The 60000-nt window shown below is 44.3% G+C and overlaps 2 protein-coding genes across 5 annotated transcripts in view; both read left to right on the forward strand.

Annotated features, from left to right (window-relative positions):
* The first annotated feature begins 12037 nt into the window (after positions 1–12037).
* Positions 12038–46721, forward strand: LOC147029458 (ikaros family zinc finger protein). Of its 3 annotated transcripts, none has more exons than XM_085872514.1 (8): positions 12038–12257; positions 19378–19436; positions 25579–25689; positions 26803–27111; positions 28987–29154; positions 39143–39322; positions 40499–40687; positions 43236–46721. In XM_085872514.1, the coding sequence occupies exons 2-8, from the start codon at positions 19397–19399 to the stop codon at positions 44096–44098; spliced, it is 1860 nt and encodes a 619-aa protein (XP_085728640.1). In that variant the 5' UTR covers positions 12038–12257; positions 19378–19396; the 3' UTR covers positions 44099–46721. The 3 variants fall into 3 exon arrangements, with proteins under 3 accessions (XP_085728640.1, XP_085728641.1, XP_085728642.1); XM_085872515.1 differs by having other exon boundaries at positions 39146–39322; XM_085872516.1 differs by lacking the exon at positions 39143–39322.
* A 12240-nt stretch (positions 46722–58961) lies between these two features.
* The window catches only part of LOC147029459 (receptor tyrosine-protein kinase erbB-4-like), a 147389-nt gene continuing 146350 nt past the window's right edge, over positions 58962–60000 (forward strand). The window contains exon 1 of one of the 2 annotated variants that reach the window (XM_085872518.1): positions 58962–59043. In XM_085872518.1, the coding sequence (XP_085728644.1) occupies positions 58977–59043 (67 nt within the window). In that variant the 5' untranslated portion in view covers positions 58962–58976. Of the gene's footprint in view, positions 59044–59167; positions 59327–60000 lie in introns of those variants that run through there. The other variant, XM_085872517.1, reaches the window with a different exon arrangement.

Genomic DNA, 60000 nt, shown 5'->3' on the forward strand with positions numbered 1-60000 from the left:
TCCTGCAGTTGGGTTACTTCTTATTAGGAGGTTGGTGGCAGGATTTGCACTCCAGCCACCATAAAACGCTTCATTCCGCAAAACGCAAAAACGCTAAAAATCTGAAAACCCACTCCGTGGGAGTACCTCCTGTGCAGCTTCCCTTCGCAGGGCAGCTCACCGGATGATGGGATTGGGGCAAAGCCTTCGGGACCCCCAATCTTTGATAGGAGGGAAACCACGGGGTAACATCCCTGGGTCAGATTGCGGGAGAGTGTGTCGGAGTGGTGCTGAGGTGTCGTCCACCAGACGGCGGTCTCCTTGGGTTAACCTGAGGCGGTCCCTTCGGGTGGGTGCCTGGAATGTCCTATCCCTAAGAGAGGATGATCACCTGTCTCTGTTATCATCTGAGCTCAAGCGTTTGGACATCGGGATTGCAGCTCTCTCTGAGGTTCGGAGACCGGATTGCGGCGAGATAATGGTGGGTGGTTACACCTACTATTGGTCTGGTCGCTCTGATGGTTACCATACCCAAGGAGTTGCTGTAGCTGTGTCCAATAAGCTGACCCCAATGATAATTGAGGTAACACCGGTCAACGAGCGTATTATGAGATTAAGGATTCGTCACTCCTTAGGTGTCATTTCCCTGGTCTCTATTTATGCTCCGACTGAGGCGAGTGATCTTACCGTGAAGGATGCATTCTACGCCACACTCGAGTCTGTGGTTGATCAGTGCCCCAGACGAGATACACTTCTAGTCTTGGGGGATTTCAATGCATCGACTGGAACTGATAGGGATGGTTATGAGGTGTGTGTTGGTCCTCATGGGTCAGGAACTATGAACCAGAATAGCACTAAGTTCCTTGACTTTGCAAGAAGTCATGGACTTAGGGTGGCTGGTTCATGGTTTCAGCGCCCGCAAGCTCACCGCTGGACTTGGTATTCCAACGCTGGCGGTGTGGCAAAGGAGATTGACCATGTCCTCATTGACGGTCGTTGGAGGATGATCCAGAACTGCAGGGTCTACCGGAGTGCTCAGTTCCTCAATACTGACCACAGGCTTGTTGTAGCAACTCTAAAGCTGCACCTTAAATCCTGGAGAATGGTACCATCCCAGCCTAGGCTGGATGTTACCAAGCTCAGGGATGAGAGAGTAGCTGAGGAGTTTGCGAACAGGCTGAGTGGACACTTGGGGGGTCTGGGTGCTTTGGGGGGTCCTGAAGAGTTGTGGAGCACCTTCAAGACCACCGTCCTTGATGTTGCCGGTGGATGCCTTGGAGTTCACCGCAGGGCAAAGAAGAATTTTGTCTCTCAAGGGACACTGGATACCATTGACCAGAGTCGCAGGGCCAGGCTGAATGGCAGAGCTGAGCTGTTCAGGGAGCTGAGGCGTAAAACTGTACGTGCACTGAGGGTGGACAAGGAGGCCTATGTGCGAGGAATCTGTGAGGGGTAGAGCATCACCTGTGGACAGGTGATTCTCGTCCCGCTTACAGGGGAATTCGCGCATTACGTTCATCCAAGCCCATCCCTCGGAGCACTGCAGTTCGAGCAGAGAGTGGTAGGCTCTTGACAGAGGAGTCTGAAGTGAAGGCCCGCTGGGCCGGTTACTTTGAGCGGTTGTACCAGGCTGATCCCCCAACTGTCGAGTTGGACGTCAAGGGTGTTACAATCCCTGTTGCTGACCCTCGAATCAACTGTGGTCCACCATCGCTTGTGGAAACACGGGCTGCGGTGAACCAGTTGAAACGGGGCAAAGCTCCAGGGATCTGTGGCATCCATGCTGAACTTCTCAAGGCTGGTGGAAATGCTGCACTCGCGTCGTTGCATGCAGTTTTGTGCTCTGCCTGGAACACAGGCATCATCCCAACTGACTGGAAGAGGGGCCTTGTTGTCCCTCTCTGGAAAGGGAAGGGTGATCGCCAAGACTGCAACAACTACCGAGGGGTGACGCTGCTCTCAGTGCCGGGCAAGGTCTTTGCTCGGATAATTCTTGATAGGGTTCGCCACCATCTGCTTGAGCACCAGCGTCCAGAGCAGTCAGGCTTTACACCAAAGAGGTCAACGATTGACCGTATCCTTGCTCTTCGTGTCCTCACTGAACGCAGACGAGAGTTTCGGCAGGGGCTGCTTGCAGCCTATGTTGATCTCTGTAAAGCGTTCGATTCAGTGAATCGGGATGTCCTCTGGAGGATTCTTGGTCTTCGTGGGGTGCCACCGAAACTGATCGATCTGATGTCTGAACTCTACTCTGGTACTGAGAGTGCTGTGAAGTGTGGTGGTACCGCCTCTGACTTATTTCCAGTTGTTACTGGAGTTCGTCAGGGATGTGTACTTGCCCCCACACTTTTCAGCACTTGTATGGACTGGATTTTTGGGAGGATGTCGGAGAGATCAAGTTGCGGTGCATCGTTTGGCAATGTCAAGATCTCGGACCTTGATTTTGCAGATGATGCAGTCATCTTTGCGGAGACTTTAGACATCCTCTTGGGGGCCCTCGAGGTGCTGAATGAGGAGTCGGAGCCGTTGGGATTACGGATTTCTTGGGTCAAAACAAAGATCCAGGCTTTCGGTGACATCTTGGATGCTGCTGTCCTGTCTGTGTCTGTTTGTGGTGAGGATGTTGAGGTCGTGGATAGATTCACTTACCTTGGCAGTGATATTCATGTCTCCGCAGGTTGTGAGCCGGAGGTCAATAGACGTCTGGGTCGGGCCTGGGGAGTCATGGATTCACTGGATCATGGGGTGTGGCGCTGCCGGTACCTGTGCGGGAGGACGAAAGTCCGAGTCTTCAGGTCCTTGGTACTTCCAGTCTTGCTCTATGGGTGCGAGACTTGGACTTTGACCAAGGATCTGAGACGGAGACTTAATTCCTTTGGTACCAGGTCTCTTCGGAGAATCCTTGGCTATCGCTGGTCGGATTTTGTGTCCAACGAGCGGTTGCTGAGAGAGACTCGGATGAGATTTGTTACCTGCATAGTCCGTGAGCGTCAGCTGCGGCTGTTTGGACATGTGGCTCGTTTTCCTGACGCTGATCCTGCTCACCAGATTCTCTCAGCGAGGGAGTCTCATGAGTGGAGGAGGCCAGTGGGCCGACCACGTGCCTCATGGTTGCAGCAGGTTGACCATCATCTCAAGGAGATGGGGATGGGCCTGGCATCTGCCTGGGGGATGGCCAGACGGAGGCCCCTGGAGTACCGGCGGAAAGTGGACGCAGCGACGCGCTGTTCTGGCACATGCTCCCATACCTGACCCTGAACGGGGTTTGTCCATTTTTAACGGGGTTTGTCCATGTTTAACGGGATTTGTCCAAGTTTAACGGGATTTGTCCATGTTTAACGGGATTTGTCCATGTTTAACAGGGTTTGTCCACGTTTAACGGGGTTTGTCCATGTTTAACGGTGTTTGTCCATGTTTAACGGGATTTCTCCATGTTTAACGGGCTTTGTCCATGTTTAACGGGGTTTGTCCATGTTTAACGGGATTTGTCCATGTTTAACAGGATTTGTCCATGTTTACCGCGGTTTGTCCATGTTTAACGGGGGTTGTCCACGGGATTTGTCCATGTTTAACGGGGTTTGTCCATGTTTGACGGGGTTTGTCCATGTTTAACGGGATTTGTCCACGTTTAATGGGATTTGTCCATGTTTTACGGGATTTGTCCATATTTAACGGGGTTTTCCATGTTTAACGAGATTTATCCATGTTTAACGGGATTTGTCCATGTTTAATGGGATTTGTCCATGTTTAACGGGATTTGTCCATGTTTAACGGGGTTTTTAATGTACTTTGTCCATGTTTAACGGGGTTTTTAACATCCTTTGTCCATGTTTAACGCGATTTGTCCATGTTTAACGGGATTTGTCCATGTTTTACGGGATTCGTCCATGTTTAAAGGGATTTGTCCATGTTTAACGGGGTTTGTCCATGTTTAACGGGATTTTTCCATGTTTAACGGGGTTTGTCCATGTTTAACGGGATTTGTCGATGTTTCACGGGGTTTTTAACATCCTTTGTCCATGCTTAACGGGATTTGTCGATGGTTAACGGGGTTTTTAACGTCCTTTGTCCATGTTTAACGGGATTTGTCCATGTTTAACGGGATTTGTCCATGTTTAACAGGGTGTGTCCATGTTTAACGGGATTTGTCCATGTTTAACGGGATTTGTCGATGTTTCACGGGGTTTTTAACATCCTTTGTCCATGCTTAACGGGATTTGTCGATGGTTAACAGGGTTTTTAACGTCCTTTGTCCATGTTTAACGGGATTTGTCCATGTTTAACGGGGTTTGTCCATGTTTAACGGGGGTTTGTCCATGTTTAATGGGATTTATCCATGTTTAACGGGATTTGTCGATGTTTAACGGGATTTGTCCATGTTTAACGGGATTTGTCCATGTTTAACAGGGTGTGTCCATGTTTAACGGGGTTTGTCCATGTTTAATGGGGTTTGTCCATGTTTAACGGGATTTGTCCATGTTTAACGGGATTTGTCCATGTTTAACGGGATTTGTCCATGTTTAACGGGGTTTGTCCACGGGATTTGTCCATGTTTAACGGGGTTTGTCCATGTTTGACGGGGTTTGTCCATGTTTAACGGGATTTGTCCACATTTAATGGGATTTGTCCATGTTTTACGGGATTTGTCCATATTTAACGGGGTTTTCCATGTTTAACGGGATTTGTCCATGTTTAATGGGATTTGTCCATGTTTAACGGGATTTGTCCATGTTTAACGGGGTTTTTAATGTACTTTGTCCATGTTTAACGGGGTTTTTAACATCCTTTGTCCATGTTTAACGGGATTTGTCCATGTTTAACGGGATTTGTCCATGTTTTACGGGATTTGTCCATGTTTAAAGAGATTTGTCCATGTTTAACTGGGTTTGTCCATGTTTAACGGGATTTTTCCATGTTTAACGGGGTTTGTCCATGTTTAACGGGATTTCTCCATGTTTAACGGGATTTGTCCATGTTTCACGGGGTTTTTAACATCCTTTGTCCATGCTTAACGGGATTTGTCTATGTTTAACGGGGTTTTTAACGTCCTTTGTCCATGTTTAACGGGATATGTCCATGTTTAACGGGATTTCTCCATGTTTAATGGGATTTGTCCATGTTTAACAGGGTGTGTCCATGTTTAACGGGATTTGTCCATGTTTAACAGGATTTGTCCATGTTTAACAGGGTGTGTCCATGTTTAACGGGGTTTGTCCATGTTTAACGGGATTTGTCCATGTTTAACGGAATTTTTACATGTTTAATGGGATTTGTCCATGTTTAACGGGATTTGTCCATGTTTAATGGGGTTTGTCCATGTTTAACGGGGTTTTTAACGTCCTTTATCCATGTTTAACGGGATTTTTCCATGTTTAACGGGTTTTTAATGTCCGTTGTCCATGTTTAATGGGATTTGTCCATGCTTAATGGGATTTGTTCATTTTTAACGGGATTTGTCTATGTTAAACGGGGATTTTATCGCCCTTTGTCCATGTTTAACGGAGTTTGTCCATGTTTAACGGGATTTCTCCATGCTTAACGGGATTTGTCCATGCTTAACGGGATCTGTCCATGTTTAACGGGATTTGTCCATGTTTAACGGGATTTGTTCATGTTTAACGGGATTTGTCCATGTTTAATGGGATTTGTCCATGTTTAACGGTGATGTGGATTTTTTAAACCCACATTGTTGTGATCGTTGTCCTCCTGAAGGATTCTAACTGGCCAATTGTGGAATCCTATTTGACTTCAGACAGAGTTTAACGTTTGTCCGATTTGATTATAAAATCCTACAAAAACCCTATCAACAATGATAAAACTGATGTCCACACAAGTCCTTCCTTGTGAAACAATTTATTTCCTAATTATACACCATACACTTCTCACCCTTGTACAATGAACTTCAGAATCCCCATTGATTGAAATATTATTTGGTTCTATTTCATTTATTTTTACTTTAGTTAACAGTTAGACCAACCCGATTCAATTCACTTCTACATTACATCAGAGAGTTTTATTCTAACTTGGTTCTTGGTCAGTTCCAAGGAGTACAAGCCACTGAGAAACTATACTTCCTCACGTGCTTGCACTGAGAACAATGTGCCTTTCAAAACATTTTATACTTCCATGAGAGAGAGGTTGGGGGATATTCACCCAGACTGTAGACGTGTCTTTTAGAGAAAAAGCCACTTCGTACATTTTCTAAGCAAAGGTTCATTTATCAGCTCAGTCACTCTGCTCCAGAACAACACATTTCTTATCATTTAGGGCAAAAGTCTTTTGGCCACAAATGACAGCCAATTCAATTTGCAGCATAAAAGTTACATTTCTGAAACTCCATTTGTTACAATTTAAAATACATTAATATAAATTTTTCCCCCACACTCCCCCGTTTTTTTGTTAAGGAAAATTTGAATAATTTTTCTTACACATGATTACCATGTCCCATTCCTGAAGGAGAAAAGATTTCCATTATTCAAGTTCAATCAACAATGGCAGCATGTGCTCATATCAGAAAATGAGTGAGTTTCCATTTAATTTATGGCCTGTTCATCAGCATGTGTCACACTTTGAAAACATGCTACCCGAAGTCAGAAGATAAACAGGTCAGGGTGTGGATAGAGCGGCACCCAACGGGAAACACAATCGAAGCACTCCTTGAGCTGAGGAGAAGGTAGATGTGGGCAAGTACAAGCTTGGGCCGGACACTGGGTTGAAGGAGCGCAGTGTTTAACTCCAGGCCTGTCGTACATTGAAGCAACCACAGCAAGTTCACGATGTATTTGTAGAGCAGCAATCGAGAGTGTGGCTGAGAACATTCCTCCACGCAGGCACCACACAACGCCGACGTGAAGACTTTGCTCAACCTTCTCCTCAGTGGGTTTTTTCTTTCTTTTCCCACATTGCTCCATCCTATCTCCTCAGGAAGGGGAGGCATAATCACGTGTTGAATGCTCAATCACCCAAATCTGGGTTCTCCCATCGTCCAATCTTTGTGTGGAACTTCTTTCCAAACTTCATTTAGATGAAATCGTACATTGCTTCAAAGACTGCTTTCAACACTCCGAAACAAACAAAGCATCAATTAAACACCAATCAATAAACCTCATGGGCACATGTAGTTCTACAAGACTAACAAAGATTCTTATGGAAGCATTTAACTTGCATTATATGTCATATCAATACTTTAATCCCTTTTCCTTGTTATTTCCCAAAACAACATGCTAAAATATACAGAAATCCCAGTTGTACATATACTCAAAACATCCATCTCATTTGCTATTTCCATCGACATTTTAAATCTCTGACATTTCTCCATCTGTCCACTTCTCTCTCACCAAAACAGTAAACATGCTGCCATTTTTCCAACTCACATACACAAACCATCTATCACTTCCTCCGACCTTCTCAATTACGAATCCATTTTCTTTTATCAAAACAAATAAATCATTTTAAACAGCTGTTCAAAAATTGTCAAATCACTTGTCAAATCTGTTATCAGGCGAATATCATTTAAATTGCAGCTCAAACACTCTGTCTGCACATGCAGCTTCACCCTCCACAATCTTTATCCCAGTCTTGGAAAAGCATCTTTAACTTCAGACTAATAAACATCCAAACTCTCTTAAACAACTTTTTGGTCAAAACAATGAAATATTTCCTTTTAAAATCCATAAATGAAAAATTAAATCTTCAGCATCTATCCAATTAAATCATGAATTTACCTTGACTGAATCGATCAAAGGGTTACACTGGGTTGTTTGCCATTGCCTTCCCAGCACAAGTTCAGGAAACCTCAACATTCGCAGACGAATAAAACAATATTTCAACGTCCATCCGAGGGCATCATCAATTATCTGTGAATTGCCCCATGTGCTAAACATCATCAAATCATTAAAATCATTCCAAATCACGTTTCTACATTTAAATCACATACAGTATATCCACATTCACAATTGTTATTTCACAATTTATTCAAAATCCCGATGGTTGGAAAATAAAACTTCAACACTTTTTCCTAAATGGACTTCACTTTAAACAGATTCAGTCGAGAGTGTGCGCCACAAACACCAAGGAACAAGGAACAGGAAGTTTTCTCCACATCCAGTGGGAAGAAAAAGGAAAAAACTCTGACAGGCAAAACCCACAGTTTGCATTACTCTGTCATGGCTTCAACACATACACTAAACAGCATTGCATCTCATAGACTCGCGTGTGATCACGTGACAAATACCAATCACATTTCTTTCTCATCCTCTTGAATCTGCATATGAATCGAATTTCACACCTAAAGCAAAGGCTCGAACAAAGACTCAGTGTAAAGATATATGCCAACCCCCCACAGATCGAGTGGAGGGGGGTCTCACACAGTGTAGTTTGCGACCTTCGCGTGAAACCACAATGCCAAGAATGCATAACATGCCATTTCAAACAGACCCACAGCTCAACTCAGCACGAGTTAAAATATCGTCAAAATTCTAACAGAACACGTTTCATTGCAGTGAATATTGGACTCGCACAAGTTTCATTTTTTACTCTCAGTAACACATGCATCTCAATGCAAATCACCAACCATGCTCCCAGCTGGTTAATCGTCTCCTGCACTCTACAAAACGTTTCGTGCAAATCATTGCATTTACAAATCCGTAAAACCTCCACACAATATAATATAACAACCTCACTGCCAACAAACTTCCAGTGAGTTCAATGAACAAAAAGTAACTCTGATAACTCTTACCAACAGGTAACTTACAATGTTTATCGATTTTAACCCTATCTCGGCGTCTCAGCCGTGTCCTCGGCCATCTCTCTCACAGCCGGTCCGTATCAATGCAAACATGTGGCATGTTGCTTCATCATGCCCATTTAATTACGCATCTGGCTCCTTAACGAGCCTCTTCTTGTCATCTGACTCCTCTTCTTCTCCAGCACTTTTCTAAAACAACTACAGTACTTATTGTTTACTTTAAAACAGACTCCCTCCCGCCGGATCCTCTTCTTTCTCTCAATAAAATTATCTGACAATGAACTTTTCTTTGTTTGAAATGCGTTACCTGCTGAGAGCGCTCTCCCTTACCTTCGCTCAAGCACTTGTTGTTCCTCCAGGCACTGCCTCCGGCAGATTAAGCAACTCCGGTCACGAGCACCGCACCAACATCGGTTCGAATCCGAGTCTCGGCGCCAACTGATGTGGATTTTTTAAACCCACCTTGTTGTGATCGTTGTCCTCCTGAAGGATTCTAACTGGCCGATTGTGGAATCCTATTTGACTTCAGACAGAGTTTAACGTTTGTCCGATTTGATTATAAAATCCTACAAAAACCCTATCGACACTGATAAAACTGATGTCCACACAAGTCCTTCCTTGTGAAACAATTTATTTTCTAATTATGCACCATACACTTCTCACCCTTGTGCAATGAACTTAAGAATCCCCATTTGATTGCAATATTATTTGGTTCTATTTCATTTATTTTTACTTTAGTTAACAGTTAGACCAACCCGATTCAATTCACTTCCACATGACATCAGAGAGTTTTATTCTAACTTGGTACTTGGTCAGTTCCAAGGAGTACAAGCCACTGACAAACTATACTTCCTCACGTGCTTGCACTGAGAACAATGTGCCTTTCAAAATATTTTATACTTCCATGAGAGAGAGGTTGGGGGATATTCACCCAGACTGTAAACGTGTCCTTTAGACAAAAAGCCACTTCGTACATTTTCCAAGCAAAGGTTCATTTATCAGCTCGGTCACTCTGCTCCAGAACAACACATTTCTTATCATTTAGGGCAAAAGTCTTTTGGCCAGAAATGACAGCCAATTCAATTTGCAGCATAAAAGTTACATTTCTGAAACTCCATTTGTTACAATTTAAAATACATTAATATAAATTTTTCCCCCACAACGGGGTTTGTCCATGTTTAATGGGGTTTGTCCATGTTTAACGGGATTTGTCCATGTTTAACGGGGTTTGTCCATGTTTAACGGGGTTTGTCCATGTTTAACAGGGTTTGTCCATGTTTAACGGGATTTGTCCATGTTTAACGGGATTTGTACATGTTTAACGGGATTTGTACATGTTTAACGGGGTTTGTCAATGTTTAACGGGGTTTGTCCATGTTTAAAGGGGTTTTTGACGTCCTTTGTCCATGTCTAATGAGATTTGTCCATTTTTAACGGGGGTTTTAACGTCATTTGTCCATGTTTAACGGGATTTGTCCATGTTTAACAGGATTTGTCCATGTTTAATGGGGTTTTTTATTGTCCTTTGTCCATGTCTAACGAGATTTGTCCATGTTTAACGGGGGTTTTAACATCCTTTGTCCATGTTTAACGGGATTTGTCCATGTTTAACGGGGTTTTTAACGTCCTTTCTCCATGTTTAACGGGATTTGTCCATGTTTAACGGGGGTTTTTACGTCCTTTCTCCATGTTTAATGGGATTTGTCCATGTTTAACGGGATTTTTCCATGTTTGACGGGGTTTGTCCACGTTTAACGGGTTTTGTCCATGTTTAATGGGGTTTGTCCATGTTTAACGGGATTTCTCCATGTTTAACGGGATTTGTCCATGTTTCACGGGATTTGTCCATGTTTAACGGGATTTGTCCATGTTTAACGGGGTTTGTCCATGTTTAATGGGGTTTGTCCATGTTTAACGGGATTTCTCCATGTTTAACGGGATTTGTCCATGTTTAACGGGATTTCTCCATGTTTAACGGGGTTTGTCCATGTTTAACGGGGTTTGTCCATGTTTAACGGGATTTGTCCATGTTTAACGGGGTTTGTCCATGTTTAACAGGATTTGTCCATGCTTAACGGGATTTGTCCATGTTTCATGGGGTTTGTCCATGTTTAACGGGATTTGTCCATGTTTAACAGGGTTTGTCCATGTTTAACGGGGTTTGTCCATATTTAACGGGGTTTGTCCATGTTTAACGGGGTTTGTCCACGTTTAACGGGGTTTGTCCACGTTTAACGGGATTTGTCCATGTTTTACGGGGTTTGTCCATGTTTAACGGGATTTGTCCATGTTTAACGGGATTTGTCCATGTTTAACTGGGTTTTTATCGTCCTTTGTCCATGTTTAACGGGATTTGTCCATGTTTAACGGGATTTGTCCATGTTTAACGGGATTTGTCCACGTTTAACGGGATTTGTCCATGTTTTACGGGGTTTGTCCATGTTTTACGGGGTTTGTCCATGTTTAACGGGATTTGTCCACATTTAATGGGATTTGTCCATGTTTAACGGGATTTGTCCATGTTTAACGGGATTTGTCCATGTTTAACGGGATTTGTCCATGTTTAACGGGATTTGTCCACGTTTAACGGGATTTGTCCACGTTTAACGAGATTTTTAACGTCCACCAACTCATCTCGGCAGATGAGGTCGGTGGTTCGAACCCCGACGGGGTGATACCAGATTAAAAACGGTCCGTGATCCGTTGTCTTGCTCGACACTCAGCATTTTATGGCGTCGAGCATCGAGAAACAACACTGGGAAGGAAATGGCAGACTACCCAGCTTCGCCCTTGCCAAGATTGCTTGATCGGCGCCACCAACACTGTAAAGAGGATGGTAAATCGAATCCCTGGTTTGTTTAGTTACCAGAGCTAGCTAAGCCAACACCAGGTAGACCTCGTCACTGAACGCACGAAGAGGGTCAGCTTCAGGTGAGAAGGTAAATGCCCCCAATTACACTCTTACCGTCCGAGCACGTCCAAAACATGAATGAAGAATTGAACACGTTGCATTCATAAGACTGTGAGGACCTGAGACAATGACGTGAGAAACGTCGATTCAAACAAAATGAATGTACAGAAGAGTGTAAACAAATTTGTTAACACAGGGTGTACTCTTCCTTTATGTACAGCTCGGATGTGATCTCACCACCCCCATCTTTACTGTTCTTCGGCTTCTGAAACTAAATTGACGATGACTTCACAATTATATAACGTTTGTGACGTAATACATCTGATATATGTTAGCAACGCCTGTAAGCGTCGATAAACGAGAAAAATTAAACTCGATTTTAATCAAAAAGAAGAAGAAGAATAAGAGGAGAAGAAGAAGCGTCTGGAGGGTGCTGTTGGTGTTTGCTGATTCTATCGCTATATTGATAAGTCGGTGTTTGTGGTTATTTATTTACATTTCTGAAATCACACATAGAGTTTTTATTGAGGCCACGACCCGGAAACTGGATTTCTGAGACGTAGTTGGGAGGAGTCCAATTTAAGAAGCTGGAAGAGAAATACAGGTGATCGAAGGTGGCCGGTGAGTGCTCTCGGAGGAACAGTATGGCCTGAACTATGAAGGCCTCTTGGAACGGGATGATTTACAACGTGTCTTTTTTTTCATTCACTTGTCTTAATACCAAGCTGCTTCTTTGGTTGAACCTTGCTTTGTGCAATGTATCTGTCGATATTATTATTATTATGGGGGAGGGGGGTATTTATATAAATTGCTTTATGGTCATGAACTTAACCACGAACGTTGCAATGGGTGAAAGGAGTAAGAGTTTGAATAGGGAAAGGAGGGGGTGGGGTTGAACGGCGAAGGGAGGAGGGGTTGGGGTTGAACGGCGAAGGGAGGAGGGGTTGGGGTTGAACGGCGAAGGGAGGAGGGGTTGGGGCTGAACGGCGAAGGGAGGAGGGGTTGGGGTTGAACGGCGAAGGGAGGAGGGGTTGGGGTTGAACGGCGAAGGGAGGAGGGGGTGGGGTTGAACGGCGAAGGGAGGAGGGGTGGGGTTGAACGGCGAAGGGAGGAGGGGGTGGGGTTGAACGGCGAAGGGAGGAGGGGGTGGGGTTGAACGGCGAAGGGAGGAGGGGTGGGGTTGAACGGCGAAGGGAGGAGGGGGTGGGGTTGAACGGCGAAGGGAGGAGGGGGTGGGGTTGAACGGCGAAGGGAGGAGGGGGTGGGGTTGAACGGCGAAGGGAGGAGGGGGTGGGGTTGAACGGCGAAGGGAGGAGGGGTGGGGTTGAACGGCGAAGGGAGGAGGGGGTGGGGTTGAACGGCGAAGGGAGGAGGGGGTGGGGTTGAACGGCGAAGGGAGGAGGGGGTGGGGTTGAACGGCGAAGGGAGGAGGGGGTGGGGTTGAACGGCGAAGGGAGGAGGGGGTGGGGTTGAACGGCGAAGGGAGGAGGGGGTGGGGTTGAACGGCGAAGGGAGGAGGGGGTGGGGTTGAACGGCGAAGGGAGGAGGGGGTGGGGTTGAACGGCGAAGGGAGGAGGGGGTGGGGTTGAACGGCGAAGGGAGGAGGGGGTGGGGTTGAACGGCGAAGGGAGGAGGGGGTGGGGTTGAACGGCGAAGGGAGGAGGGGGTGGGGTTGAACGGCGAAGGGAGGAGGTGTTGGGGTTGAACGGCGAAGGGAGGAGGGGTGGGGTTGAACGGCGAAGGGAGGAGGGGGTGGGGTTGAACGGCGAAGGGAGGAGGGGGTGGGGTTGAACGGCGAAGGGAGGAGGGGGTGGGGTTGAACGGCGAAGGGAGGAGGGGGTGGGGTTGAACGGCGAAGGGAGGAGGGGTGGGGTTGAACGGCGAAGGGAGGAGGGGGTGGGGTTGAACGGCGAAGGGAGGAGGGGTGGGGTTGAACGGCGAAGGGAGGAGGGGGTGGGGTTGAACGGCGAAGGGAGGAGGGGGTGGGGTTGAACGGCGAAGGGAGGAGGGGGTGGGGTTGAACGGCGAAGGGAGGAGGGGGTGGGGTTGAACGGCGAAGGGAGGGGGTGGGGTTGAACGGCGAAGGGAGGAGGGGGTGGGGTTGAACGGCGAAGGGAGGAGGGGGTGGGGTTGAACGGCGAAGGGAGGAGGGGGTGGGGTTGCGTGGATTGGCTCACTATGCTCGTCTCTCCACACGTTACAGAGATAGATTTACATTACCTATTTCCTACATTGTCATGATTTATACCATTATAATGCAAACATTTATTTTCTCCAAATATATTTGTAACTTGCATGGATCGGCTCGCTACGATCGGCTACCCATCCTTGCAGAGATTGACATTACAGATTTGCTGTTGTCATAATTTACGCCAATCATGAAACAAACACATTTCTTTCGTACAATTTTTTTTGGAAATATTGGTGATATATTTAATTGAAATTTATTTGCAAAAATATAAGGTCAGTCGTGTCAAAAGGGAGGGTTTGACGCAGTAATGTCACGTTTCTCAATTGCAATATTCACTCACCATACGCTCTCATATTTCTCATTTTCAAGCTGGAACACATTACTTCTTCAAGTACCTCCCTTTTGACACTACTACGCTGCAGGGCTGGGCTTCACCTTCCTTCCATGTGATCATTACTTTGACCAAATTGAGATCTCATAAATATTTGTTTATGTTCTATTTTAGGGAATGACTTGGTTTTCTGATAACATCATCACCATCAAGTATACCTGAACTTGGTTCTTTGTTGAGCAGATATGAAATGACAAACCTCTCTTAATGCTCTTGTCCAAGCACCTCCTGATCCACATATCTTAAGATTATAGCAGATTATTTTTCTGTTGATTTCTTAACAACCATCAAAGATGTTTATTTTCTTTACATCCTCTAATTTATTTGAATTTTAATTTATCTGCTTATTTGTTTGATATACTTTTACCCCTATTATTTCTTCAATATGACTTATTTTATGGTTCTCACATTCGTTTTGTTTTCCATTTTAATACGAAGACTATGATTTTTCTCCACTCTTTGGTTTGCTTATTGTTTGTTTTTATCATTTTATAAACCATTAAAGAAAAAAGGTGGTGATCGCCTGTTAGAACCCCCAAACCCCATTTTTATTAATATTTGTATTTATATCCCTTTAAACCCATAAGGTAATGTATTTATTTCATCACTCATTCTATATCTTTTATCCTCAAATGCTGTTAGAGCTTTCTAACTTACGGTCCATGAGAATGTTTCATGTTTCTATTTTCTATAATATGATTAATCTCTCTATAAACGCCCTTTCTCTTCCATGTACATTCAAGGTAATGTTGAAAGTTCATGGTTGCTTTTAATACCCTCTTCTTCAGACCTTTAAGTTTCTTTTCACATTTGCATTCATTTATCCCTCCAATTGAGTATTTATAAGCATATGCCTTTGACCTAACACCTATAAATTAACTTAGTATCTTTTCACCTAATTCATCTTTAAATTTACCAATAACCTTTTTATTCTTATTTGAAAAGAGTGCATTATTAGGATCATAAATATCTTCTTCATCTTTCATATCTTTATGGACATCATCTGTAGTTATCTCTTGTATGAAGCTATCCATATGTAAATATAGCAATACAGTATTCTCATCATGTATTTTCTTTCGATTTTTTTTTTATAAAATTAATCATTTATTAAATACTTTGAAAGATCTAAAACAGTTGTTCCCACATAAATCGGTTTATTCAAATGAACAGCACAAAAAGTATCTGGAAATATTTTTACTCTTTTCAAAGCTTGGTTTATTTATCAACTTCTCCGCCTGCTCCCAAGTCGTAACAAGTCTTACATTTTTGTCTGTTCCTTATATTTTCCATTGTTTTACCAAATACAGAATTGTATATGTTGGAAACTAAAAAGGTTTTTGCATTCTGTTGGAATTTTTCTCATAAATATATGAGTTATTGTCTTAAATGTAAAAATAAAGCCGATACTAAACGTATCTCGTATGTTAAAAGTAAAAATAATAGGATTATACAAAAAGTGGTATGTTCGGTGTGTGGCTCTAAAAAGAGCAAATTCATCTCCAAACAAAAACTTGGGGGGGATGAACAATTTTTTTTTTTTTATCAGGAAGCTAATTTACAGCAACTGGAATTCCAGGGGAATTGCATCGACCGGGGTATTCTTTCTGTGGCCTGGGCACAAACTTGGATAAAAGATTAGATGAGGCTAACAATCCTAAACCTTGGTCTAAACCTCTAAATTGGGTTGATGAAGTGTGTATGATGCACGATATTGATTTTAGAAATAGCACGACGTTGCAAGAAAAACAAGAAGAGAATCGAGAAATGTATATTTGTCTTTGATACGAAATCCAACCTTGAGAGAAAAAGTTGATAGGTTCATTGTGAAGAAGATGATGAGTGCTAAATTGAGACTTGGACTTGGTTATCAAACTATGAAGCTCTGATGGTGTCATCAAGATTGAAGAGCAATTATCTGTTGAATTACATAAACCAATAATCGCAAAGTTTAAAAGAAGGAAGGTTTTTTTTTTTTCCAAAGAAGTTCATTATATCTGGTCTGCTGACTTGATTGAACTCAATGATAAGGGGAACAAGTATGCTTTTAACTGTTATTGATTTGAGGAGTAGATATGCATGGGTTGTTCGTTTGAAAAACAAAACAGGCAAAACTCTTATGTTAGTATTCCAACAGATATTTAATAACTGCAAGAGAAAACCTTATAAATTTGTGGCATGATGAGGGAGCAGAGTTCTACAACAAAACATTTATGAATTTTCTTAAATATAACTAAATTGCATGATACAGCATTATGACGAAATAAGAAAAGCCAGTTATTATTGAGCGTATTATTCACACTTTAAAAGAGGGACTATATAAAATTTCAATCAACTCGGTTCTCAACACAGGGTATCTTTAATTCAGGACATTGTTGGCAATTACAAAAATACAGTTCATTCCTCAACAAAATCAATGGCTGGGTCCCAGACGACGTGCTTTACTTAACCAAGTCCATGAGTTCATGACGTTTGTTCAACTCGGCATTTACGACTTTTATCCTGCCGTGTTGTTAATCTGTTGATGGAGGTAATATAGAAATGATGAATATGTCAAATCGTTTGTGTTACTCATCCGGCACTACTGTATGTGTCTAGGCCAACAATCTAAAGCGACTGGTCTCAAACACTACCATGGGCACCCAGACACGCCACCAATATGAACTGAGCAGTTGAATGCGGTGCAAAACATCCAAAGAAACTTTTGTAACCAAGTATTGTGATCCGTCGTGTCCCCCATACCCGTCGTAGACGGGTATCTGCTAGTTAATACTTAAAACGTACTGTTATGGTTCTAGGAACCATATGCATACAAACATACAGTTGTCCCGAAGTTGGTTATGCCATTAAGTATATGTGCAGATAGAACTCCTCCTTGTGTGTAGTGGGAAAGCAAAAGGGGGTGTGTTGCGGTGTTTTTTTAGTTAGATTAATAAATCTTTATATCCCATCCATTACGATCCACGGTACCATAGCGCTTGCAGTCCTCGGTTTTCTGGCCACAGAGCACCATTGTCCATCTGCTGTCTCCGGAGGCTCGTTCCGAGGCAGAATCTTCACGTCCGCAGTTCCTTTTCGGCTTCCCCAAACGTTCCAATTCAATCTTGGTGGTACCACCGTCCACCTTCCTCAAACACGCGTGGAGTGGGCGGGATTTCCCGGCCTGGCCGAAATTCCGCCCAGAAAGGGCGGACCCCATGAAGGCCCTGTCCAATCAGGGCGGACGGTGACGTCAGCTTCGCCAAGGCCCCTCCCCGACCTTTGGGATCTATAAATTACGACACCATCCTCAGAGTGTGGTGCTGAGAGAGTCGGAGAGTTTGTTGGTTGAGAGTAAGGGAATCGGAGGGTTTGTTGTTTGAGAGTGAGGGAGTCGGAGGGTTTGTCGGTTGAGAGTGAGAGAGTCGGAGGGTTCGTTGGCTGGTTGCGAGTGAGAGAGTCGGAGGGTTCGTTGGCTGGTTGCAAAGAAAGAAGGAAGGTCGTTGGTTGAGTTGGTCCGAGTCGACCCACCTTGACTGGGTCTCTCGTTGGGTCCTGTCTGCTGCCCTGTTCTACCTTGGACTCCGTACTCTCCACCAGGGCTCCTTCGCCGACATGGTCTCCACACGTACGGCTGTGGGCCGAACTGCATGACCTCTGTCGGGTGCCGCACCACAAAGTGTCCCTTCTCTCGGAACGTTCAGGTACCTAAAGAACTGCGAACTCAGCTCCCTCCCTCTGTGGCTGCAAAAGTCCTTTGCCATTCAACTGGGTTTATTTTGTCTGAGTGTGTGGCACCTGTCTTATAAGTAGCATTGTATAAGTTATTTGATCATTTTTAATCTTGCCTGTATTATTCTCGCGACAAGTCTGCTCTGTGTCCTCTTTTGTAAGTTGCTGTAAAATTGTCGCACTACATCTCTCTTCTGTCCCCTGCACAACACACCAATAAACCTGTTCCTGTACCACATAAATTTCCTCGCTTAGTGTAAATAAATTATTTTAGAAATGTTCCCAGTTCGTTTTTTCTTTTCCTTCATTGTTCCAGCATGGTTCGGATCTGAGTTTAGCCGGGTCTTTATCCCCGATAATCTGTTTATTCCAGCCGGTATGTCTTTGGTAGTTCCGCTCGGCTGCATCCGATCCAGAGTTGGTATTTGGTACTCTACCATAGTTGGTGGAGTGATCCGGTTCGGGCAAGGCATACCGAGGGCGTGGTTCTCTGGTAGTCGAAACCACGTGGTTAATTAGGTAAATTGATTCTAGACAAAAAGACCCTATGCTACGCGGTTGAGGTATTGGCGTCCACGGTCGGTTAAGCGACCCGCCGCATCATGGAATTATCCGTGAGCGACGTCCTACAATTCCGGGAGTCTGGTGGGAGACGACGTAACTTCCCCCAAGTAGTGGTCATTCTCGCCACCGGAACCTGGCCCGCAGCAATACAATGCATTACACATTAAAATATCGACAACAGATTATATAATATCATGTTTGAGTCTGAGAGTGAGGATCTTGAATCATCTGAGTGCTTCTCTCCTGTTATAACACTCGCACGCACCCACACGTATTAATATTATATAACACAGTGTGAATACTGAAGGAGGTATCAGAGTATATTGTATTGTCAATAAATAAGTAAATAAATCCTTACTCTCATATATTGGTTTCAGTCAGAGAGATAAATAATTAATTACCTGGGGTAGTCTCTGACAACTGTTTGGAACAAGAGGCAACAGATCTGCGCTTTCTTCGTGATTGCCACTGAAAAAGCAACAGACACACAGTTCAAGAGGATAGACAGTGGTTTTTTTTTTATGAGAACAGGTAGTCTCATTTAACATCATCGTATTTTATTATGATTAAGGAAGTAATGTTCACATTGATCAAATTATGAATTGTAAATAGCTGAGCTTCTGTTTATGTGCAAATACCATCGCACTTCAATATATGATTCAAACAAGGTTCCTCATTAATCATACTCAGGATGAGGAAATTAACACAAACTAAATTAGTTTGAAAACCATGTCTACAGCTATTTATGATGACTAAATGTTCAGATCCCATCTAATGTCTCTCTGCGAGCCTTCAGAAGGGTTATAAAAACATATGAATGGAAATGGTAAACTTTGACAAATTCCAAATTCCATTTTTGTGAAATCCTATGTGTTTCTTTTTCGCAGAGGTTGTTGAAACCGAAAGATGGAAACTGAAGAGGCAAATGGACATACTCTGGTCACAGGTAAGATAGGCCTTTTTAAAAAACAACAACTTGGTTCTGTTCCAGACGTATATATTTGGCCCACTGCTGTGTGTGTGTGTGTGTGTGTGTGTGTGTGTGTGTGTGTGTGTGTGTGTGTGTGTGTGTGTGTGTGTGTGTGTGTGTGTGTGTGTGTGTGTGTGTGTGTGTGTGTGTGTGTGTGTGTGTGTGTGTGTGTGTGTGTGGTTACACCACACCAAAAGTGTGTGCTTTGCAAATGGCCAAGTTAATGAAAGCTGTGCTCCAGCAGGAAGCGCAATTTCTTCTCCAGACAGAATCTGTATTCCGCCTGTCTCTACAACACTGGTTAACATAATTTAGATTTCTCCCATAGGTTATTGAACTGCCAAAACAGTCCGTGCATGCAGGATGCAACAATCATTATTCGTGAACCAAAATGTGAAACTGTTCTGATGTCCTCGTTCCAAGGGCTCTTTTCAAAATCTTCACTGAACCCCTGAGAGCCTCCACTTGTAGCTCGTGGGGCATTCCATGTCACGTGTACACACCCTCCTGACACTAATTCCTCATTTTCTCCCCATATGTTGGTCATTTATTCACTTGGGTGAAAAAACTCAAAATACCAACTTTTAGACCTGTGGGTCAATCGGGGCCCATTTTAGGGGCCCCCCAAAGTTGGTTCCCGATGAGTGAGGAATCTTGAATCATCTGAGTGCTTCTCTCCTGTTATAACACACACACGTACACACACACGTACACACACACGTACACACACACGTACACACACACGTACACACACACGTACACACACACACGTACACACACGTACACACACACACGTACACACACGTACACACACACACGTACACACACGCACGTACACACACACACGTACACACACACACGTACACACACACACGTACACACACACACGTACACACACACGTACACACACGTACACACACACGTACACACACACACGTACACACACACACGTACACACACACACGTACACACACACGTACACACACACGTACACACACACGTACACACACACACGTACACACACACACGTACACACACACACGTACACACACACACGTACACACACATTTATGTGGTCTAAATCCCATGTTAATTTATGCTGAGGTGTTAGAGTATATGAAGGGGTATTCTCACACAAAAAAAATCGGGATCATCGGTTTGGCTGGGGGGCGGGGGCCCAAGGTCAAAGGGCACCCCAAACTATAACTTTTTGAATTACTGTTTCGGAGTGATTTTACTTTACGCGATTCGAAAGATCTCGCTTTTACAAGCATTTTGATACCAAGATCATCCAAATCAGACCACGACAACCTGTGATATGGCCACTGGAAGATTGTGGGTCAACTCGGGGCGACCAAATATGGGGGTCCCTAAAATGGGCCCCCAGGTCTGAAAATTGACACAATGTTTTCCCGTGGATACAAACACTTGCACAAAAAAAAAGAGAGTGAAATCTGAGACTATGTGTAAAAATTTCGCTGAAAAATTTGTGCACTTGACATTGAACGGCCCTCATTTGGTGTGATCTTGTTGTGGGGCTGGGTCTCGGTGGTGAGCACGACCCCCAGGGGGAGCAGCAGAGTCGGCTCCACTGAACACCCCGGAATTTAGGTCGTACCTTTCAGATAAATCCGAAAGGGCACGGGTCCCTTATCGGACCGAAGATCGCCAATAGGTCGACCACGTGGGGTAGGGTCAATTGCCAATTTCAATATACCTAAATACCAACGTCGTCAAACTACCGGGGAAATTCACCCTCGGCAGGATCTGTATGAGCCGGATCAGAGTCGTACCCCGAGCGGAGAGTACCAGAACCCTGCCGGCCAATTGCACGATTACGGCAACAATGAGGCCTCCTCATTCCCGTTCGCAACGTGGCAAACCAGTGATTGAAAAGACAAGGACGAGCTGGGATATTCAACAAGAGGGGATTTATTTACAATGTGGGGAAGGGAACACACAAAGAGCAGAGTTATCCGAATGAGAAATGTAATGTACAATGAGCAAAAGAAAGCACTTACACGATTTTACTTGACCACACAGGCATGCACACAGACATTCACACCCAAAAAAAGAAATGGAACCCGTCGAGTCTTTATTCGGCTCTCCAGCCGAGGAGGATAGTTTGTCTGGGAGTCAGAATGGCTGGCTACCTGGCTGCGAGTGCGCGGCTGGTCGATCGCACTTTTGGAGCTCGGGTCGTCGAAGGGCCTGTGAGCTCCTTTGCGAACCACGTGGAGGGACCCAAACCCACACGGTCAGCTTCACGCCGAGGAGAAGACCAGGGGGGAAGACCGGTGACCACCAAGGAGCTCCCAGCAGGCCAGAACGGGGAGCGGGTGGTCGACCAACAACACGACCACCACCTCAGGAACCATGAACTCCGACACTTCGATCAACCACGAGCACCACCAACACTAGCCCTGACACCAGCTCCGACACTTTTCTCTCATCCGATCGTGCCGACAATTATCTCCTTCTCCAGAGGGGAGAAGCCGCCTCCTCGCGACCCGCTCTCCCTCACTGGATGGTTTTGGCGTGCAAATGCGCTCGTTGCCTCTGTCACTGGCCAAAACGGGCGCCAAGTCCGTTGGTGATGACAAGGACAGTGATCCTTGTGTAGACTGGATATCATTTTTGGGGCCGTCGAGGTGCTGAATGAGGAGTCCGAGTCACTGGGATTACGGGTTTCCTGGTTCTTAACTAAGATCCAGGCTTTCGATGACATCTTGGATGCTGTTTCCTGTTTGTGGCAAGGATGTTGACGTCACGGAGAGGTTAACTCACCTTGGCAGTGATATTCATGTCTCTGCTGGCTATGAGCCAGAGGTCAATAGACATCTGGGTCATTCCTGGGGTGTCAGGAATTCACTGAATCACGGGGTGTGGCACTCTCTGTACCTGTGCAGGAAGATGAAAGTCCGAGTCTTCAGGTCCTTGGTACTTCCAGTCTTGCTCTGCGGATGTGAGACTTGGACTCTGACTCGGGATCTGAGATGGACTTAATTTCTTTGGTACCTGGTCTCTTCGGAGAGTCCTTGGCTATCGCTGGTCGGTCTTTGTGTTCAGCAAGCGGTTGCTGAGAGAGACTCAGATGAGATTTGTTACCTGCACACTCTGTGAGCTTCGGCTGCAGCTTTATGGACATGTGGCCTGTTTTCCTGATATTGATCCTGTTTACCAGATTCTCTCAGCAGGGGAGCCTCGTGAGTGGAGGAGGCCAATGGGCCGACCACGTGCCACGTGGTTGCAGCAGGTTGATTAGCATCTCAGGGAGATGGGGATGGCCAGACAGAGGCCCTTGGAGTACCGGTGGAAAGTGGACGCAGCGATGCGCTGCTCTGGTGCATGCTCCCATGCCTCACCTGACCTGATATGAGGATAAAATGGTCCACAGGCAAAGAAAAAAAAAATTGATGACATTGGTCGCGTGATTCGGTGCCATATTGGATTTACCCGAAAACCTAAAAAATAATCTTCTCCAGAATGGCGAGACAAATCGAGGGGAGACTTCACACAAATGTTCCCCAAGCCTTGGGTTTACAAGTTCGTTGAGGAATAATTGATGTCACATGGTTTAGCAGCCATATTGGATTGAAGAAAAATCTGAAATGATGTTTTCACTGGAACTGCTTAATCAATCAACATGAGCCTTCACAATTATGATCTCGTGCTGATGGGGAACACAATTTATTTTATTTATTTATTTCAATTTCATTGGACACATGGTATGGCAGGCAGTGTTATTGAATTTTTTGATCTGCGTTCTCCCCCCCCCCACCCCAATGAGGCTCACTTGACAATGTTTGGATGGGTTTGAAGGTGGAGTAGTAGCAGCTGAAATGTGAATGCTATCCAGGCATTCAAATGAGTTGGAGGTTGAAAACCGCTGAGTCGCAGGTTGGAAGGTGTCATGCCCCACTCATGAACTGAGTATGGGTCAGTAACGAGGAGGCGCTAGTTAGCTCGTATGTCACGTCTGCGCAGTCGGGGCAGCAACTATAAATGGAGGTGCCCGGCACTTCACTGAAACCTGCATGCCAGCTGCAATGGGGTTCCTCCTAGAACAAAGCTTTTGTCACTGCAGCTCCAATGATGCCTCCCCTCAATCCCCATGACAGGCCATGCCAACCTTATCCCTCAAGCCAGGTTCAGTCCATGGCCATGAACTGCCGACAGCCAGACTGTCAATGCTTGGGTTTTGTTGCGTCCTGCCGGTCACAGCAGCAGTATTTCTGTCTTGTGCTATTTATCTCTTGTCTATCTCCTGAGGAATGTCAGAGGCTTGAAGGAACTGCTGTTTGTTCGTTGTGTTGTGAGCATGTACAGATTTGAATTATTAATGATTATCGTTACACTGAAGTGCTTTTTGTACTCCCACCCCATGTGTTCAAATACATTATAAAATCACTTCGTCGCTGGATTAATTAAAGATCTTGGTCGTTAGTGTAATTATACATGCCCGTTTATAGGTCAGGCTTTGTTCGGATGATTTAGCACCCAGGCTGAGACCGTGCCTGCATCCGGCGATTCTGCTCAGTTGCGAATAGAATAACGGACGCAAGGCACCGATCAGCATGACGCGTTGACTGGCTCGGTGGTTCCATTGGAGCCAGGTATTGTGGCAGATGTGCCCATGATCCAGCTCAGAACGATATAATCGGTCAGCCGTCGCGACCGCTTTGAGGTGGTTCATCAGGATTCGGTCCGGGCGACTGGCAGATCCAATGGCTGCAACAGTATTATATATGGTAACAAACAAATTCCATGCATTTCATAACAAATTTGTGGTTTTGTTCAAGTCGGAAAATTGCGGTAATTCCAATATATTGGTGCTGACATTCCCCTTTCCACCAAGCTGTCGAGTCGTGGTTCGATTCTCGACCTGATTATAAACTATAGGATTGGTGGTTCACATTTGGGACGTTTCACAAATTAATGCACCATCCCGAGTATGGATGTTTGCATGGATGGATATTTAGATTGTGGACTCGTCTACGAGCATTGATTGCTGGCGGAAGTTGAAGGTCCCTCCGTGTCTTTTGCCAAACTCCAAGTTGTCACCAGCATTTTGATCAGATTATCTTAACTTGGCCAAGCAAAGAGATTGCTTCCCAAAGATCTATGAGGTCATGATATCAATGATTATCCCCACACTTTTTGGATGAAAAAAAAAAAACCATGGGGGATATTATAATTGGCTGTCTCTGTCTGTCTGTGTGTCTGTTTGTCCGTCACATTATCTCCTAAAAAGTCACCAAACTTTGTTGTTATGAATATGATCAAAACATGGCAAGAAGGTACAAGAGCAATATTATTTTGGCCTTGCCCCCTGGGGTAGGGTTAAAGGTCAATACCAAAAAAATGCCCTTATGGGCACATTTTAAAATTAAACTTTGTGTATGCAATCCACATTGGGGGATGCAAGAAATATGTAATGTTTATTTCTTTTGGGAGTTGACCCCTCCCCCCTTCGCCCCCCTCCCCCCCCTGATTAATGCCCTAGGGAGTGGGGCAACTTGTCAAAACGGGGAGCTTTTCTTTTAAACTCTTTAAAATTGAGTTGATCCTGCTGGAACTTTATGCCATCTTTCAACTTTGCTTTGGTGGAAAGCATGAGGATTTGCGATGGCTCACCATCGACTACGCTGCAAATTCGAATTACCTTCATGTTGCCTTTAATTTGAGTCTTCGACCTGGAGGAGATTAGTCGAGTGCCATTACCATTACACCATTACACCACTGCACCCAACCAAGATTGAGATTTGAAAACTATTACAATTATTGGTTCATGTTCTTTGTATCTCAAAACAGTGTATCTGCTTGATTGTCTCTTCTTTTTTTGACATCACCACAGCTATCTTAAAATATTACTTTATTATTATTTTCATCAAGCCAGGTTCAGATGTGAGCTGATGGAATTACCTTAAATTATTTAGAAACGTTACTTTGGAATGAGTGACAATGCCATTGTGTTTCTCACTTGAAATTATTTCGCCTTTTTTGCATCTCATTTAATTGTTGTTTCATCGATTGATCTCTTCCTGATTGAGTTGTGTTTGCTGCACGGATGTCAGGGCTTCTTGTCCGTCAGCACGGCCTGCTGGTTTTCCCATAGGCAGAACGTCATTGCTTTCGCTGCCCGAGAAGGTTTTTGTGGAGGTGGCGACCGGACCCAGTGCTAACAGCCCAATTGGTTCGGTTTCTCCATCAGGAAACGACCTTCAAGGTAAGGCCCCTGTCACACGCTTAGGTTTGCCCAGATGGATAGGGATACTCGGTTTTGTTTTGCACTTCTCTGGTGAGTGAAATATTTAATTAAGAGTCATGGCTTAGCCAAACTAGAGCTCAAGCACGTACTGCTCTGAAAATTGTTTGTGCGAAAGCCTTGTATGCAGCTTGCACAACGTCAAATCACATTCCTGTGTCTGGGAAACTAAGATTTATGAATCTTGGCTTTCCAGACACAGGAATGGCATGATTCTCAGGTGTTGAAGAGATAACAAGATACTGCACATCCACCACTCGATGCACATTCCATATTTTTGTCATCACAGTGAAAATGTAGAATCTCCGAGTCTGTTTAGAAAATGAGAGATTTTGGTGATATCCAAAAGGTTATGCTTTGTATTACAATACCATTCGATATGGTTCTGATCAGAAGTCGCTAAAAACTATACAACATAGAATTGCTTCATCTGGCCAAAGGGATCTTCGTCGTCGTCACAAGTGGATGCTCGCTGATGGAATAGTTGGCTTAACGTCTCCTTCAAAGGATGGTGAACTTTATGCAGCACCTTGTCTGCAAAGCAGTCTATTTTGTCCTTTGTGCAACCCCCCCCCACCTCCCCCCCAACCCACTTTTACTGTTCCATTTCTCCTGTTGCATCCTGATCCATTAATTGTTATCGCTCTCCCACGAGCCTTGACTCTCGAGCCAATTAAAGTTTCCAGATGCAGCAACTATAATATTCTTTAGTTCACTTTTGGTTTCTGAACAATCCCACGATATTTTTTTTTTGAAGTGCACAGAGTTTGGAAAAAGTAGTTCAGAAAGAGACTTGCTTATGACTCACAGTAATGTGGGAGAAATGTAACTTAGCATTTTGAAATACCCATCTTTGTAAGCTAATGGCTTTTGCAGTTGATTTAATTGTTTCTCTGAAAAATTATTTTCTGACTTTCATTGCCTTGTTCAGTTAGGTCAGATGTCTTTTGGGTCTGTTTGGTGATTTGAATTGCACATCTTCGTAATTGAATGGCAACCCATTTATATTTGAGGAAAAACGTGGATATCAGTTGTACCCTTTAGTGACACTTTGCTGCTGATGCCATTATTCAGGAAGCCTTGTGAAGGTGGAGGTGGATGGAAATGAGGAAGAGGGGGAAGGAGAAGAAGACCCTATTCTTGTGCATGATTACCTCAACAATGGTCTGGAGAATGCTCCGGTCATTGACGATATCTCAGCCGAAGGCTTTGCGGGAGCTTGGGCCGAGCATAGGTCTTTTGGTTCTCCTGGATGCCCCAGGATCCAAGGTTCTGCACCTGGAGGACTAAGTCGACTTTCGAGCAACAAATTAACATGTGAAATCTGCGGCATGGTGTGCATTGGGCCGAACGTCCTAATGGTTCACAAGCGTAGTCACACTGGTGAGTCATCATACTGCAGGGCACTTCCAAATGTATAATCAACTGAACAACTTTTGAAAATAAAAATGTGTACCATTGTACCTTTTTTGATTGCAGAATTTCTAATTGTCTTTACCTTGTGAATTTTCATCCTTTTTTTTTTTTTTTTTTTTTTTTTTAAACACAATCAAAATTATGAGCTGAACTCTGTTCCACAATGTGGATAAGGAAGCAAATTTATCTTCAGGCATTCTATTATTGTTTAAAAGCTTTTATATATTTACTTGATCACCTGCACCATCCAAGGTGGATGGAGATTGTTTGCACGTCTGTCTGTCTCTGTCTGTCTCTGAGTATGATATATCAAAAAGTTATAGACTGTTCAGATGAAATTTGCTGGACAGGTTTGGTGTGTGACAAGGACTAATTGATTCAATTTTTGTGAAGATTCGAACATGAGAGTGATTCTTCACTACTGAAAGACGGGGCCAAAAATGATATACTGTGTGGTTGTGAACAAGATGTGACAAAACGAGGTGGCTAAGTTGGTTGGATGATAACAAGCCCATTTGATTTTGGGTCAGGTCCGGATCCAGATCCAGCCTATCGGTGGGATACAAAACGTAAACTGTTCATCCTGGCGGAGGTATACACTCCACTGAGTGATGTTCTAGTTACCTTCGCATTCTGCGAAAGGTTATGTTTTGGTCGCTGTGTAGTTATTTATTTGTGAATATGTGTGTTTGTTTGTTATTCGCATAACTCAGAAAGTATTAAACCTAATTGCATGAAATTTGGTTGGATGATTCGTGAGTATCCAAGGACGATTTGATTAGATTTTGGGAGCGATCGGGTCAAAGGTTAAGGTCAAGGTCATGAAAAGGTCAAAAACACTCTTTTGAGCATAACTTCCTTCATAATACAGTTATCGACATGCAACCACCGCCATATTGTTCCATGACGAGATACCTTTCGGATATGTAGTGTCGAATTTGACGTAACGTCATCGGAAGTGCGTCGAAATGACGTCACACGATGACGTAAATTTTCAATTTTCGATCTCATCAGTTTTGATCATACCGTTTTGTAGGACTTACCTTAAGGACGTCACACACCAAATTTGACTTCGATCGGACTGACGGTTATGACGTCATTGACGTTTGAACATGACGTTTTTCAATTGTGGCTAAAATGTCCTGATATTTTACATTCAAATATCTATATAATTTATAAAGCAAAGTCTCCCAAATCCAGGCATTAGGATCAGTACCAAAATATCTGTTTATTGATGTACAGGTTTTGCCAATTAACTCTGTAGTCAAGGTCAAAATATACTTGTAGGCATAGCTTCAGATCTAATAGAGCTATTGACATGAAACCAACGTTAAAACGTTCAGTGAACTACGAGCTTTCAGAATGGAAGTCCCCGATTGGACGTGACGTCCCCGGAAGTGCATCAAAATGACGTCACAAGATGACGTCATTTTTCAACTTTTTAATTTTTCAGTGTTTATCATTCCATTTTGTTGGACTGCCTTCAAGGAGGTTACACACCAAATTCGACGTCAATCGGATTGACGGTTGTGACGTCATGGACGTTTTAAAATGACGTTTTTCAAATGTGCCCGGAAAAAAGTTGCGGCGGCGAAGGTATGCGCTCTACCGAGTGCCCGTTCTATTTATCCATGGAATGGTTAACCTAATTCTGACAAAACTTAGATTTTTCTTCTTCCTTGATCGTTAATGACCGTTAAATTGAGTAACAATGGTCTACAGGGTTCAAGTATGTATTTTAATCTCTCACTGTTTTTGAAAGTCTAAAGCTTGCTAAGAGTTTTTGATTTAGTTGCACATCACAACTAATCTTCTTTTACCAACGTCTAATGTTATTTCCAGGGGAGCGCCCATTCCAGTGCAACCAGTGTGGTGCCTCGTTTACCCAGAAGGGGAATCTTTTGCGTCATGTGAAACTACACACGGATGAAAAACCCTTCAAGTGCTCGCTGTGTAGCTACGCATGCCGGCGCCGTGACGCGCTGATGGGGCACATCCGAACTCATTCGGGTATATCCTCCAGCCCCCTTCCTCCTCTCCCCTATACCCTGGATGAATTTGCTTGTGCTGTTCCTTGATGAAAGTGAAGTGTGAACCAAAGGAAAATCTGAAGGAAAAAAGGAAAAAAAATCTGAAATCATCTTCCCAATAATTTAAAAACAGTAAATTGCTTTTGATGATAAACATTGTTTTTAAAGGTTTTTGGAAGCATTGGATTTATCATGCAGGGATGTCGTATCACAAAAGAAACCTTGCATTGGATCTACAGGATATTTTATTTATTATCTTGCCAAAACGAAGTTTTTGCAAGATATGTTAGTCAGCTTGTATTTTTTTTGTTTTGTTTGTTTGTCTGTAATCACGTATAAAAAAATTCTGCAGAGCACAGTTATCATTGTAAATTTTTGTAACTTCGCATATCAGAGGCCTATAGAGGTCCCTTTCAGTGCACAAAATTTTGAAGGTCAAGGTCACTTTGTCGCAAATCAGGGGAGTCGACGAAACCCCTATTTTTGAGTAATTTTGATCGGATCGTCTTCAAACTTCATGGGAATATAGTTCATGGTCTGGCGCTCAGCTGATTAATTTTTGGTGGCGATTGGCCTTGACCTTCATGGTTCGCGCCTAAGGTCAAACATATTTGACCCCAAGGTCAAATTTTCAAGTTTTAGGAACCATATCGTGTAGTGCTTTCTGGATATGTCAAGCTTGAGACATTATGACGTCATTTGGTGACGTTATGAGGCAAACGCATATTTTTCATGGTTACTCTGTAGAACGATTCTCATCGGAATCTCTCGTAGGCAGATATTCCTCAAGGAGTCGCTCCTGGTGGATAGCAGCTCTGTTCACCTCGGTGTGACCTTAAAGAAGTCACACGTGGTCACCTTTTGGCAAGATACGGGTCACCCTGCGGGTGACATTGGTTTATTTTGTTGTTGTTGTTGTTGTTGTACTAAGTCGAGACTTGTGGAGGAACTGGAACACAAAACAGATCGGGATGCAGTAGACCAAAATGAACAGGAGAAACTTACCAACAGAAGTGTTGAGGGGTGCAATATGGGTAGGGTTGGACAAATAAGGAATGTCGGTAAGAATTCGGGGTCGTGGAGGCTGCATGGGTTGGACAAGATGGATACAGACGCAAACTCTCAGGAAGGAAAAACTGGAAATTTGTTGAGAGATGGGCTTGGGGGTATGGGGGAGGTTAATCGGAGTAGAAAAGAGCATTGTTTTGGATGGGGGGGGTGATGACGTGAGATGGTGAACAGCTATCTTGAAGACCTGGAGAGACGGAATGAGATTGAAGTGAAAGTGAATGAGATCTGGATTTTGGGTTTCTGGTGGGGTTGATGATGTAATAGGTTGCTTCATTATGACATCATAATTACATATGTCGAACACTTCATCTGAACAGCATGAACATTTTTGAGGGTCACCTGGGGCAAAATTGTATGAGCCGATTAAAAATGGATTATATAGGTCACGTGGTTCGGCAGCAAGATATATATATATATATATATATATATATATATATATATATATATATATATATATATATATATATATATATATATATATATATATATATATATATATATATATATATATATATATATATATATATATATATATATATATATATATATATATATATATATATATATATATATATATATATATATATATATATATATATATATATATATATATATATATATATATATATATATATATATATATATATATATATATATATATATATATATATATATATATATATATATATATATATATATAATCTCAAAACATATGCGGTGTGACAAGCACGCCACCGATCCCCATTGGACACAGTCCACACTGAAGCTTTGATCCGGTGACTAACTGATGATGACCATGAAATCTGTCTCTTTGATAAGCATCAAACGGAGCCACTGATCTGGATTTCAGGTTTATTTGCCCTCATCAGGATGGTACACCAATAAATATCTAACCAACGATCACCACATTCGTAGTTTATCAATCATACGCACCTCCTGACTGTTATGGTGAGCATCGCCACGGATTACGTCTCGCATGGTAAAACCACATAATCTGCACAGAACAACCATCCGTCTGCCACCAAGACAATTGTTCCTGCTAATGCAAACCATTCAACCAGAAGGCACGTGATGTGATCGGCAGGAAAATCGAAACATGTGGAGTGTGCCGAGCACTCCCCCGATCTCCATTGGACACGTCCACACCATAGGACACAGGACACTCTTCCCATTGCTCTGTTTCCCCACTCCAATCTTGCTCTTGGAGGTTTTAATATGTTTGGTAATTAAACAGATTTCCCCATGGCTAATTGACCAGGTTTGCATCTATGTGCAGTAAAACTTCGATTCAATGGACTAAATGGGGGAGGGGTTCTCCGTTTATGGCAAAAGTCCGTTAAATCGCATGTTTTTTTGTTGTTTTTTGGATGGTAATAAACATCCGGCCATGCATAACAAACATTATTAAACAGTTGTACAGTACGTGTATTGAACAAAAACACTCAAATAAGACATAAACAAGAAAAGAAGCATGAAATAGAAATGAAAGAAGTATAATGCAGTACTTTACTGTACTCACTATTTGTGCCGTGATCGTTTTATCAGCCTGAGTTCACTGGGAGCGAACGAATAAAGAAAAGTCCTGTCTCGACAGCATTTGTAGACTTGGGGTAAAATCAGCACTTCCTTCTTAATCAAATAATTGTCATAGGTTCTACCTCCTCTGTGGCCATGCCTAAGGAATCACCATGTCTTATTTATGATGCCATGACAGAAATGTCAAAGCCATCCATCACTCGTCCGCACCCATTAAGGCATGGATATTTATATTCCCATGTGTTTCGCAAGCGTGTTAGAAAATGGAACGAAGCTCCACACCACACACATTTACACCACTAGACAGCTGCTGAACGTACCAATTATACACCGCCTCTTCGAGGTTTTTTATCTTGTGCTGCTTTTAATGTGCTTCCGAGCACCCACTTTCGAACCACTTTTCGAACTATCCACACTAAACTTGAATTAAAATTGTTTGAGCTTGTCCTTACTTCTATGAATACCAGACACCTTTTGCTTCTTCACACATGCAGGTAACCGATACACCAAGTCTCACTTTGCAATTGGCTCCAATTTCTGCACCACACTCAGATTCGCACGCCTTCTCTTTGCACCACTGTCCGCAGAAGCCCTGGTAAATCACTCGCACAACTGTTTACGCAAATAAAACGCAAAGAAACACACAAAGTGAGACTCAACTACGCACGATCTGATTCAGAAGATGGTCGTAATGACATCTTCCGGGTCACATCATTCGTTGTCTGAGGCCCACGCGTCTCTCAACGCCCTCTATCGGTATAATTGCGAATTACAGGACAGTGTCCCCAAACTTTATATTTGTCTGTTAAATCTGAAATCCATTATATCGAGGTTTTCCTGTACATTCCAGCAATTTACAATAACAACATCTTTACAAACATGCCACCTCCCCCTTTCAATGTAACATCTTGGAAAAACTTTCACAATTGCATCACCACCATCTCTTTACAACAACAGCTCAACTCGCCACACCCCGTGGTCCCTCCATCTGAACAAACCCTCCTTGGCTCCTCCAGAATAATATTATTGAGACTTCCTCCCGGTTACCACCCCACACTTAAAGAAAACACAGATACCTTAATAACTTTAAATTTCTTCTTTACTTGATATCTGGTTGTAGTGGTCAGCTTCCTTGGTGCTGTGGATTTCCATTGAGGACTCCTGGGGCTAAGTCATGATTATTATGATCTAAAAAGCCCATGCTTGCAGTCTGGATTCCTAGCAGAACCTCTTTGTAATTACCCCGCGCACGCGAAGCGAAAAGCGTGGTTAAGTAATTTGGTAATGTTAATCCATCTGTCTGTCTTATCAGTTTATGATCGAGGAACAACTTCTTTAAATTGAATGTTGCATGTATAAAATAAAACCTTTTTTTTAATGCAAAATAATGTAGGGATGTTGCTCCAATAAGTACGTAAACAGTCGGGATGGTCACAAGACACATTTACCCTCGGGCCAATCTGACCGATGCGGGTGTGGTTAATGGTGGAACATTATCAGGAAGTCGGTGACAGCAACAACTCTCACACACATTTCTACAAGCAGAGCCAACCGTCGCTTCGCTGACGGACCGATTGGTCGCCATATTTGTCAAAAAGTTTGGAGGAGAAGGAAAGGAAGACAAATTTACCCATGCATATTGTGCTTTAACCCTTCTCCCCCAACCCCCTCTCCCCGTCCTCACGTTCCACTCCCCCCCCCCCCGCTTTTGCTTCCCGTTCGTCTTGGTGTCTCTTCCCACTAGAAATGTCTCGCACACGATGGTAGGCTTTGACAGGCCCCTCAGTAGTTTTACTTTTCGGGTTGGGGAAGGGGCGGGGGGAAGAAAGGAAGGAGGACAAATTTACCCGTGCGAAGAGTGCTTTAACTTCAGCGTTGCCCAGGTAAAAAACGAAATTGTAATACCCTCTGCCACCATCACCCGTTGGCGGTACACATTTACAGAGAGACTATATACCCCACACAACCCCATGTGAGGCCACAGCCAGAGAGCCCATGTTACCCCTACCCCACACAGTTTTATTTGTACCCTGAGTTTTGAGCTTGTCACTGAAAAGTGCATAAGGGACACACAGACACTTGCAGTTTGGGTTCGATGAAGGAATTTCACAGGAAAGTTAGGACTGATTAGAGTTGTTTGGTCTGTGGATGTGTCGGAGACATCTTGATGTAATTAAGTAGGGAGACTGTGAGCTTGTGTTACTTGTCACCACACCGGGGGGTGGGGGGTGCGGTGGTGCAGTGTTAATTAGATCAGGATTAAGGCCAAGTTCCTCAGTATGTGATTGCACCCTGTGACCTATTCCTGCGTTTTTGCATTTACAAGGTAGCCATGAAGTAGTTGCATTATTGTAACAACCACAGCCATAACAAGAAGCAAGCAAAACGTGCCGAGCAGGCAGATGCCCCGCTTTCCCGTGTTTCGTGCCAGCAAGCCACGCCCAGAGGTGGAAGAAGGGTGAGGTTAGCAGTCATAGTTGCGAGAGAAAAGTGGCTGGGATGGAGTATCTTGCTTTGGTGTCCTTGCGGCATGATAAAATGGCTGCATGATACTCGTGTCTTGCTGTGATTTGGCTCGCGTGGTGGAGCAAGACGCTGGCCATTTACTCTTGGCTGATCATGAGACCGGCCTCGAAGCCTCGTGTATATCACCGAAGAGATGGTGCCATTCTGCAGAGATCGTCAAGTGCGATCGAAGAAGCCGCATGGCGGTTGGTGAGCCATGGTGTTGAATATCGCCTCACGAATTGCCTGACGTACGTTCCCGCTGTGAGAGTGGCTTGATGCCACTTTGGGCGCATTTACCCATGCAGGACGAAGCGCTTCAATTCCAAAGTTCCATAAAGACCATCTCTAGACCAAGCTAAGTGCCAGAATAAAGGGAGGATTTTCTTTTATTTTGTTTCTCCCTTGTCTGTATTTAAGTCTGTGTGTAAAGGTGCCTCGACTTTCGGCTTTAATTTATATAACAATTATTATTACATTTTGAATTACCCTTTTAAATATTGAAATTTTCATGAAATCCCCACGTTTATTTTACGTTGCTGGTGTTCTTGTATTGGTCATGAGGTTCGAGTATAAACCCGCTGTGCTGTGCATCCATCTGTTCTGTCACTCTACCAGTGCCACCAATGCCACTCCTGTGTGCGTGATGATCTCTGAGGATCACATGTCCACCTCCTTAGGAAAACCGCTTTCAATCCGGGCTGGTCGGTGCTGACCACCCGTCTACCACAATTGGGTCGGGGGAATTAGCTTCACAGTCAGACCCGTAACAATTAAAAAAAAAAAAATCTATATATATATATATATATATATATATATATATATATATATATATATATATATATATATATATATATATATATATATATATATATATATATATATATATATATATATATATCATGTACTACTGTATTTGGAATGTTAGATAATCTATAAAGTATGTACAGTACCAATTCAATGTGAGCACATCTATAAAGTTTGTATTGCATTTGTAAATCAGAAGTCGAACATGTGTATAATTTCAGAAAAATGAGAGGGTAAAGAAAGAAGTACGGTAATAAAAACTTTTTTTTTAAATGTGAAAGAATATATAGATGTTCTTATATTTATTTATATGCCTTACACCTCTCAATTTATATTCAAATGGAATTATATACTTTAACACTCTAAAACACAAATTGCTTTCGTAATACTTCCAAGAACCTCCAGTTTTGCAGTACTTGGACGTGTTCAATAGGGTGGTGTAAAAGGAGCTGTCAAACGCAGCCAGCCCCTGGAAAGTAAGCATGGCTTGTGAATGTGCAGTATCGAGGCGAAGAAGCCGCCGATTTATGGCTGTGCACGATGCCAATTGATGCTGCGTTCTATGGTGATCAATATAGCCTCCATATTCTAAACTGCGACTCAACAATCATCTTATTCGTGTCTCAGGGTGGTGCAGAAGACTGCTTCAATCGCGCTAAACTTCTGGATTTTTGTTTTTTGAAACTATCTTTAAAATCATTATTTTATTGACATTTAAGTTTAAAGGGCGGAGGAGCTCCTTGTGAGCCAACGGCCATCCATATCTAGTGCCCAACTGTGTCTGCGGACGTCCTCCTGCAGTTGGGTCACTTCTTATTAGGAGGTTGGTGGCAGGATTTGCACTCCGGCCACCGTAAAACCCTTCATTCCGCAAAACGCAAAAAAATCTGAAAACCCACTCCATGGGAGTACCTCCTCTGCAGCTTCCCTTCGCAGGGCAGCTCACCGGATGACGGGATTGGGGCAAAGCCTTCGGGACCCCCAATCTTTGATAGGAGGGAAACCACGGGGTAACATCCCTGGGTCAGATTGCGGGAGAGTGTGTCGGAGTGGTGCTGAGGTGTCGTCCACCAGACGGCGGTCTCCTTGGGTTAACCTGAGGCGGTCCCTTCGGGTGGGTGCCTGGAATGTCCTATCCCTAAGAGAGGATGATCACCTGTCTCTGTTATCATCTGAGCTCAAGCGTTTGGACATCGGGATTGCAGCACTCTCTGAGGTTCGGAGACCGGATTGCGGCGAGATAATGGTGGGTGGTTACACCTACTATTGGTCTGGTCGCTCTGATGGTTACCATACCCAAGGAGTTGCTGTAGCTGTGTCCAATAAGCTGACCCCAATGATAATTGAGGTAACACCGGTCAACGAGCGTATTATGAAATTAAGGATTCGTCACTCCTTAGGTGTCATTTCCCTGGTCTCTGTTTATGCTCCGACTGAGGCGAGTGATCTCACCGTGAAGGATGCATTCTACGCCACACTCGAGTCTGTGGTTGATCAGTGCCCCAGACGAGATACACTTCTAGTCTTGGGGGATTTCAATGCATCGACTGGAACTGATAGGGATGGTTATGAGGTGTGTGTTGGTCCCCATGGGTCAGGAACTATGAACCAGAATGGCACTAAGTTCCTTGACTTTGCAAGAAGTCATGGACTTAGGGTGGCTGGTTCATGGTTTCAGCGCCCACAAGCTCATCGCTGGACTTGGTAGTCCAACGCTGGCGGTGTGGCAAAGGAGATTGACCATGTCCTCATTGACGGTCGTTGGAGGATGATCCAGAACTGCAGGGTCTACCGGAGTGCTCAGTTCCTCAATACTGACCACAGGCTTGTTGTAGCAACTCTAAAGCTGCACCTTAAATCCTGGAGAATGGTACCATCCCAGCCGAGGCTGGATGTTGCCAAGCTCAGGGATGAGAGAGTAGCTGAGGAGTTTGCGAACAGGCTGAGTGGACACTTGGGGGGTCTGGGTGCTTTGGGGGGTCCTGAAGAGTTGTGGAGCGCCTTCAAGACCACCGTCCTTGATGTTGCCGGTGGATGCCTTGGAGCTCACCGCAGGGAAAAGAAGAATTTTGTCTCTCAAGGGACACTGGATACCATTGACCAGAGTCGCAGGGCCAGGCTGAATGGCAGAGCTGAGCTGTTCAGGGAGCTGAGGCGTAAAACCTGTGCCGCTCTTCTTTTCACAGGAACACAGGCATCATCCCAACTGACTGGAAGAGGGGCCTTGTTGTCCCTCTCTGGAAAGGGAAGGGTGATCGCCAAGACTGCAACAACTACCGAGGGGTGACGCTGCTCTCAGTGCCGGGCAAGGTCTTTGCTCGGATAATTCTCGATAGGGTTCGCCACCATCTGCTTGAGCACCAGCGTCCAGAGCAGTCAGGCTTTACACCAAAGAGGTCAACGATTGACCGTATCCTTGCACTTCGTGTCCTCACCGAACGCAGACGAGAGTTTCGGCAGGGGCTGCTTGCAGCCTATGTTGATCTCTGTAAAGCGTTCGATTCAGTGAATCGGGATGTCCTCTGGAGGATTCTTGGTCTTCGTGGGGTGCCACCAAAACTGATCGATCTGATGTCTGAACTCTACTCTGGTACTGAGAGTGCTGTGAAGTGTGGTGGTACCATCTCTGACTTATTTCCAGTTGTTACTGGAGTTCGTCAGGGATGTGTACTTGCCCCCACACTTTTCAGCACTTGTATGGACTGGATTCTAGGGAGGATGTCGAAGAGATCAAGTTGCGGTGCGTCATTTGGGAATGTCAAGATCTCGGACCTTGACTTTGCAGATGATGCAGTCATCTTTGCGGAGACTTTAGACATCCTCTTGGGGGCCCTCGAGGTGCTGAATGAGGAGTCGGAGCCGTTGGGATTACGGGTTTCTTGGGTCAAAACTAAGATCCAGGCTTTCGGTGACATCTTGGATGCTGCTGTCCTGTCTGAGTCTGTTTGTGGTGAGGATGTTGAGGTCGTTGAGAGATTCACTTACCTTGGCAGTGATATTCATGTCTCTGCTGGCTGCGAGTCAGAGGTCAATAGACGTCTGGGTCGGGCCTGGGGAGTCATGGATTCACTGGATCATGGGGTGTGGCGCTGCCGGTACCTGTGCGGGAGGACGAAAGTCCGAGTCTTCAGGTCCTTGGTACTTCCAGTCTTGCTCTATGGGTGCGAGACTTGGACTCTGATTATCTGAGACGGAGACTTAATTCCTTTGGTACCAGGTCTCTTCAGAGAATCCTTGGCTATCGCTGGTCGGATTTTGTGTCCAACGAGCGGTTGCTGAGAGAGACTCAGATGAGATTTGTTACCTGCATAGTCCGTGAGCGTCAGTTGCGGCTGTATGGACATGTGGCTCGTTTTCCTGACTCTGATCCTGCTCACCAGATTCTCTCAGCGAGGGAGTCTCATGAGTGGAGGAGGCCAGTGGGTCGACCACGTGCCTCATGGTTGCAACAGGTTGACCATCATCTCAAGGAGATGGGGATGGGCCTGGCATCTGCCTGGGGGATGGCCAGACGGAGGCCCCTGGAGTAACGGCAGAAAGTGGACGCAGCGACATGCTGTTCTGGCACATGCTCCCATACCTGACCTGACCTGAAGTTTATAGTTGGAGCACACACTGTGTGGGTTGTCGTGTTCTATGAACTCTCCAGTTTGTTTTTGGTTTGTCTCCTTGATGTTATTGTCATACAGCTAAAACTATATCGGAAAACGAGCCAAAGTTCACTGTTTAACATCGCATTCACCAAAACAAAGTCCGTGCTTAAAACTTGACCAGAACCTTGGAGGAAAAGAGTGGGCAGGGGGTTAAAGTTTGTAATCTGCATCATTAGCAATGACCATTTATCAACTTTGAGCACAACCATTGACATATTAATATGTGAGAGTTTGACCTCTTATTATTTGCAAATAATATGGATTATACACCTTAAACAATATGCATAAAGATGGGCATGCCTGCTAGTATGAAATTTCAAACTTGAATTGTACTTAAAAATGGTACATTTTATCGATCTTTATTCAGAGGTGTCAGTGTCTGCGTTTCTCACTTAGCAGTGGGAAAACCATACAAGTGCGACTTTTGCTCACGAAGCTACAAGCAGCGCAGCTCTCTCGAGGAGCACCTGGAACGGTGTCCAGGCTTTCAACAGGGTTTGCCATCCAGCCATCTCACAGAGAATGCCTTCTCCAAGTATGGTACCACCACCACTGAGAGGACCGACTGGGAACATGGTGCGGAAAACAAAGTGCTACTCCGTGATGGCTATGATAGAAGTTGAGCTCTGAATGTCTTGCACCATTGCTAACTCTGGCATTTTAACCCTGTGCACATAGCACGAAGCGGGTTCGGGCAGTTGATTCACTCTGTCTGTCTATCTGACAGATGTCAATCGATGATTGATGAACTACTCAATTTCTTATTTTGAACATGGATCGGAACACGAACCTGCAGTTTAGCAGTATTTTCACCTTGAATTTGGCAAATTGTATGGAGTCTCATTCCGAGTGCGCCTGCACACTCGTGGTTTAGCAATTGCTGTGGTCTGTACGCCTGTCTGGCAGTCCAACAAAATTGAAAATCGATCCAAACAGAAAAGTTACTCTGTTTAGGGATGTCAGAAAGGACACAAAACGGGCACGAATAAATAATTTAACGTGCTAAATAAGGTGGTGTAAAAGAGGTTGCATCAGCGGTGGTAAACTTCTGATTCAATAGGTTTTTGTTTTTCTTCAGCCTTCAAAATTTTGATTTTTATTTGAACAATGTAGGATACAAATCGCCTTGTTTGCACTTCCAAAAACCTCCCGTTTCGTAGTACTTGGAAAAAATTTTTACGCCATCTCGACCAATCAAATTTGTCATGCGCTCTGAGGGTGGAGAAACAGCGAGATTCGGACAGAATGGTGGCGCCTAGCGATGCAACGACAGAGCTTACTTTGTCCAAAAGATCTGCTTGTTTAGTGTATCTTTTTTTTTTCAAAGATGGTTCCAAAATCGCCAATTTCTCCAAGAAGAGTTGGCAGAAGGTTCAGCTCTGCACCATTCCATTTGACCCATCAGCTTTGTATGTTTGCCATCGTGCCTATTATTCAAAGTTCATGAACAAAGCCCATGTAGACCGTATGAGGCAAGAGTTGAAAAGACCCTTCCCATGTCCTTTTTCTCAAGACTGCGTGGGGTAAGGTGTTCTGTGAACTCTCGTTTGATTTGTACTTAAAAACAAAAACGATCATGCAGCATTTTGAATTGCTTTTCATGTGCAGTATTTTGGTTCCTCGCTGTTTTGTATGATTGTTGTGCAATATTTTGTTCATAATAATGCAAGGGATGTGAGCTCTTTTTGTTTATTTATTTATTCATTTTTGGGGTGAACAGTCGTGTCTCAAAATGCATGTCTTTTGCCGCAGTGATTAGGCCTGGACAAGAACCCCCTCTGCTCGATGATTCTGCTTTGCTTCCTTCTGACGAGCGTCTTGGACTGGAGCCTGCCATTGAAACGCTGCTCGAGCCTGGATTTGACAAGCTATCCAATCTTGACAGGCTTTCAAACAATTTCCAAGCAAAACGAAAGAGCTCAACTCCACAGAAAGTTTTTGGTAAGACATGCTGTTTGGCTTCCTGCCCTAAGTAAGATAGGTCACATATTGAGTTACCCATGAACAGCATAATGGTTTTGATGGCATAACCTCTAGCATGTAAAGCAAAATTGTGTTTTGCAAATCAACGTTGCTGCTAGGGATGACGTCAGCATTTCTGGAGAGCGACTGGCGATTTCGCTATCTGTGTTCACGTGGTCTGGAATATTCCTCCTGAAAGAAAAGCATGCAAATTTTCTCGAGAAAGCTGTCGAAGAGAACTGAAAATAACCTTTGTGCTATTGAGGAGACCCGTGATTGAAGCAGACATCACGGAGAAACTCTTGGAAGAGGGGTGCCAAGATGAGAGGGCATGGAAGGACAGTTGGATTTCATCAATAAACTAAATATAATCACCATGGAGTTTCCATGTACAAAGTTAAAGAATGCTTTTAATATTACAATCCACCAAATTAAGTATGCCTGGTGTTGGCTTAATGGTTAGAGTGGTGGGCTTGGGATCCTAGGGTCCTGAGTTCAAACCCCGCTCAGCTGTTGAATTAATACCAGGTGTGGTTAACTCGACCTGTCATCCTTCCGAGGTCGGCAAAATGAGTGCCAGCATGCTGGTTTCCTGTGTCGGAGTGGCGACCCGTCCAGGATTGTGTCCATTGGCCAAGGAGACTGCTGAGGCAACACCAACACTCTGCACAGAATATGGTCCTAATGGATGGAAAGTAATCTGTCAAGCAAAACGCTGTTTAACAGCATCTTTGGTGTACATCAGGCTGTCAGTGACATTTATTGTGCTGAAACCTTGCTTGTAGTCTTCTGTGTTGTCAGTCGCTGAGAGCAAGTTGAATCGTGAATGTCTTTGTTCTCATATAATTACCTCCTCCACAAAGGTGGACGGAGGTTATGTTTTCACCCCTATCTTGTTTGTCTGTCTGAGGAGGATATCTCAAAAAGTTGACTGATCAATTCGGACAAAAGTGTGTGTGTGTGTGTGTGTGTGGTTTTGTTTTGTTCATAAATCACAACATATTCTCTAACTCCCATACCCCCCATCTCTCTCTCTCTCTCTATTTGTCCCATCCTTGCTCCAACCCCTCCGAAAACAGTGCAGCACCCTCCTGCAACACCTCTCGCTCTCGCTCTCTCTCTGTCTGTCTCTCTCGATGAATCCAGCCGGTAGTTATCTCCAGACGGTTGTGTCTGGGCGGTATTGATGGAATGACCGATAGAAAATGGATTTCAGACCTCACTTTGTTTCTTTCTTCACTGTTATTCCATGCAGAATCATTTTGATGAAACAGTAGGAATCGTAATTAACACTGCACCACACGTCTGCCTTCCCTTCCACTCACCTCTCTCTCCCCATCTCTCTCTCTCTCTCTCTCTTTCTCTCTCTCTCTCTCTCTCTCTCTCTCTCTCTCTCTCTCTCTCTCTCTCTCTTTCTTTCTTTCTTTCTTTCTTTCTTTCTTTCTTTCTTTCTTTCTTTCTTTCTTTCTTTCTTTCTTTCTTTCTTTCTTTCTTTCTCTTTCTTTCTTTCTTTCTTTCTTTCTTTCTTTCTTTCTTTCTTTCTTTCTCTCTTTCTTTCTTTCTTTCTCTCTTTCTTTCTTTCCCCCCTCCCCTCTCCCCCCCCAATTCTCTCCCCCCTCTTTTAATCCTCTCCCCCCCACTCCCTTGCTGTTCCCGTCAGCGAAGCGATGGGTCATATTTGCTAGTTTTGAAATAAAATAATGCTATCTCCTGTAACAAACAGCAGCTAATTTTTTTATTTATATATATTTTTCCTTTAAAGGTTTCAGTTTAAACATCGAAGTACAATATAAGGGAAAATATTTCTCAACCGCTCAAGGCTCATGAGAGCATGGCAATCTCTCGATATCTACAGCAAGTTGAACGGGTGCTGGAAAATGTAACCACCTGTGAAGTATAATCCCAGAAATGAGCTCATTTGGGTGCTTTGATATTGAACAGGTATGCTGCTATTCTGCATGGCATCAGCCATTCTGGCTTTGTCACTTTGGACATTGTAGAACTGTCTCGAACAGGTTCTGTGAACAGTAATGTTCTTGGGGATTTTTTTTAACAAACCGGTATTTGAAGACTTTTGTTTATGAGTACTGTCGAAACCCACTATTCAGGGGGATACATTCCTGAAAAATGCTGAAAATGTCAAACCCGCAAATAGTGGGGCATCATTTCAATGGAAAGGGGGGGGGGGTAGGTTCCTGGTGGTTCGTGATTTATGAGGGAAAATGGAAAAGACCGCGAATATGCCCGCAAATATGCGAAGCATAGAGCCGCAAATGTCAAAGCTAGTCACATTTTATAAACCGTGAATAGTGCGGTCTGACAGTATTTGATTATTTCCAGTGAAAGGTACAATTCTGTGCTCAAGTTTTTAATTACTCTCCACTTTGGTTACCTTACTTGATATGACATTTCAAAATGTTTTTATATTATGATCCCTTTTGTTTTAATCTGTCACAAGGATTGTAAGTCATTTACAAACTGAACTTGATGTACTAATTATTATTCCCCCCCCCCATCACTCCTCTAGGCCAGAAGCGTGTGCAGCTTGAACTTTCAGACATCCACTATGATCAAGCTACTTCGTCTTTGCCTGAAAGGTTACATGAGACGACGGGTCCGGTCTGTGCCCAGACAATAGAGCCTTCAGCCTCAGTTTTTTTGAACACTCCCTCATCTGGGACACGGTCTGCTGGTCAGGCTCTCGAGGCCACTCGAAGGTTTGAGTCTGAATCTCCAGGATTACCTGGTGACATTGGGTCCATTGTTAGACCGGTGCACTCCCAGAGTGGTGATAATCGATTTCAGCATGATTTACCTCTGTCCACAAGTCGGTCTGGGCTGAGCCAACAGCCTGGACGTCATCACTCTTCCCCAGGAATTCTGGGTGGATCGCTCGGTGGTATTTATGGACGGCCAGCAGAAGCGGTGGGAGACTCGCGGCCATTGAATATGCCGCCCGGACGAGTTGTGAGTTCATCACCCAGCAACAGCTGCCCAGACTCTACCGATACTGAGAGCAGCCATGAAGAGCGTAGCCATTATCGGACTGGTAGTGGTAGCAACACTTCAAGACCAAATGGTTCCACGGGACGACCACATAGACCTGAAATTCAGCAGGACAATGGGCGGTTAAATAGGGTGGGTGCAGCGTCGGACAGCACTTCATTTCCTGCATATAGCGTGTCTGGTCCTGACGGAGAAGCACTACGTACATATCCATGTCACCACTGTGGGCTGCTTTTCCTTGACCACGTCATGTACACGCTTCACATGGGCTGCCACGGCTTCCGAGACCCATTTGAGTGCAACGTGTGTGGCTATCGCAGTCGTGATCGCTACGAATTTTCATCGCACATAATCCGTGGAGAACACCTTCCCACTGCAGAGTGAAGAACCTGCAGGCTGTCTTGAACTTTTTTGGACTGGCTGAGGTTTGAGTGGACTGGCTGAGGTGTGAAACCTCATCTTCCTATTTTGTTGTGGTGCTGGGTACGGTTTGGGTATATTGTTATGCAGTTCCTTGTGGAATGGTTTACCTGCATATCCAGTTAATTGGTACTGATGGTACATGTGGGTAATGAAAGAGGTGTTTACACGTTGCTTTTTATTATTATTTTTAATTAATTTTTTTTTTCTTCAAGTTCTTTTTTAAGTGTTAGTATGTTTCATCAAAGTATTCATTTCAAAGGTTGCACATGTTTCCTTGTTGTCTGAGATAGCTATCTAATAAACTAGAGTAGAATACCACTCGATTACACTTCATTGCATCGCATTCCCATCGAATCGCCATGCTTCAATGTCTGAATCGCCTCCAACGACTGAATCTCCCTGTCTCGTGAATTTCCATCAAAAATTTGTCGAGTTTAATGAGATAAAGTGTAAAACTTAATGATCCTTGTTAATTGCTACATTGACCTTCGAACCATTATCATGCATACCAAACGTAAGTAGCTTCTTTTTATTATTTGTTCGTTGTTGTTCTGTCACTGTTTGACCTCTGAATCGGGACGGTGTTCCACTTTGCTGGTTTTTGCTCGTTTTCAAACCTCAATTAGTGACGGAATGGTTATTCAAATTTTGTACCATTGTTGACCGATTTTTATTTTTTCCCGTTTTTTTTTATTTATTTTTCACCGCTGTATTTGTTGCCCCATACCATTATATTAGGTATTGTAGTCAAAAAGCACCAATTAGTGTTATCTTGGAACTGTGTGGAACTCTTATTCCCATTTGTTTATGTTGCATCGGCATGGTGTTCCGACAATTCACGTGGTTCTGTGGATGCAACTGCGTGATCAAGTGGTGTTCTACCGTAGAAACATTCTGCCCTCCCACCCCCACTTCACGACAGGTATACTATGGAATCGAAACATGACCTGACGTCTGGTGTTCAGGTGACCAAGGTTGGGTAAAAACCGTCGTAGCTCGGCACGTTACTTGGTGGCATTTTATGTACCTCATTTAATATTATTATGTGACGTCATATCATTTGATGGGGGTAATTGAGTTGCTTTGCAGACCGCACATTTCCCTTTACTAGCCCTTCAGTCGAACATTTGCTACATCGATGTATTATGCAATCCGTAGGTTATCTGAAAATGCGTTCACATTTCACACTTTCCATTGAGTTGTCTTTCGTTGTATGGAGGAGGGGAGTGGGGGGAAGGGGGGGGGGGGTGGGACAAGAATTTATTTTTTATCATTTTATTTTTTAAAGATTGTCTTGTCTGCAATGGGCTTTGGTATGTGCACTAACTTGTGTCATGTCACTTGGTTGAAGTAAAAGCACTGTTTATGCACATATAATCTATCTGTTACGGAGACAGTTTTACAGGCTCTTTTTGATTTGATACTAATTTTAATACAATAAATCATTGACAGAGTGCTGGAAATAATGTAGGTCTGGATTCCACAAAAGGATACCATTGTCGAGTTGTTGTTTTAAAAAAAAAAATTTTGGCTCAAGTTCTAATCGCACTTTTAACAGGACATGAGGATTGGAATTGTTCTCATTGGAAACGTTTGTTGGGACAAGAATGAGGTGCAGACTACAGTATTGTTTCTTCGGGGTGTGCGTGCGTGCGTGCGTGCACGCGATTCGTCTTACCAAGCCAATTCATTTTACATGTATGGGAGTTTAGTGTTCCTACATTCCTGAAAATTGGTGAGCTCTCTCTCCCATATAAACAAATATCTGTGTCATCTGTGCTGTTTGAGTTTATTCTCACCATTTTTGGAAGTTCTGAACTGTCAACACTCACCACTACTGTCTGCAAGTGTGATAAATTTTTCAACACGTTGCGGAATGTCAACACATACTGGCTGCTTGCACTTAATGCCATTTGCAGTGATTTGTATATACTTTCTTGCAATTGCTTCATCTCAGACCTCTGTGGGGCTTCAGAAAGCAAGACAGCACCTACCTGGGAGTTGGAGTTACTGTCAGTCATAACAAAACTCTGGATATTGTCAGCAAACCCCCTCCTCCTTTCCTCCACCATTGAGCAAGCCATCGGCATCCCCGTCGGGCCTCCTTTTAAGGTGCTCTGTGACTTTCAATGAGCTTAAATTTAAGTCCTGAGAATAAATTGAAGCACTTCCTGGTTTTTTTTTTTTTTTTTTTTTTTTTTGAGCATAGATGACAAATGGCCGTGTATAGTTTGAAAGCACTTTTCAGTCATTATTGAACTTGTAATGCAGTGATTGTTTTTGAGGGTGAAGGACACGTGCTGCTGCTTTTGCTACTGCCTTGTCTGGCCTTTTCGTTTTTGTTTCCTTGCATTCCCATATACTCCTCTTGTTGGACCAATGTGCAATATGCAGTCATGTGGGCGATGCCGTCTGCTGCCTGTGATTTAGGTCCAATGGCAGGTACATTGACGACCTGTGACATTTGAAGGTTTGTTTTTGCACACCTGTGCTAACAAAAATTTTTGATTGATCCATTTTAGGTTTGTACTGCTTTTAGATATTTCAATAAATTGTTGCATTTCACTTGCTGCTGAGCCATTAATACTGACTTATTGTGCATTTGTGAAAGATTGCCTTTACCAGTTTAAATTTTGTTTTTGGCAAAAGGGGAAAAAATGAATTTGTGGGGATGACCTCTGCAGAGTGTTAAAATGTCTGTCCAGCCTGAAATGGTCTGCCAGAGGTAGGCAAATTTTGGTTCATGGGTGTGATCAATATCTGGCCAACCTCAAGGCTGAACTCAAATTGGTCTCCTTCAAAGACCTGGTCGTGCATTGTCAAGTCTGTCTCTGGTGTATGCCCCCCCCCCCAAACGCCCGTTCCTTCCCTCACTTTCAATGCTACCACTGCTGACTGTTCGTGAGAAGTCTGAATGCTTCAATTGTTTGCTTCCATATCTTGTGTAGCAAACCCCTCATTCCTTGACATACCTTACCCTCTCGTATCCAACTACTTCTGGATACTGTCTTTCCCACTTGAGAAGGTGGAGAGGTTTCTGACAAACCTCAACTCTGATTCTGTGACAGGCCCAGATGGCATCGGTGCATGTGTCGGAAAAACCCACACTGCTGCTCTTGCTCATCCTCTTTCTGCTGTGTTCACTCGATCATTCTCTCTCAGGTAGTTTCTGTCTGCTTCTAAGTAAGCCAACGTCACTGTGATACACAAACGTGGTGTAAAAATGGATTCTCTTGACAACATTCCAATGAGCTTCCTTCCAATTATAAGCAAGCTCATGGAATTGATCATTGCAGTTGATTTCAAATCATTCCTTTTCACCAATGGCATGATCTCAGATCATCAGTTTGGTTTTCTCCTTGGACATGCTGCTTCTACTCTCCCAACAATGGATGGAAACCCTCAATCTCAAATATGATATCGGGGTACTTTCTTTGGACTTCTCTTGAACTTTTGGTTGTCTGGCACCCTACCTTGATTTCCAAGCTCTCTGCTTATGGCATCTAAGGCCACCTCCTCTCATGGATCACCGATTCACTCCACTCTCATAGTTCTTAACAGTATTCTGTCATCTTTTTTTTTTTTCTTTTCTGTTTTTTTTTGTCTACATAGTCAAGGCTCGTATGAGAGCTAACGCACAACACTCAGCAAGGGGGGCATGAGACAAGAGGGGTGGGAGAGGGAAGGACAAAACAGTGGGGAAGAGACATTAGGAGATCTGTGGAAGGGAGAATGATGGGGTATATAAGATGGACATGACGGGATTTCAGGAAGGAAAGCAGGGAATTTGGAGGAGGTGGTTTTGGGGTGGATTAACGGGGGTAGAAACGATCGAGGTTTTGGGTGGGGGAAGATGGGTGGTGGTGAACAACTGTTTTGAAGGCCTGGAGGGAAGAATGGGATTGAAGAGTGGGAGTTTATTCCAAAGGCGGGGAAAAAAGAGGAATGAAAGAGTGAAGGTGAGTAGTGATTCGTGATTTTGGTAGTTTTACCAGAAGGGGGTTCCTAGTGGATCTTGAGTGCCTCATGCAAATATAGGGGGGGGAGGGGGGGACATATCTCAGACAGAGCAAGGGGGGGGGCAAGACCAGAGAGGATACTGTAGAAGGCAGAAAGACCACCGACCTGCCTGCGATGAGACAGCGAGAGGCCTAAAGACTCAGCCTCACCGTGACATACAGATCTTATCTCCCTGTCTAAACTGCAATACCCCAAGGCAGTGTCTTGGGCCCAGTCTTGTTCCTTATCTTCATCAAAATATTTTTTTTAGTCCCTGGGCATCCTGCCTATCTCTTTGCTGATGAGTCCACCCTCTGGCATATCATTTCTCATCCTTCAGACAGGCAGGCAGCTCTTCCCTCTTTGCAGACCTTCTCAAATCAGGAGCTGGTCCAACACTTGGAATATGGCTTTAAACCCAGAACAATCCTATACAATCAACCTGTCTCTCTGAAAGGACCATCTGGCAAACCCTCCATTCTACTTCCTGAACATAATCAGCCACCGACTGGACATCCTTTGTCGTGTAAGGTATTTCAGAGACCAATCTGAACTTTTGACAACTTGCAGGGCCTTCAATCACAGACTGATTGAATACTGCTCTCCCTTTTGGGCTGGCGCCCCTGTCTCGCACCTTGTCTTTCTTGATGCCGTGGAAAGCAAAGCCCTCAAAATCATTGGGATCTTCTGTGACGAAGCCGAGCGTCCAGGTGTGGTACTCTCGCATTGCAGACAGGTTTGGTGGCCTCTCTATTCTACCACCTCCTTTTTTGTCTTGCAGCCTTTGCCCTTTCTTGGCTCTGTCCCTCCCAGGTTTCTGCAGGGTGTACATGGTCTTGTTGACCTCCCAAAGTCCAGGCTCACTGCTCACCTTCACTCACTTGTTTCTCTTTTATCTCGCTTGAGGAACGTTCTTCCATCGTGTTCAGTCCCATTCTAACCTCCAGGGCCTCAAGACAGCTGTTCACTACCTCAGGTCATCCCACATCCATGCGCATGATCTCCTCTACCCCCAAATTATCCCATTCCCAAACACTCCATTGTTTCAGGTTATTGTGTACCTTCCTCAACTCTTTTTTGGTTGTTAGTTTGTTGGATGTTTTGTACCTGAGGGGAGGGGGGGGGTAACTTTTCAGAAGGTTTGTGAATGATTAGCTTTTCAGAATGAAAGGGTTAAAATAATCTCAACCACCTCGGGAGCCACCCCCTTATATGGAAACTTGGACTCAAGATTGTTTTGGGAAGTGTTACAAATCGATCAACTTTATTATTGTTTGTCTTTATTAATAGATAAATAATAATATTATGTCAATTGCAGCTCATACCATCATTATACCAAGCATATGGCTTTGCTTCGAGACCAACAATGAAGGTTGGGAAATAGAATGCAATTTTCCCAAAATAAATAATGGAAAACAAGCTCCTGCATAACAAAGCGGTATAAAGGTATATAACCCCTTCATTAAGGAGTGGATACCTATACTAGCTCTTCTATCAGCCTTGACTGCATACAAAAATAAAATAAAATAAAAACCTTAGTTTCCACGGTGTCAAGGTGTGAGGCAGGAGTACCGGTCCAGAGGGGAGAGCAGTACTCCATGAAAGCCTTCACGGGTGTGTCAAGGAAAGACGGAGGATGTCCAGTGGGCAACTGGCTTTCCAGGCCAACTTTGAAATGTGGCTAGCCCAAGAAAGATCATGGCAGATAGTAAGTAAAAACCCAGGAGTTTGAGTGCCAACTTCAAGTTATTGATAGATTAGAACATCTTGGCAGACATTAACACAGTTACTGAACTTATCAATCAATTAAAACGACTACTGGACGTTTATTAATTCAGCACTTAATGTATCAACAGAATAAAACATCTAGTCAGACGTACGCCAACACCCAGCGATGGCATATTCAAATGATATCTAAAGTCACAAAGTGACACCAAATAAAAATCAGTTAAATCCATACTCTAAAAGTGAAATTGTACTGTTGCAGCCACGGGTTTGTTCCAGTTGCCCGGTTCAAGTCCCATGTGCCATGTAAAAAATGACTGCAACCACCAATCATGTCCACGGTCTCGAGTGAGTTCTTGGCCTGTTTGTCACATCGCAATACTTGTGGGACCGTGGAATCAGCTGGGTGAAGCGCCGGTATGCGGCCATGACAGATCTGATTCAGCCGAGCAAACCGTTGGTCACGAGCACAGTCTTACAGTTTTAACCTTGAACTACACTGCACCCACTTGAAACCACCAAATTAAGCAGCAATAATTAGTGACACTCATTGGAGCGCATACCTCTGCCAGGCTGAACTGTTTACATTTTGTATCCCACTGATGGGTGGGATCTGCATCGGGACCTGAACCAAAATCTAACTCAGCTTATTCTTGTTACTTACACAAATCGTCCACCAAGTTTCATCTGAATCCGTGCACAAAAGAAAAAGATGGGTGAAAACATAACCTCAGTCCACCTTTGGTGGTGGAGGTAACAACCACATTGTATTGTTTTTAAACATTAATCACGTTATGTTTGGAAGATGTAATGAAAAGTCATAAATGTATGCTACAGTATGTTGTTGGTGGATGAAGATGAAGGCCTTGTATTGCGCACTCCGCCCCAGAGACGTGTTGGGTTTTTAATGAAACGATGGAGACTTGGTCGGTCAAACTGGGGGTATTGACGTACAGGAAGTCTTCTTCAACATAGCATGATTGCCCCCCCCCTTGCTCTGTCTGCGATATCTCCCCCCCCTCCCTCCATATTTCCACAGGGCACTCAAGATCCATCAGCAACCCTCTTCTGGTAAAACTACCAAAATCACCAATCACTGCTCACCTTCACTCCTTCATTCTTATTTTTGTCCCACCTTTGGAATAAACTCCCACCCTCTCTTCAATCCCATTCTTCCCTCCAGGCCTTCAAAACAGTTGTTCACCACCACCCCTTTTTAAGGTCTCAAAAGAGGGAAGAGGCTGCAGCCTGCCTGTCCGAAGGATGAGGGATGTCACAGCAGAGGGTGGAGTCGTCAACGAATAGATAGACGATTTTCCAGTCAGAGATCATTGATGAAGATAAGGAAAAGAACTGGGGTCCAGAACACTGCCCTGGGGCACACCAGCCTTAATGGCGAGAGATGAAAGGATTCCATTGAGTGCCACATGTTGGCTCTGAGAGCAGAGGGAGTCAGTAAGCTATGTGTGGAATTGGCCTTGGATTCCTTAAGCAGGCAGTTTGGAGATCAACACTGGATACCAGATTGCATCGAAAGCACGAGATATGTCCAGAGAGCCAGCCCTGATCTCGTGTCTGACATTGAAGGTCTCCATCCATTGTTGGGAGAGTAGAAACAGCATGTCCAAGGTGGAGTAGCCTTGTCTGAAACCAAATTGTTCATGTGACATGAGGTTGTTGGAGAAAAGGTTTTCATATCAACTGTGGTGATGGATTCTATAACCTTGCTGATGATTGGAAGTAAGCTGATCAGTCTGTAGGTGATGGATCAGTTTTTGTACATTTTATGTCGTACAGTGATGTTGGCAGATTTCCAAGCCGATAGAGGATGACCCTAATACAAATGACAATGAAAAGGGCAGAGAGAGACTGTGCATTGTGCAAGAGCAGCACGGCAGGTTTTTGGGACACATGAGCTGATGCCATCCGGTTTAGTAACGGAGTCAGAGTTGAGGATTGAAAGAGCCTTCTCTACCTTCTCAGGTGCAAAAGACATGGGTCCAAGAACAGTTTGGTACACATGGAAAGGTGGGTATCGAGAGTGAGGGGTTAGAAACACAAGATTTGGAAGCAAAGAGTATTGAGTCATTTGGCCTATTCATGAGTGGAGTCAGCTGTGGTGCCATTTGAAGAGAGGGAAGGGAAGGAATTCAAAGGCAGTATAGTCTGGAGACAGACTTAACAAAGTAATACCAGATTTTATAAGAAGGAGCCAAGTTTGAAAGTTTATTCTTGAGGTTGGACAGATGTTTTCTGGCTCTCCTGAGAGTGGACACACACTTGTTGCAGACTTTTTATAATGCACTGAGATTGCCTTTGTTTGGATTTTCTTTCTCAGAAAAGAAGGAAAGTTGTTTCAGAGCAACTGCCTCACCACAGGATTCAGAGTACCATGGATGTGCAGAAGTGTAGGATAATTGAAGATGAAAGGGGATTAATCTGCGCATGAAAGAGAACAGGATTCTGGAGATGAATTCCCAGGCTGAGTTAATATCAGGGGCAGTAGATATGGGAGACCAGTCCTGAAGAGAGATGGCTGCTTGCAGTCCCGACCGATCTGCTTGAGTGAACTGCCAGAGTTGCTGGTGTTGCAGCTCTCTGAGAATAGCCAAAGATGTTGACTTTCACAAGCATATGATCAGATGAACCAATTGGATCAGGGGAAGAGCAGAAAACATTTGTGTGAAAGTTGGTCATCACCAAGTCCAGAAGGGAGGATTTGCCATTGGGAGAAATCGGGGTTGGAAAGTTCACATTGACTCAGTCCCGTGGAGTCACAGAAGTACTTTGCTGAAGTGCCATGGCTGATGAGAGAGGTACCAACAATTAGCCAATTTGCATGATGACAAGAAGCATGGAACACCATTCGACAAGAGTTGAGACCAAAATTATTTGAAAGCGTCCCAAGGTGAATGTGATTGGTTTTGAATGAAAAGGGTGGACATGCTTCCTCTTCTTGCATGCGGCAGCTATCATTTTGTTGGGGTGCAACGATGCCACTGATGCTGTGCCCCTATACCAGTAACCTGGTACTCATTTTGCTGACCTTGGAAGGATGACAGGCATTATCAGTCAACCCCACCTGGTGTTAATTCAGCTCAAACTCAGGACCCTAAGGTCCCAAGCCAGCCACCCTAACCACTAAGCGAACACCAGGTTTGGTGGACATACTCACTTGGTTTATTTAAAGATATACGAGGTCTGTCTAAAAAGTAACGGGACTGACTTCACAGAAATTTTATTCCAAAAAATATATTTAAATCACAGCTTGTCCCCTTCAAAATAGTTTCCCTCCAGTCTCACACACTTGTCCATCCTCTTCTTCCATGCTTCGATGCACCCCCGGAAGGCTTCTTCTGGAATCCTCGGGACTCCGTCATCACGGCCCTTTTGATGGCCTCCACATTAGGAAATCGGGTCCCCTTGATCACCCCCTTTAGCTTGGGGAATAAGAAAAAATGACAAGGGGCCAAGTCTGGTGAATATGGGGGTTGCTCCAGAGTTGGCACGTTCCTTTTCTCACCAAAAACTGTCAGATGCTCAGGGCACTGTGAGCAGGAGCGTTGTCATGGTGGAGCACCCAGGCATTGTTCTCCCACAGATCCCTCCTCTTGTCCCGGACTGATCTCATGAGGCGCCGGAGGATCTCCTTGTACACGTATTGATTCACTGTTTGACCCTGTGGTAGAAACTCGAAGTGGATGATGCCCTTGATGTCAAAAAAAAAACACGATGAGCATCACCTTGACCTTCGGCTTCGACATCCTTGCTTTCTTTGGTCTTGGTGATGCCGGACTTTTCCTCTGACAACTCTGCCATTTGGTCTCGGGATCATATTCGAATATCCACGATTCATCGCCAGTAATGACTCTCCCGAGCAGGTCTGGATCGTCCTCGAGGCGCTCGATAATGTCTTGATAAACAGTGACTCTTTGTTGTTTCTGGTCCTCCGACAACAGCTTAGGGACCATCTTTGCGCACACCTTGCACATTTTGAGATTTTCAGTGATGATGCTCCAGAATGTCCTTGTTGATGGAAAGTTCCTCAGCAATCATCCGCACCGTGAGTCAAGGATCTACATGCACCATCTGCTTCACACGCTCGTTAAAGGTCTTCCAGACCGTAGACCGTCTTGAACCTCCTCCCGTCCCTCTTTGTACCTCTTGTGCCATTCAAAAGCAAGTGTACTTGACATCGTTTCTTCCCCGTAGACTTGCTACAGCATTGCGAAGGATTCGGAAGGTGTTTTGCCAAGCTTAACAAGAAACTTCAGATTGGCTCTCCGCTCACGACTCAGCGCGACGACTCAAACTAGACAATGTCAAAAGCACGACCTGTAAACAATCACATAATGAGTGCAATCAACCATCACCAATCATAAAATTGCTGGAATGTTGCGAAAGACTGTGACGCAACCCGTTCATTCAAGTTGTGTAAGTGGAGCACACAGCAGGCTCAGTCCCGTTTACTTTTTGGATGGACCTCGTATTGTATGTAAGTTTTGTTATTTGAATCGGGTTTTCTTTTCAATAACTGTATTTGCATTGAATACAAAGTTTGTGTTTCCTTATGCATCAGAGAGAGAAAAATGTAAAATGTCTAAGACTTTTGCACAGCAGTAGATCTGTTTGTTTGTTTGTTTGTTTGTTTGTTTGTTTGTTCCAAACCCCTGTGACTTATTTCCCCCAAATTAGCTGTACCTCATTATTTTCACGCACAGATGGTCATCGTCACAATATGTTTTACTGAAGTCTAAATAACCCGATCTCGATCGGGTGACACAACCTGTAATAAGTAAAACTGCAATTTATTGGACTATTGTATCTCGTTCCTCGTATTGCCCCATTAATAATTGCATCGTATCGTGTATATTTTGGGGTGAGGTTGCATAATTTATCGGGATGTACAACAATACTACCGATGCGGTTCTCATGTGGGTTAGAACAGAGGTTTCTGGAATCTGGCCAAGATGCGGCCAATGACGCACCTACTCTTAAACAAAAGACACCATGGGATTTTTATCCTCAAAGCTAATCCTAACAGATGGATCTGAAGACTACTGTCCATCTAAGGGATGACACACATTCTGATGCTACGCCATGTGTGTGTGTGTGAAGCACCAATTTGAAGGTGTATACTTGGGCCAGGAATCAAATCCACAATAACCAGCTCCAAGGTAAGTTCACTGAATGGAAGAAAGGAAAAGGAAACTCGCATGACAACCATCCGTGTTTGGCCATGAGAATTCAAATTTTCCTGTTTGGCATCGCCAACTGTGCTCTTGGATGTAGTGAGAGGTCCTTTGGTGCATCATGACTAAGCCACATTTACAAACCAGGATTCCCACTGATTGCAGTTACACCGTGAACTCCAAGTCGTTAATTTAGCCAGAGTACCAGCACACACAAATTATCCTCTGAGCCCTCTCACCTGGATTGGAATCTCAACCCAGCTAAAACCCTTCAGGGATTATGAGAATGGGATCCCATTCAGGCCGATTTGGCTGAAGTTGTTTTAACAAGAGCTCCTCCATTGGTTTATTGCAATGTGCTGCCTGGAGGTACATGGCAATTGGTGTCAGGAGTGGGAAATGTTCTCAAACTGTTTAACTTCGAACTTGATTGCATCATGGAAATTCACAAGCAATACCAGCTTGATTGTAAACAACTAATTTTATGAATAAAGAACAAAAACTAAATGATGCAGAAGAATTAAAAAAAAATTCAATGATCATGGTATGGGGCAGCAAGTATGCTATAAAACAAGGGGACGGTGCTCAATCAAATGGGATATTAAAAAAATAGAACCTTATATTAGGCAAGTTTAGCTGAGAGTATCTATCGAGGAGGTGAGGAAGGGCTTTTACAGAAGATCCAGGTTTGAGTGGAGGAAGTGAAGGAACAGCTGGGAAATCTAAGAGTAGATAAGACTCCTGGAGCAGAGGGGGTAGTGATATGATTAAAAAATGGATATTTTCAATAGTTCACTGGAGTCAGGACAGGTACTGGAGGATTGGAGTTAAGCAAATGTGACATCATTATTTAATAAAGCATCCAGAGAAGAATTGGGAAACTATGGACCTGTTAGTTTGACTTCAGTTGTGGGGAAGGTGTTGGAGACATTAATTAAGGACCAGACGAGGAACCATTTAAATAAATACAAACTAATTAAAAGTAGTCAGCATGGGTTTACCAAAGGTAGTTCCTGTTTAACAAATCTTTTAGAGTTCTATGAACCAGTGTCTGATTGGGGAGATGAGGGAAAGGCTGAAAGATTAATTATTCAACAGAGTAGACGGTGATAGGACCAGGGTCCATAGCCTGAGAGTAAATAAGAGGAGAGTTAAGACAGTCATAAGTCAGGGGACTTTCACTCAGAGAGTAGTTAATGCATGGAATGGTCTCCCTGGAAAGGTAGTGACAGCAGAAACAGTAGATAAGATTAAATTAGAATTAGATAGGCACCTGGAAGTTATAGAGATAGAGGGGTATGGGGATTGTGTGCTTGTGTACGGAGTGTTGTTGGTGGGGTTTTTGTAAAGGGGTGATGTGTGGATGTTATTGTGTTTTTCACCGAAGAACCTCCTTCACCCATTCCCTCCCCACCAAAAAACATTTTTTTATTATCTTTTTTTTATTATATGAACGAGAATATAAGACCTGTTGCTTGGCTGACAAGAACACCAATTTTTGCTCCGATGACGAATCTATGTGGCAAGAACAAGAAAGGATTCCTGGGAGATCCTGCCCTCCAAGCGAGGATGACCGGCATTGCAAATTGGCTTTTGCAGTTTCACGTGTGCCCACGTACCCATACACAAACCGTCCTTTTAAAAATTTTTGTAATTTTTATTTTTTGCGTCGCAAACCTTCCTGAGAGTTCCCTGAATCCACCGTCATTGGATTCATTGAAATCCGTTAATCTGTTCTCAAGTTACAACACTCCAAACAAAGACAGACTGACAGACAGACAGACGCGGAAACTTTTATAGATTGGTCTGGTGTTGATGCGGCACAGGCATGATGGGCCAGATGGCCTCCTTGTACGTCTCATTTCCTTCTGTGTTGTTGAATCACCCGACCTGGAAACACCGAGATGACAATTTATCACCGTGTCAGGACTTGAACCCAGGATAGATAGCTTAGGGGGGAATGTACGTACCTCTCGGCCACTTGCCAGCCCAAGTGGACATATAAGTACTAAACATTGTTTGACAGCCCCAATCATGTCACGTTACGGTGGGGGTCGACCGAGGAATATTTTTGTCCCAAGACATCGATGAATGGTGCTGGGAACTTGGAACTGATGAACATCCACCAACGAAAACTAGTACATGGGACACCAAGCTTAACATGCGTCCAAAGGACGGCCTGCTTTACGATGCCACACCCTGCCTGCTAAACACTAATCCGACGGTTGAAGTCAGCTTGCTGATCAAACCGAGGCTGGACGGCTCAGGTAATCACGCCACCTGTGCACCGTCGTGTTCGACCAATGAGCAATCGTGATGGAATGTGGCATTTGTTTGTGAAGGGAGGAAGGTTTGATAGATGTGCACGACTCGTGGCCGTGGGGTTGGTCGGCCAGAGCCTGAAACGAACCAACTGGCCAAGCCTGTTGTTGGACTGAACAAAGTTGTAAACTGTTCAGGTTACCTGCAATAACTTACCTGTTCTCCGTGGAAGGTACCGTGGGATCTTTCACCTCGTTGAACACTGGTTGCATTCCTCAAGGTGATGGAAGTTCTGTCTCACTCTCACTCTGTCTCTGTGTCACTCTCACTCTGTGTCACTCTCACTCTCACTTTGTCTCTGTGTCACTCTCACTCTTACTCTGTCTCTGTGTCACTCTCACTCACTCTCACTCTCACTCTGTCTCTGTGTCACTCTCACTCTGTCTCTGTGTCACTCTCACTCTGTCTCTGTGTCACTCTCACTCTTACTTTCACTCTGTCTCTGTGTCACTCTCACTCACTCTCACTCTCACTCTGTCTCTGTGTCACTCTCACTCTGTCTCTGTGTCACTCTCACTCTGTCTCTGTGTCACTCTCACTCTTACTTTCACTCTGTCTCTGTGTCACTCTCACTCACTCTCACTCTCACTCTGTCTCTGTGTCACTCTCACTCTGTCTTTGTGTCACTCTCACTCTGTGTCACTCTCACTCTCACTTTGTCTCTGTGTCACTCTCACTCTTACTCTGTCTCTGTGTCACTCTCACTCACTCTCACTCTCACTCACTCTCACTCTCACTCTGTCTCTGTGTCACTCTCACTCTCATTCTGTGTCACTCTCACTCTCACTCTGTCTCTGTGTCACTCTCACTCTCACTCTGTCTCTGTGTCACTCTCACTCTTACTTTCACTCTGTCTCTGTGTCACTCTCACTCTTACTTTCACTCTGTCTCTGTGTCACTCTCACTCACTCTCACTCTCACTCTGTCTCTGTGTCACTCTCACTCTGTCTTTGTGTCACTCTCACTCTGTGTCACTCTCACTCTCACTCTGTCTCTGTGTCACTCTCACTCTCATTCTGTGTCACTCTCACTCTCACTCTGTCTCTGTGTCACTCTCACTCTCACTCTGTCTCTGTGTCACTCTCACTCTCACTCTGTCTCTGTGTCACTCTCACTCTCACTCTGTCTCTGTGTCACTCTCACTCTCACTCTGTCTCTGTGTCACTCTCACTCTCACTCTGTCTCTGTGTCACTCTCACTCTCACTCTGTCTCTGTGTCACTCTCACTCTCACTCTGTCTCTGTGTCACTCTCACTCTCACTCTCACTCTGTCTCTGTGTCACTCTCACTCTCACTCTGTCTGTGTGTCACTCTCACTATCACTCTGTGTCACTCTCACTCTCACTCTCACTCTCACTCTCACTCTGTCTCTGTGTCACTCTCACTCTCACTCTGTCTCTGTGTCACTCTCACTCTCACTCTCACCATATTTTAATCCAATTAATTGCAGAATTGATTCGAGGAAACGTTTGCCTTGGCAACCTGTGCACAGGTGAAGCTGCTTTCCATTGCTTTAGAACTCTGTTTGGAACTTGTCCTCTCATGTTTCCTCATCGTAGGGGGGGGGGGGGCATCGAGGTGAAGGTTCGAGTTTGTACGAGATGACTTTAAGGTGTTTCAGCTCATGCAGAGTCGTGCCGTCGCACGAGACGTGCACAGGTGTGAAAGGTAAACACGGACCGTCGCTACCCCTTTAAAAATGACACAAACGTTCGGTGTGCAGGAGTGCAGGTAAGGATCGCCGATTGGGTGGCGCCCGATCGTTCCGGGTCGCGCCCATCGTGGGTGAGACCGCCTGCGGTTCCTCCCCAACCCGTCCTGCCTGTTCGGTTCGGTTGTTACTCTCGTCGGAGATCTGTTTGCACCTCCACCGCTCGCGACGCCATGCGCGTCCTGCTTGCGACGACGCTGCTCTTCCTCTGCCTCGCCGATCCTGGAAATAGCAGAAAAGGTGGGGATGGGGGGGGGGTCGTACTCGAGGAATGCACGACGAGGGAGGGTACGTGACGTGCTCCGCTTGTTAAGGATGACTCGTGGCACGGCAGCAGGCACGGTAAATTCCACAGCACACCTGTCCGCGTTTCCAATGTCCGGCTCGATGAGGTACGAGCACCGATTCGCGCCCTTTTCATCTTTCACCGCAATTTGTAATGAAAATTTTTTATTTATTATAAAAGCACTTTTCGGTCCACTTGATGAATCCGCGTGTTCGTGGGAATTCCTCCGTGAGGATGACTACAGCCGACGAGTGATCACGTGTCTCGGAGAAAAAAAAAAGAGAGAGAGAGAGAGAGAGAGAGAGAGACAGACTGTGAGAGAGAGAGAGAGAGACAGACTGTGAGAGAGAGAGAGAGAGAGACAGACTGTGAGAGAGAGAGAGAGAGAGACAGACTGTGAGAGAGAGAGAGAGAGACAGACTGTGAGAGAGAGAGAGAGAGAGACAGACTGTGAGAGAGAGAGAGAGAGACAGACTGTGAGAGAGAGAGAGAGAGACAGACTGTGAGAGAGAGAGAGAGACAGACTGTGAGAGAGAGAGAGAGACAGACTGTGAGAGAGAGAGAGAGACAGACTGTGAGAGAGAGAGAGAGACAGACTGTGAGAGAGAGACAGAGACAGACTGTGAGA

The sequence above is a fragment of the Eptatretus burgeri genome, chromosome 3 (assembly GCF_056783735.1).
Source record: "Eptatretus burgeri isolate ZD-2024b chromosome 3, Ebu_testis_v1, whole genome shotgun sequence".
Lineage (NCBI taxonomy): Eukaryota > Metazoa > Chordata > Myxini > Myxiniformes > Myxinidae > Eptatretus > Eptatretus burgeri.

Bases quoted from the DNA above. Each gene is read 5' to 3' on its own strand.
- LOC147029458 (XM_085872514.1), top strand. From the start codon at position 19,397: ATGGAAACTGAAGAGGCAAATGGACATACTCTGGTCACAG. The intron at 25,690-26,802 runs GTAAGGCCCCTG...GCCATTATTCAG, and splicing joins ATCAGGAAACGACCTTCAAG to GAAGCCTTGTGAAGGTGGAG. The intron at 27,112-28,986 runs GTGAGTCATCAT...TGTTATTTCCAG, and splicing joins TCACAAGCGTAGTCACACTG to GGGAGCGCCCATTCCAGTGC.